Source organism: Procambarus clarkii, chromosome 16, assembly GCF_040958095.1.
Source record: "Procambarus clarkii isolate CNS0578487 chromosome 16, FALCON_Pclarkii_2.0, whole genome shotgun sequence".
Lineage (NCBI taxonomy): Eukaryota > Metazoa > Arthropoda > Malacostraca > Decapoda > Cambaridae > Procambarus > Procambarus clarkii.
The window spans coordinates 12,425,605-12,492,938 of record NC_091165.1 but is presented as its reverse complement, the minus strand read 5'-3'; the positions used below and the strand labels follow the sequence as shown (position 1 = coordinate 12,492,938).

At 39.5% G+C, this 67,334-nt stretch overlaps 1 protein-coding gene across 1 annotated transcript; it reads right to left on the bottom strand.

Annotated features, from left to right (window-relative positions):
• Nucleotides 1–6,903: 6,903 nt before the first annotated feature.
• Nucleotides 6,904–55,485, bottom strand: LOC123760079 (fibrous sheath CABYR-binding protein). The gene is made up of 7 exons (XM_045745535.2): nucleotides 55,258–55,485; nucleotides 26,463–26,550; nucleotides 16,651–16,837; nucleotides 13,167–13,283; nucleotides 11,833–12,202; nucleotides 10,313–10,590; nucleotides 6,904–8,611 (listed from the first exon to the last, which is right to left on the bottom strand). Exons 2-7 carry the CDS (start codon nucleotides 26,548–26,550, stop codon nucleotides 8,389–8,391), a joined length of 1,263 nt encoding a protein of 420 aa, XP_045601491.2. The 5' UTR covers nucleotides 55,258–55,485; the 3' UTR covers nucleotides 6,904–8,388.
• Nucleotides 55,486–67,334: the final 11,849 nt, after the last annotated feature.

Below are 67,334 nucleotides of genomic sequence, written 5' to 3'. Positions count from 1 at the left end.
AGAGCATGCTGGACGTGTGATCCTGTGGTCCTGGGTTCGATCCCAGGCGCCGGCGAGAAACAATGGGCAGAGTTTCTTTCACCCTATGCCCCTGTTACCTAGCAGTAAAATAGGTACCTGGGTGTTAGTCAGCTGTTACGGGCTGCTTCCTGGGGGTGGAGGCCTGGTCGAGGACCGGGCCGCGGGGACACTAAAAAGCCCCGAAATCATCTCAAGATAACCTCAAGATATGCCTGTGGTCGGGCTGGTCGACCTGATATAGTTTTAATCTGACCCCATATCTTGCCAAGACTACTATGTTCATTTAGAGTTTGACACCACTCAAACCATCTTGCCTCCTTTACTTCTCTGGAAACTCGTCTTGCTTCAGATATCACCGCTCTTAGCAGAGTTCTTCCTTCTGGTGTGGAGTTTCTCTTTAGATGTTGTCTGAAGATGTTGACTCTGTGGTTCTGTTTCTTGACTTCATTACTATAGAACCAATAATTCTTTCGTTTTGTGTTTCCTGTGATAATGATTAGAATAGCTTTGTTTGCAGCAGCTGCAATGGCTTCCTGCAGATAGGTCTCGTGTATGTTCAAATCCTCAGGTGGCGTGTACGTTGCATGTCATTTTGCAAGTTCTTCTTGGTATATATTCCAATTGGCCTTTCTTAAATTCCACCTAGGTTGTGCAGGTGGTGTAGGAGGTCGTTCTATGTTTAGTATTGTGACAGTAGCATAGTGGTCACGTGATCACCGGGTCTACTTCCCACTTCGCCTGATGCTTGAGTGCTGTTGAGATTAATGTAAGATCAAGGAAACCTCCAAGAATGTGAGTGGGTTCCCCAGTGTTGAGAAGTGTAATTTCAGGTTCTTCTTGCAGAGCTGCAGCTAAATGGCGCCCATCTGTATTGGCTGACCCAGTCGCACCTAAATCTTGATGATGAGCATTAAAATCCCCAGCAATAATTACATTTTCATGCGTGGCCAAGGCAAGCACTGTCTCTGCTTCTAGTTTACGTCTAGGGGGCTTGTAGACGTTGTAAATGAGGAGCTCAATATTAGCCATATTCACTGTTACTGCTAATACCTCTACTCCATCCCCACATGAAACTGGGTCTATTTTCTTGCTGGGTATGGTGTTGCTGACTAGGGTCATTAACCCTCTTTGTCTCCCCTGTTCATACGGTATAACATAGTGCTGATATCCAGCTAATCTCACGGGAGACATCTCCCGTCACGCAGGGTGCAGTCGCACCTCCACAGATCTCCAGTATCATCTATTGATACTGGTAATGGTTCAAAAGGGCCACCACTTACGGGCTATTCATGCCCGTGCCACCTCTTGGGTGGCTTAATCTTTATCAATCAGCTAATCTGAAGGACATCATGGCTGGGAAAAGAGTTTCTTCCAAAACGATTATATCTGCTTTCGTATTGATCGCAGCTTCCTGAAGTGTGTGGTTTTTATTTCCAAGACCTTGAATGTTCCACTGCAGTATTCGTAATGGCCAGACGACGGTTTCGGTTGGTGTTGCTTGTTCTAGTAGTTCTCTTCGAAATCGATGTCTATATCTCCACCTCGCAAGTCGTGTCGCTGCAAATCGGACTGCACTGATTGCTCGTGGTCATTCCCCTGCATTGCTGGAATATGTGCATAACTGTGTTCCATCGTTTTGCTGTTGGTATTGCTGCACATCGGACTGCATTGATTACTCGTGGCCGTTTCTTGTGTTGTCGGAATCTGTGCATCTCTGCCATCCAGTGTTTCGTTGTTGATGTTGCTGCATATTGGGCTGCATTGATTGTTCATGCCTGCCTCTTGTGTTGTTCGAACCTGTGCATCTGTGCTGTTCAATACTTCTTTGTTGGTGTTGTTGCAAATCACACTGGATTGGCTATTGTCTGTCTCTTGTGTTGTAAGATTCTCTTGATCTTGAGTGGTCACTGCTTCTTGCAGTTGCTTTTGTGAATGTAAATGGTCTGGTGTCTTGACTACCCGACTGTTGTTGATAATCCTTATGTTCACGTCATTTTTTTTTCAGGGATATTCCTGCGCGGGCCCTAAGCCTCTGACTGACCCACTAAGTGTTGCTTGTTTCTGTTTTGCTTGGGCGGAGTATGAGTATTTATGACTCGTATGGTCGCTTCAGTAAGATTTTGCCATATGTGTTTAACAACTTCTTCTGCTCTGTTGAATCTACATATCACCTTGATTGTCCTCTTGTGCTCCGTCTTGTCTCAGACTGTCTATTTCTTGTGTAACTGTGGTCTGCTGCACGATCTTTTCCATTATTACACAAGTGATTTCTTGAGACTGTTGTTGTAAGGCGTTCTGGGTCATCTGTAGGCAATTGATAATGGTTTCTGCCATGATTTTCACAATGTTTTTCAGCTGGACCTCGGTAAAACTGTAAATTTGTTGTGTTGTTTCCGAAAGTAACTGCTTTTTTCTTTTTTGCTTTTGTTGTATTTCAGCAGCATTTTTGTGTACTTTCTGATTTGGAGTTGTTAGATTCCGGAAGTTTTGTTCTGTGAGAGTGGGTCTCTGTTGTGGCTGTGTACGAGTGTTCCAGACGTTGGTGTTGGTGTATGTAGTACTGGTCTGTGTGTTATCCTGGCCTCAGCTGCCTGCACCTTTTAATATATAATAATAATAATAATATTCCATTTTGGAAAAGTACATACATAGATGCAGTTACAAACATTCTGATTGATTTATAGATAGAGCTAGTACATACAATACCTAAAGCTACTAGTACGCATAGCGTTTCGGGCAAGGTGAGGTGGGGGAAAAACACTTGGACTAAAACTTAATAGTAATTGAGCTTAAAGTATAAATTGCGTTGAAAAAAAAGATAAAAATGGGGGGGGGGGGAACATGATAGAAAATAGCCAATATACAAGTTGGTCAGCAAAGAGCATTGTTTGAAAATAGTAAGACATGGGTTAACATTTAGGGGTAAGGTAGGTTACATGGAGTTAATTAGGTAGTACTTAGTTTTCATCTTAAACTGGTTGAGAGAGGTACAGCCTTTGACACTTTGACATGATTGGGAAGGTCATTCCACATCCTGGGCCCCTTGATTTGTAGAGCATTTCTATTTTGATTAAGTCGTACTCTTGGAATATCAAATAGATATTTGTTTCTGGCGTGGTGCCCATGGGTTCTGTTACAACCTTCTAAGAAGCTTTTAAAGTCGGGATTGCCATTACAATTTAGAGTTTTAAATATATAGAGTACACATGAGAGGATGTGCAGTGACTTAACACTTTCGCGTTCCGGGCAGGCGCGCGGTTGACATAGGGGTCATGTGCCTTGGCGTGCGGGTAAGCGCGTGGAGACACCAAAATGTGTATACTCGTTCCAGCTTTCTCACCTTAATTCTCGTGCTACGTCGCTCGTTTTGGTATCATTGTGTTCGCAATTAAATTTCCTACAGGTGTGTATAAATATAACGTCCAAAAGCCTAGCGTGACTCCCAACAGCAAAGCCTAAACTCGGCAAAAGCGCACAAAATCAGTAACATGTGCATACTCGTTCCATTTTTCTCACCTTAATTCTCGTGCTACGTCGCTCGTTGTACAAGTCGTACTCTTGGAATATCAAATAGATATTTGTTTCTGGCGTGGTGCCCATGGGTTCTGTTACAACCTTCTAAGAAGCTTTTAAAGTCGAGATTGACATTACAATTCAGAGTTTTAAATATATAGAGTACACATGAGAGGATGTGCAGTAACTTAATATCTAACATATTCAGAGATTTGAGTAAGGGTACCGAGTGCTGTCTGGGGCCAGAGTTAGATATTGTTCTAATAGAAGCTTTGTGTCGGGTAATTAGAGGACATAAAGGATTTTGGGTAGTAGAACCCCAAGCACAAATACTATAGTTGAGATAAGGATAGATGAGAGAGTAATAGAGCGTCACCAGGCGGGCGAGGTACATAATATCTGATCTTAGAAAGAATGCCAACAGTTTTAGAATTTTTTCTAAAAATTTTTTTTTTTTTTTTTAGAATTTTAGAATTTTCCGTGTAGAGCAGGTTGTGCTCCAGGCATGATGTTTGCCTCCACAATTTGGACATTTGGCTGTTGTGGTCTGGTTTGCCTTGTGCTTGGCTATACAGTCTTTGGTTGGATGCCTCAGGCTGCACACTCCGCGTTTCTCCTGTCCAGTGCAGCGTGATTGATGGCGGCCGTATTTCTGACACCTGAAGCAGCGCAGGGGTTCTGGGATATATGGTCTCTGGTGGTATATTCCCCAATTTCCAAGACTGAATGTTTCCGGCACATGTCCCATGACGGTCACCAGAACCTGACGTGTCGCTACTTTGTCTACTTTTGTGCGGCATCGTTCCGCATTCAGGATTTGCTTGTGTTCTAGTACTGGATCCAGAGGAAAGTCGATTGGGTATCCCAAAAGCGCGACTCTTGTGCGTCTTTCTGAAGGGTCCAGCTTTTCTAAGTATACACGTTTCTCTTGCAGGACTTTTACTTTTTCTAAGTAATTTGCAGTCTGTTGGTCTCGTGATGTCATTATTATTTTTCCTTTCAGGTTGGCTATGATGGAAAGTTTGAGCTCTGGTTGTTCCTTTTCCATTGCCGTTTTACTCCATATGCCGTAGGAAAGTGATCTGTCTGCACTATCATGAATTTTGGAAGATGTGCAGAGTCTGGCGATGTCTGGTGTGAGATGGTGGTGTCCTCTCCTGTCTCATAATGTTGTCCTGTGGCTGGGCTGTGGAGAGAGGTACATTGTCTGACACTGGCTGGTGTGAGACTGGTGGTGTCCTCTCCTGTCTCATAATGTTGTCCTGTGGCTGGGCTGTGGAGAGAGGTACATTGTCTGACACTGTCTGGTGCGAGACTGATGCTGTCCTCTCTAGGTCCATTATGTCTGCTGTCTTGCTGGTAGAAGCACTTGGTGAAGCCTCGATAACAGTTTTCTTCGGTGTCTGCTGCATCTCGGTCCACCGTCCCTCCTCGTTTGAAAGCTGCCTCCATTGCCTCTTCCTATTTGACTTCCCCATGACTCTCCACGTAGTGAGGACCGAATCACTGCCCTACCTAATGCCTGAGACACTCCTAGGACTGGAGAAATTCATTCCCCTCCAACGGAAGTCGTAGAATGATTCCCCCAGGTGGAATCTGGAATACCTAACACTTAAATAAGAGCTCTGGCCTACCTTTCCCTGAAAAGGCTCAGTACACCTTCTAAGGTGTCCCCTTGTGGCGTTGTCCGCAGGGTATCGCCTCGCCCTTCAGGGTAGGACTCTAAGTGACCTGGTCAATGATACGGTCTTAAAAAAAAAAAAAAAAAATTGTCGAGAGTGCGGTTCGAGAGTTTGGATTGCCATTCAAGCCTGTTTGCATTTGTGTTGCTCACGTGGCCCTACAAAGTGAGGTGATTTGATTAAATAACTATGCCCAAGATTACCACCAAGTGGAGACATCTCCCGTCCACGAGGCTCACCATAGCCCGTGCTTCTTGCCCCGCTCCTGTGCCAGGTAAATTACGGGCTTACCATAGCCCGTGCTTCTTGCCCCGCTCCTGTGCCAGGTAAGTTACGGGCTCACCATAGCCCGTGCTACTTGGAACTTGTTCCGAGTAGCTGAATCTATAACAACAACCACCACCAAGTGCCGTCGGGACGGTGAAATAGCCTCGGGTAATATCGTCTTTTGTACGGTCACGGATGGTCGAGTGGTTAAAGTACAGTGTACACCAGTTGCATTGTACTCCTGGCTGTCCCGGGTTTGAGTAACTTCTGGGGTGTGGAGTTTTCAGTCATATATATATATATATATATATATATATATATATATATATATATATATATATATATATATATATATATATATATATATATATATATATATATAATACACACACACACACAAGTGAAGGCGGGAGCACTCGCCCAGGGTCGGTAAATGACTGAAGGAAGCTCCCCTTCCCCACCCGGCGGTGGGTGATTTCGGGTGAATTCGTCCAGAGTTTAGTTAATTTATTATGCACCCCATACCCATCCTGTGGCCGGTAATGGAAAGATTACAGAGGCACATAATGGGCTCAGGGACTGAACCCCACCATTTCTTTAGTTAAGGAACATGACACCAATATTATTCCAAACCTTTATACATGTTTTAATTTTGTTAAAGGGAAATAATAATAATTCAGTAATGGGTAATATATATTTTTACCATGTGGCCAGCACAGGTGTACTGAAACAGATCCGATTCACTGTACCAATGATTTCCTTAATTCTTTGAGGCAAAAACACATTCTTAGGTTGTGTCTGTTTTTGTATGATTTCATAGCTACAATAAATGGACCTGTTAAATTGTCAATAATGAAAATAAAGGCAAATTTACAAATAAAATAAAATAATAAATATTATAGAGGTAAAATACATACTAAACAGATAACAGTTGTGATGCTTGTAATAAATAGTGTGAGAACCGTGTACCACCATAGGTCATGCTAAGCTCGTATTTGTTATATGTAAGGGAAGGTTTTAGTCAAGTCATTTGTTATGCACCCCATACCCATCCCGTGAACGGTGGGGTATAGGGTTACAAGGAGCGTAGCGGTGGTGTTGCAACCCGTTCTCGCACTTTCGTATAGTCAATATTGACTTATTAAACATGTGCATATGTGACATACTAATTTATTGTGAATATTTTAGTTTACCTTGAAAAGCTTCATAGAAAACACCGACCTTACCTAACCTTCTTAGTATGTTAAGCATCTTATTGCTGCGTAATTACAATTATTACTTAACCTATTATAGGTATAGGTATTACAATTATTACTTAACCTATTATAGGTATAGGTTAAGTAATAATTGTAATTACGAAGCAATAAGATGCTTATCTTAACATACTAAGAAGGTTAGGTAAGGTCGGTGTTTTCTATGAAGCTTTTCAAGGTAAACTAAAATATTCACAATAAATTAGTATGTCACATATGCACATGTTTAATAAGTCAATATTGACAGAAAGAAAGTGCGAGAACGGGTTGCAAGGTATATTGATCCGCTCCAGTGACAACTGTGCCCAAGATAACCTCCAGTGTACATCCATAGAGATATAATTCTCGTACTGACAGTGTGAGTGGTATGTAAGACCTTATAAATGTCCTGCGACACAATCACTGCTAGAGTCTTCCCGTTTTCTTTCGATAATTACTTAAGTAAAGATATCATTATGAATGCCAAAAACACTGGTAGTGGCTACTTATTTTATATACGAAAATTTAGTGGCTATCTTATTTTTTATACTATAGATTCTGCATGAAAATTGTATATATTGTTGGAGAGTTATAATTGGCATTTATATGATCTTATTCTCAAGTGCTGTCCACCACTTGGGCTGGAAGGTAGAGCGATGGTCTCGCTTCAGGCAGGTCGGCGTTCAATCCCCGACCGTCCAAGTGGTTGGGCACCATTCATCCTCCACCCCCTCCTATCCCAAATCCTTATCCCTTCCAAATGCTATATAGTCGTAATGGCTTAGCGCTTTCCCCCCTGCTAATTCCCTCTCTCCCCTCAAGTGCTGAGCACTTCACACTGTTCTGTTGTGCTGCCCATCAGTAAGGCTGTTACAGCTGCCCGAAATACTCGCCGAATTACTGACAAACTGTACACATTAGTTTGACTTAATTATTTATAAAAGAGCAGAAAACAATTATGTTCATATTCAAAACAAGAATAAATGAAATAAAAGCAGAGTTTTGGAGGGAGTAATCTAAAATTACAAAACAATCAGTAAGACAGTTGAAAGCATAATAAAATAATTAGTTAAACAAAATGACCGCCCAATATATATTACACAACCCATCCTCCTAAAATGATAGGGCTTACAACAGTTATTTGGTAGAACGTCCCAGTGTGTGTTCTGGGACCCACACCAGTCCACGTTTTGACTATTAATTTTGCAGAGGCCTAAAAATCCATAATTTAACATTCCTAGGCCTAGTACAGCACATATGTTATATATGTACTATATTAGCTCATAGGTAGCTTATGGTTGCTTGGATAGGTCAGGGTAGATTAGGTCATGTTCTTTAGGGGCTTCTAGTTAATAATGCTATTTAGGCTAATTCAGTAATACAAAATGTGAACTATTTTGGGCTCCAACAATATATCTTGGTACGTTTGACTAACTAGTTGCTATATGTACAATCATTTTCAGTTGATGGGTTGATATTACACGGGGTTCGAGAACATTCCGCAAACTCAACATTGAAAGTTAATAATGGCACAGGAGATTCCTCTTGTTTTCTATAATTGTTTGATAAACAATGAAGTTCATAAATATTTAGAAAACAATAAACTCGTAAATCTTGTATTCACTTTCTTACAAAGTCTGAGCAAACTTTCTTTCTGTCGAGAATGACCCAACTCAAGGTAAGAGAAAACTTAGTGGCCACGGCAGCTTGTCCTTGAAGGGTACTCCGCCAGGGTAATACTTGTGAATGTTGTTGAAGACATCGATCATCTCCTCAGGGGTGGAGGGACAGGACGGGTACATGGTCTCGCACCGGTCCGGGGAGCCCGTGTACCCCATGTACGCCGCGTGGGTGTACGGGTAGAAGGAGTACTGGGTCATCATCTGATCCAATAATCTGTAAGACAATAAAAGGATATTAGAATAAATCAGCCCATCCTCCTAAAATGAAAGTACTTATAGTAACGATGTGGTCGAAAGTACAAATATATCATGATGGACCACCAGAAATTAGACTTGTAATATTGAATTTGGACAAACAGGATTTTTGGTATCTATGTTGCTAATAAGACCTAACCTAATCATCCTAGGCCTAATACACGCTATCTGAGGCTTAATATAGTACATATATATTCTATACTAGGCCTAAGAATATTTAGGTTCGTTTTTCCGGACTATAAAAAGTACAAAAAGTGACTTGCTGGGGCTCCATTACTGCACATTGATACTTTCAACTACATAATAATAATAATAATAATAATAATAATAATAATAATAATAATAATAATAATAATAATAATAATGTTTATTCATATAAAAGTACATACATACAAAATGAGTTACAAACAGAATGTTGGATTTCTAGATATAACTAGTACATACTAAGCCTAAAGCCACTAATACGAACAGCGTTTTGGGCAAACGAAAAAAGTACTTAAAAAGTACTATCATTTCAAGAGAACGGGGTGAGCAAAATGCTTAATATCTTAGAATATTTATGCTATTTACACATATAGTAACTGTAGTCAAGCTTACATATTGACACTTTTAGAAATTATAATTCAAGAAAAGTGGTAGATTTTTTTGTTTTGTTTTTTGAATGAATGTATACAGTACTGTGTACTAAGGTCGCACTTAAATCGTCAGGCTGCTATCGCGGGGGAGGATACTGCTTGACAGTATTTATGAAGGTGTCCAGCTGCTGGACACCTTTTTTGACCAGAAGATTGGCAGTATTGATGGCTTCAGGGTGGTTACTGCAAGATTCAGGGACTCTTAAAGCTCTTTTAAGGTCGTTGGTTGTTTCACATTCCAGGAGATAGTGAAGTAATGGGTTTTCTGTGATTGTTTGGCAGAAGATACAATTCCTCTGTCGGGGTTCACCAATCTCCCAGTTGTATCTGTAACCTAAACGTAGTCTACACAACCGAGCTGCTATTTTCCTGTGGATTCCTTTTGGGATAATTAATCTGTCTAACTTGGTGGCCTGAAGATACCATTTTGCGGAAGGCGAACCTTCTGCTTCTCTCAGGTGTAGATGGGCTTTATTGAGGTGTGCGAGTTTTTTGATGATGGTGTTTTTTATGTACTCTAGGCTGGGTTGGATTGTATTGTGGATCACTGGATGACGAGTTGCCAATTTAGTAGTTTCATCGTCTTTCTCATTTAATGGGATTCCTTGTACATTTACCTTGACAATTACCTTGACAATTTACCTTGATCATCACGTCACCAACTATGTATACTCTGTCTAAGGGACGTGCTGCCTCGAGTACTTCACTTAAGTATACTATAGTCTCCATTTTTTTTTTTACGCTATGCCGGAAACTTTGTGAGTATTAGTGGCTTTATGTATTTTACTTTTCTTACCTATGAACTCTCCACTGTTCATGTCTCAAATGTATGTGCTATTGTATAAATAGAATTATTATTATTATTATTATTATTATTATTATTATTATTATTATTATTATTATTATTATTATTATTATTATAGTGTACATTGGGAAGAGTGGACTGAGTAAACTAGAGAGATAAATATTAAATTCCAACTTTAGCGTCATATTATGGTACAAATATCAAGACTAACTGGACTTACCCGAGGAACCTGTTAGATGTGAATCCCCCTAATCCCCCGAGCACGTCATCCAACACGCTCCGCTTCTTCCTCTTGCCAAGTCCACTAAGGAAGCTAAAGAATCCATTTCTCTGGGGCCTTCTTCTTCTAATTGGTCTTCGCCTCAGTAGTGGGGGCCCGTGTTCTCTTCTCACTGTGTTCTGAGCCGGCGTGTCAAGGTTTTCTCGCTGGTTAGGGAATGGGCTTTGAAAGTTAGCTCCTGGGAAAGACTGCAGCGACTGGAAATTGCCTTGTCCAACCTGCATAGGAATGTAGTTTGTTGTAATTATTAAGTATATTTTTAATGATAATATAATTTGTTATTAGTTAATTTGTTGTTATTGACAAAACGATGCAATGGGTTGTATTAGTACAGATTTTGGAGATAAATTGGTACATTCTGGCAAAATCACTATCATTGGGACATAGGCCTTGCATGTAGTATGTCATTTATACACTCTACCTCCTGAGTATTATTAATTTGCATCAGAATGTGTATCACCGCTCCATTCGCTGCTGAGGTTATTAATTGTTTCATAAGATCAGGTCATTTTTGCTCACGCTAAGACTAACGGGAAAATGCTAATCGTGTAATGTCTAAGGTTTCTAAACTATTAACGCTAACTAATTCTGACAACTGAGGAAATATTCACCCACTCCTTATCATTATCATATCAATTATTTTGATAATAACCAAAATGCATATTTTCAAAATGACGCGTTTTATAATGTTGTTTAGAGCCAAACTTTCTGCTCTGTTGGCTTTCTTGCTTTGTGTGTGACGCTCTCCTTCCTCTTATGTTTCTTATTGTCGGGGACAGGAAGCCTGTTTAGCTTATTACGGTCCCACCAGGCAAACGACTGACCATACCTTGAATGCAACAACTGTAAATAGATACCCTAACTCTAGGATATCTATTTACTGATGAACAGTGAACAAAGACATCAGGTACAAGGAAATGAATCCAAACGTCTCCTTTCTCTTCGGGAACCGATCCCGGGATCTTTCGGCTGTGAACACGCTATCTTGAAATCTTGAGGTTATCTTGAGATGATTTCGGGGCTTTAGTGTCCCCGCGGCCCGGTCCTCGACCAGGCCTCCACCCCCAGGAAGCAGCCCGTGACAGCTAACACCCAGGTACCTATTTTACTGCTAGGTAACAGGGGCATAGGCTGAAAGAAACTCTGCCCATTGTTTCTCGCCGGCGCCCGGGATCGAACCCGGGACCACAGGATCACAAGCCCAGCGTGCTGTCCGCTCGGCCGACCGGTTCCTCCATCAGACTGCATTGACAACCATGCTACAGGAGCCACATGAACTACCCAGTCGTCAGCAAAGCCATGGGTGGCCTAACATGCAATACCACTTTGATGTTTGGCGTATTTCACTTTGATGTTTGGCGTATTTTAATTATTCAACCCTCATCTTAACTCAATAATGAATGTTGCAAATAATAGCTAACAGAGGAAACTAGGCTAAACATTTAATTCTAGAATGTTACCTGTCCAGAGGGTGGGGCTTGAAACTGGGGCAGAAATTGCCCAGGGGGAGGTTGAAATTGTGGGCTCTGGAAAGCTGGATTCTGCAATGTTGGATTCTGGAATCCTGGACTTTGGAATCCTGGACTCTGGAATCCTGGACTTTGGAATCCTGGACTCTGGAATCCTGGACCCTGAAATCCCGGATTTTGGAATGCTGGAGGCTGGAACGCAGAAGTTTGCAATCCTGGGTTCTGCAATAATGCATTTTGAGGTCCTTGCTGAAATATAGGGGGTTGTTGAAATCCAGGAAATCCCTGTTGGACCGCTGATGCATCTTGAGCAACTTGTTGAATGGGAGAGTTAATCGCAGGTTGTGGCTGCACCGGTGAGCTGCAAGGATGAGGACGAAAGTTTGTTTAGTTTAGTTCATTTAATATGCACCCCATACCCATGTTGTGGGCGGTAGTGGGAAGGGTTATACAGAGGCACATAATGGGCTCAGGGACTGAACCCCACAATTCATTTAGCTAAGCAAGTTACAATCTTGATGAGCTAGTTACAAAATTCAATGCACATCGTCACATCAGCAGTGGGCTCGAGACCGACCACAAGTACAGCTTCTAATTTAAGCAACTGACATGTGGAGAGCTTGTGTCACGACGAGAGCAACTGAAACTGTGCCGGTGCTCAAGACGATACTGGCAGTGTTACAGGCATGACGATACCTCGTGTATTATAACAACGATACTTCACCTCTGTATTGCACCTCACACCATAAATATAAACAAATATAATGAACATTATGTGTCTGCTACATACATACGAGAATACTCTCAAGGGTATACTTCCCCACAGGACGTGACGTGTGTGTAATAGGCTACAACATGTCAGTAACCATCAAGTGTTGTTTACCTTTTAGCAAACTTCAAAGAAAAAATAAAGTGTATCCCATGGAAACATTACATATCTCGTATTGAATATGCCTGATTTAAGAAAGTATTTGACAATACAGTACATGAAAGTAGAGTACTGTATATAACATATACAGTACTGTATATGACAACACAGTACGTAAAAATAAAGTCTCTTCAATAAAAGACTCATGATTTTCTAGTTTTTCATGCAGTGATTGGTGTTGGAAGGGCAATACTACGTTGCATAGTATACTTTGTTGCAATAGTACTTTAACACAACAGTAAAATGGGTTTTAAACGATTTTTCGCGGGGTCGTATTCCAGGGAACATAGGATTAAGGACTTACCCGGAACGCTACATGTACTATATATAGTGGCTGTACAAGAATGTAACAACTCCTGTATATATAAATAAATAAATAAATAAATAACATACTAACCTTGCTTCTGGTTGTATCTGGGTAGTGGCCATTGAGCACATGAGGCGCTCCAGACACTGGAAGCGGTCGTAGGAGGGGATGGTACTGCGCAGCATGTCATCCACGTTCTCTAAAGCTCTGTAAGTGAACACAAAATTACTGAAATACACAAGTTCCGGAAACATTTGTGTGGCTTGTAATAACTCCACGTGTTGGGTTTAAATAGGGGCTACGGCTGCTTGAAAATGAATAAACAATATTATACGTAGAAAAAGTATTCTAAATGAGAACGTTATTTGATACAAGTGATAGAGTTGAAAGTAGAGTGAATAAAGCAGGACATAAGACAAGCTATATAAAAAAAAGTTTACATTTTGCCCTTAATGTGGAATCTGATCATTCCACAAGGAAGACTTGTATAGTTCCTACTTTTGTGATGTCTATACTTTCCATATATTTTATTTAACAATTAATAGATCAGTTTTGTATTAATCGAGACAAATAGTTGAAAATAAATGTAAAATTAAAGAAGACAAATATTACTACTAAAAATTTTGTATTGAAATGAATTTATAATGTTGTATAATCACTTAGAAATACTACGAATAGTGAGAGATGTTGATCACATTCCTCGTGGTGTGATGACCGATTCCCTTCCATCTCTGGCAATATATTAATGCTTCTACAACTACAAGCGGACGAAATAATAATACAAAAATAAGTTATGTTAGGTTCGTGTTCATGCGTGCGTACACCCGCCTTCATCCACATGCCCCACCTCAACACCAAGTATAAAATACAATAAATGGTCATACAGTGCTTCACGAAATTTATATACAAGTAAAATGATACACCGTATTCCTGCTGTATAGGGACCTCACCCCACCTGTTAAAACGTTATACCAAACAGTGGGGATATGGGTTATAATATTAATATTATTATTATGATATTAAATAGACGCATCTTAGTCGCTCTCAACACTTTGGTTCATGCAACACACAACGTAACTGTTTCAACAGTGTTTCTGTCATACACTATGTAAACAAGTTCTCTTTTTCTTCTATCAAACTGGGTGAGTGAGAGTCGAACAACTGCAGTTTTTATGGAGTTGGTTGTGAAGTGAGACAAGAAGCATAGTGAAGGCTACTTAAGGGTTGATATAGCCCGATGTGAAGCACTATCTTATATCTGAGTAGCTACGTAGAGGACACAAAATAATTGACCAAAAGTTATTTTACTTGATGATAAACTATGCGTGAGAAAAATGTGACTCAGTTTGTACCAGTATGTAAGCAGCAGCATCCTCTATGAAACATATTAAATTAAATTAAAGAATCTTACGTTATCTACACAACATATAAAATTGTGCGATAAAATAATTGTAAATTTAATACCAAAATAAGCCCTTACAAACAGTCATATAATAGTATGTATTCTATTAGTGAACAACATTAATTTAAAAAGTTATTAATAATAATAAAACAGAAACATAATTGTTGAATGTTTTTGTAGTTTATTGATGCAGACTTTTGAGGTCATTAAATCTTGTAAGCATTGTGCATAACATAACACGGTCCAGGAGTTAGACAACAGTGAAGCAAGCTCATACATTTAAGATGTAGGCGACGAGTCACAATAACGTGGCTAAAGTATGTTTACCAGACCACACACTAGAAGGTGAAGGGACGACGACGTTTCGGTCCGTCCTGGACCATTCTCAAGTCGATTGTGACAATCGACTTGAGAATGGTCCAGGACGGACCGAAACGTCGTCGTCCCTTCACCTTCTAGTGTGTGGTCTGGTAAATTTAAGATGTAACACTATCGTTCCACACGTTTTACAACTGTTGGTTAAAGACTGTATTACAGTGTATTAATTTTGTACCCAAATTAATCTAATACGAGCAATATTTTTACGATTTAATCTTTCACAGCGTTTATATTTTGTATTTGGCTGGCTACAGCAGGATGTACTGAAAGAATGTAAGATAATATTTTTAAGCTAGACGATATTCACATGTAGTTGATATATAGACAAAATTAATTACACAACTGTGAATCAGCACTGAACGTTATTCAAAGGTTTTTATTTACTAAGATTTAACGTATAATTTTACTTTAACTATCGATTAAAACTGAATTACGTAATGTTATATAATTCAATTTCTTTCTTTATTATGCACCCCATACCCATCCCGTTTGCAGTTTAATATAATACGAACAATTACATTAATAATTAATTGTGTACAACAATGTAAGAAGTCTTGTACATATAAATAAATAAACAAATAAATAAATAAATAAATAAATAAATAAATAAATAAATAAATAAATAAATAATTAATTAATTAATTAATAAATAAAACAAGGAAGAGAACATGGAGCAGGGGTGCCTATGGTCACATGTTGACCATAACATTGGAATATGAGGTATCACAACGATAAGATGATCTGGATAAATATTAAAATACAAAACAAATGTTTTACAAGATTTTGTAGTGTTTAATTTTTTGTAATGAATTTCAGATTTAGCCGTTCATTGGAAAATATCTGAAAATGGATACGAGTTTGGTTAGTCTAGAGGTCCAAGCCAGTCCCATATTTCATTTGTAAACACATGCAGGCCGTAGACATATGTGTGGAGTACACCTGTAAGAATGCTGGTCAACCTGAAACCTGAGTGAAGCATTAATATGTCAGCAGGGTGCGAGTGTGCCTTGTGGAGCAGCCCCGAGCGCCGCCACCTAACATCTGCATCAAGTATTATTGGGACTTCGTACTAAAAAAAAACAAAGGGGGGGGGGTGAGGGGACGAGTGTGTATGACGCATTTTACAGTTGTTTAGTATCTTTATTTGGGGGGTAGAAATAGCCTAAGCTACTCTATCCCTTTGAGATGTATTTATAGCTTATCTCAATAAACATACTTGAACTTGAACTTGAAGTGTCTTTATTTGAGAACGTAATTTCGCTTACAATGTAGATGGAAATGCATTTTTAGGTAGTTGAAGCAAGAAGTTTCCCGGGGTCCCGGCGGCCCAGCCCGCCCTACCTACTTGTCATTAGAATGCTACTGTGGAAGACAATAATTTCCGGTCCTTGTGTTAATCAGTGTGGTTGAGCTGGCAGATAAGCAAAGTTACCGTAAATGAGCTTGTTACTTAGTGAGATTTAACTTGCATGCGACATGCTATAAGTAATTTAACTCGTTTATGTACAGGCGTATTTATGCGTCTCAAAATAAATGCGTAAAATTTGGTTTAATCTGTACATGTTAAGTGTACTAGTGTGAGTGTATGTATGGTTGCAAGGAATAAAAACTGACAGAATTCCATCATTGATTGGTCTGAAGCCGTCCAGCAGCTGGCGAGTGACCCTGTGGTGGAGGCTGTCATGGAGCCAGGGTTCCTCTGAGCTCCTCCCTGCATCATCCTCACTGGCTGACTCACGCTCTGAAGAACCTGCAAATAGGTCATCATTAGAGCACCACACAACGGTTACATACCCAAGGAAATTACGTAGTTGTGGACCAAATAAGCCGGCAGCAGCTGAATCTGCTGCTGTTGTTGTTGTTGTTGCAGCTGCTTCTGTTGCTTCCAGTTCTGTTGCTGCTGCTTCTGTTGTTCCTCGTTCTGTTGATTCTGATACTGCAGCTTCAACCAAATCTTCTGAAGGATCATCTAAGCTGTTGCCTGGAATCAATACGTTAACTAGCAGTTGCACTTTTGTGGCCACAGTGTACAAGTACAATAGTAATCAACTTTATATCAGTCTACTTGATGTCAGCCCTTGCTGTTTTTCCTACTTTATTTTATGTATTATAAATAGTTCAGTATATATAACTATTAATAATTCATTGTGTCGGGAGAGAGACAATCAGTTTATACATACAGTACATGTAAGGCTTATATCGAGGTTTCCCTGAGGGTCAAAATACTGCCCCGTACCCAGGATGCAACCTCCTTGGTACCTATTTACTGCTAGGTGGACAGGAGCATTAGGTGATAGGAAACGCATCCAACCATTTCTGTCTCGCTCGGGATTCAAACCCGGAAATCTCGACTGAGAGTCGAGAACGAACTCGACTGTCCCGGGTCCCAAGGGATTAAACAAGTTATACGTATTTTAATATTAGAAACAAATTAAGCAGGTTCTCAGTGTGATATTAACTTGAAATAATGTTAGGCATGAGAGACGTCCTCAGCGTTAGTTAGGTTGGGGAATATGTCACCACTGCCGAGCTGCAGCACAAACAGTCAAGTAGAACCTTATTGACATATCAGACTTAAAACTAGCCTTAAAACTAGCCAGACTAGCCTGTTATCTTCAAGCTTCGTATCGTCCCTCTTGCATAGTCTTTTTAACATCCTTACGGAAAACCTCGTTACCATGACATTTGCAGAAGGGGTTAAATTGCTAAGCTATGCTGATATAGCATTAGTCATTACAGGTCCTTCACTTCTAAATAAAGCACAAGGTGCATTAGATAAAGTAACATCTGAATGCAGCGTTTTAGGGAATTTACCTACTGATAATGATAGAATTTACCTACTTAAAATTATCTGTTAGATTAAGGACCTGCCCGAAACGCTGCGCGTACTAGTGGCTTTACAAGATTGTAAATACTGTACTATGCTATGTATTCTCGCAAACCCAATGTACCTTCTTGTATATATATATAAATAAATAAATAAATAAATAAATAAATAGGGCTAAAAATATCTGCACAGAAGTCTAAGGCAATGAGACTAGGTGGCAACACTCCAGACAGGCACCTACACATTCAAGACATTAACCTTCAGTGGGTTACACAATATCAATATCTCGGAGTGTGGATAGATTCTAAAATGACATTCAACAAGCAAATTCAATATCTGAAGGAGAAAGCAAAATCACGACTGAATATAACGAGAGCAATCACAGGGCCCCGTCTAGGAGCGGGACACAAAGTGTTAAGAATGTTTTACATACACGCCGTTCGTTCCCTGGTTGATTATGCAGCGCCTGCCTTACTCACTCTTTCTCCTGGTCAGTGGACAAACATTGAGGTTATTCAAAACGATGCATTGCGAGTCATAACAGGAGCCTCAAATGAACTAAACTACTGAACCTACGACTAGAAACTAGAAACCATCGACTGAAATAAGGGTAAAAGTGATTGCTACGTGCATGCTGACCAAGATATTGACTAGACTCAGAATCAGTTCACTTAAAGATATAATCACTGGAGTACAAACTCTGGACAGAAGAGCCTCCAATAGCAACAGGTGAACCCATTGTGCGATAAACACCATCAATACATTCGATGTAACAAACACAATCACTGAGAAGGGTGTCGACGAAATACATGCAGACTTTGTTATGCAAGCCCCTTGGGAATCTCCGCCAGCAGACTTTAAGATTATGGTTCTTGAAGGAAAAAAGAACCAGACAAATCCTCATCTGCTACGTAATATTACACAGATGCATATAGAAGTAAACTTGGCATGTGACAGCTTCACATACTTCACGGATGGGTCAGTAGACCAGCAGGGACAAGAAACCGGAGCTGCAGTTAAAGCAGGAAACTGTAAATAGTTGGAGGCTCTCAAATGGATGTTCGACTTTACAAACAGAGATGTTAGCCATTCAAAAGGCTTTGGAACATACTCTTGCTGAACACTGCCAACATGTTATCATACATACAGATTCGAGAACAGCCATTGAAACCTTGCAACAAGAACACATACGTGATAACATCCATCTGATCACAAATGTCATATTAATGCAAACACTCAAAAGGCAAGGCCGGTGGGTAATTATCAACCGGGTGCCAAGTCATGTCAAATCAAATCAAATCAAATGTTTATTCAGGTAAAAGTACATACATAGAGGTTAGTTACAAACATAATGTTGGATTTAAAGATACAGCTAGTACATACAATACCTAAAGCCACTAGTACGCATAGCGTTTTGGGCAAAGTGTTGGAATAATAGGAAATGACATTGTAGACGAAGCTGCAAAACTTCCAACTAAGAGAAGAAATGTTGACATTTACATACCACAGAGTCTATCACAGATTAAGAAAGTAATTAGAAACAGAGCAATGCAAAGGATGTACAGTGACCACAACACAGCAGTTGCAACATCAGGATCTGCGGGTTAATACAAGAATTCAACCAACTACGAACCACTTAGTTTGATGAAAGGGAGCAGTAGAACAACAGAAGTACACTTACATCGCATCAGGCTTGGATACCCATGTGCATGGGAAATAGGCTTAAAGGTTCCGGAAGATGAGAGGAAATGTAGGCACTGTGGAGAAATGCCCGACAGATCACTGGATGTTCAACACAGTGATCCACAGTTACTGAATCTAACACAGTGCACAGTTACAAACCAATTAAGATTTCAACTTAGATTCAACAGAGCAGAAGTTGTTAAACACATGGGACAAAATCTTACTGAAGCGACCATACGAGTCATGAATACTCATACTCCGCCCAAGTAAAACAGAAACAAGCAACACTTTGTGGGCCAGTCAGAGGCTTAGGGCCCGCGCAGGAATATCCCTGCAAAAAAAAAAAATCAGCCCTTTATAATTAGCCAATCATGAGACCTAACAGGACGTGCCGACTTCCCGTTATTCGTTGTCGGGGACACCTACCCTGTTATTCTTATCGAGTTCCACCTTAGACCAATCCCTGATAACCTTTCCCAGGATGCAACCCACAACAATTGCCTTACTCCCAGATTCCTGTTTACTGTTAGATAAACAGAGGCATCGGGTACAAGGAAATGAAGGTGTAGAGATGCTCGATTTTTCGTGCAGAGATTCAAACGCTGTGACGCGCACCGCGGGGGCGTTTTCTCGAGCAAGACAGGTTTTACTCGGTGGCTGAAAGGTGCAGTACCAGCCAGGCAGCAGTGTATATGCTGCGAGCTGAAACCTTCAGTTTCCCAGCTATGGCAGACACTGCGGCGTCCACGACGCCGCCAACACAATTCAGGATGGGTCTCTCACTCCCGTCGTGGGTACACCATGGTCTCCACGCGGCTTCTTTATTATCAAGGTATTACCACGCCTGTACTTGTGCCTGCCCGGCCGCTTCCCTCTGTGTTTCCCCGAGTTCGGTTTTTGTTGTGCCCACATGCCTTGTATCCACGCCCGGGTTGTGTGCTCAGCGTTCATTGTGTGTTCTTCAATCACGCCTTCATGTTCCCACTCCGGTGCCCCGCACCCATCCCCCCTTTTTCATGGGTGATGCGCTGGCGTCCCCTTTGTCCTTGTTTGGGCACGTTCCCTGCGCCCTCGACGTAACCATCCCCTCTTCCCTTCTTATTTTACTCTTTATAAAATCCTTCCCTCTTTGTTTTCCTTTTCACCTTCTACAGTAACTTTGTATGAGGCTAACGCTGTATTGCCGGATGGGGTGGGGGTGACGGGAATCCGGCTGAGCCCTCCCCCCTCCCCCTTCACTCGAGAAGGTACAGGTTACAGACCATGACACTTTTAAGGGACCTATTTGACAACTCAAGATTCCGTTCAATACTATCTTTATTTACTGCAGCCTTAGCAAGGGCGTCAACTTTATCATGTTCCTGCAGGCCAATGCGAGAAGGAATCCACTACATTTTTATATTTATCCTCTTGCTAAGTATACTTATATATTTATGTCTGGCTTCTGAGACAAGCACGTTATTACTTGATTGCAAACTATTTATTGCTAGTAGTGAGGAAAGGGAGTCGGAAATAATTAAGCTGTCTACTTCAGTGTTGTCAATAATTTCGAGAGCTACCAGTATTACTACCAACTCAGCTTGCATTGTGGATGCCCAGTTACTAATTCTTATATTCCTTTGAATTGTGCTGCCATCGGGCTGATTAGCAATAACAGCACTTCCTGTCAGTGTATATGGTCTGTGCGATGTTGTTTTTAGTTTGTATATTGTGAATGGTGCTATGGTGCTTAATTTAGCAGCAAGCTGAGCATGAGGGTTGTTTGTGATTAGTTTCTTGGTGGGATATGCAGGGGTCAGGATGTCAAAAGATATTATCTGCTCGAAGGCTATGGGATAGGTGGTCGGGCGTCTTAGCGAGCAGCATATCGGACATATATGCGCTCGGCTGCATGTTTGGCCTAGTAACAAAAGAAGTTAAAAAGATACTCATCAATGCTTACTTTTATTTATTTATTTATTTATATAAATGCATGTCGGTACATTTGATTTATGAGAGTACATAGCATTGATGATTTTACATTTTTGTAAAGCTACTAGTACGCATAGCGATTCGGGCAGGTCCTTAATCTAACAGACAATTTTAAATGGGTAATTTCTAGCAACATTTATGAAATATTAACAGGTACATTGTAAGAAAATTTGACAAAGATTAGTAGGCATATTAAAGTAAAATTTGAGGGTTATGAACAGGTATTGGTAGCATAATTTGAGGATTAATTCAAGGCATAATACAATATAATATGTGTTCAATGTAACAACCATGATATAAGATGATAGCAATGATTACAGTGGTAAAGTTGTATGGCTTAGGTACATACATTGGGGGATTGGGTAGCACTAGATACAGTGCGAGTTTAAAGAACTAGGTAAGAAACTATGAAGATGAAATTAGGTGCTTTTTGTTTTTGAATAAGGCAAAAGTTGGACGGCTTTCCAATATGTTAGGGAGTGAGTTCCATAGACTAGGTCTCTTTATTTGCATAGAGTGTTTACACAGATTAAGTTTGACTCTGAGGATATTAGAGACATTTATTTCTGATGTGGTGATTTTGGGTCCTATTACATCTGTCCAGGGGGAGTTTCAGAACACGGTTTGCATTTAAGAACGGGATTTTGTAAATTTAAATGGCACAAGAGAATGTTTGGACTGAGTTTATGTTTAGCATGTTTGGGAATTTAAACGGGGGAGGGGGGGTTGAGTGTTGTCTGAAAGCAGAGTTTGTTATTGTTCTGATAGCATATTTTTACTGGGTGATGATGGGCTTGAAGTAGTTTGCAGTGGTTGAATCTCATGCACAGATAACATATGTAAGATAGGGATAGATTGATGCATTGCATAGTGAGAGGAGAGCAGAGTTAGGTACATAATATCTGATTTTAGAGGGTATACCAACCATTTTAGAGACTTTCTTGGTTATGTGTTGTATGTGGGTGCTGAAGTTGAGTCTCTTGTCTAAGTATAGGCCAAGGAACTTTCCGTCATTTTTATTACTGATGTTAACATTGTCTATCTGAAGCTGAATTGAATTTGTTGATTTGCTTCCAAATAAGATGTAGTCGGTCGTTTCTATGTTTAGTGTTAATTTGTTGGTTGACATACATAAGTGGACTTATTTTAATTCATTATTTACAACATTTATTGTGTGTGGGTTGGGGTCTGAGTAGATGAGGGTAGTATCGTCAGCAAATAATATAGGTTTAAGAATGTTGAAGACATTTGGCAGATCATTGACGTATATAAGAAATAGGAAAGGTCCTAGGATGCTGCCCTGTGGCACTCCTACAGTTAATGACGTATTCATGTTTCTTGTTGGTTGCTTTGAATATGCCACTTGTGAGCCAGGGATTGTTTAGTTTTTTGTCAGTTACTTGCTTGGTGAGGAGGGGACAATGAGTGTTGTAGAGGCTTAGAGTTTTGGAAAGGAAGAGGTTCGCTAATGAATTTATATCCTGTGTATTATTGAATTCAGATTTCCGGTTAATGTTGTGAAATGCATTTGTGAGATTGCTTATTGCTGCTTCACTGTGTAACCTGAAGGTAAGTTTCTTGTTATCTGGTGGTGTTATGTCCATGCTTGCTATTAGGAAGGTAGGATAGTGGTCAAATGTTCTATCAGTTATTATACCAGATGCAAGGGGGTTGTTATGTTAGTCCATAAGTGATCCAAGGTAATAGGAGATGTTTGAGTGATTCGGGTGGGTCTGGTGATTGTGGGGGATTAGCAAACAGGAGTTCATGCTGTTTAGGAAATAGTCGAGTCTTACTCGTAATAGTCTGCTTACCAATATAATACGAAGAGCCAAAGCTTCTTTTTACGATAATAGATTTAAAGAAACAAAGGGAAATATGAAAAGTACATGGAAAGCCATCTCTAACATACTAGGGATCTAAACAACAATCACATAACAATCAGATACAACTCTCCAAAGATAGTCACACACTTGAAACAGACTTAGATATTGCAACTGAATTCAATAACTTCTTTTTATCAATTGGTGCTAACCTTGCCAGAAAAGTCCCAGAGACCCAAGCACATGTTACTAGATATTTCACAGGCAGTTATCCTAACTCTCTACTCCTTATATCAGTCAGCCCGACAGACAATTATATCAATGAGATGCTTATAATTATATCAATCACTTGAAACCAAAACTGGGAACATTAATGAAATACCATCTATGATATATAAGAATGTTGCCCCCTGCTTGCCCCTTGCACTACCCATAGCTCTGCTATTCAACAAATCTCTAGAGTGTCATACTTTTCCTGATATCCTTAAAAAACAAGAGTGGCGACAGTTCATAAAGGAGGCCAGACAGCTGATATAAACAATTACTGACCAATATCAAATCTACCTATACTTTTACAAATATTTGAACGAATTATTTACAAACAGCTCTATTCCTACTTTATAAAACTCAACATATTAAATACCTGCTAGTTTGGCTTCTGTTCCCAAAAAAGTACCAATGATGCCGTTATTAGTCTGCTTAATATAATCTATACAGCCTTTGACAAAAACGAGTTCCCAATTGACCTCTTCATTGACCCGAGAAAGGCCTTTAATACTGTAAACCATTACTACCTCTTACTTAAACTTCATTACTATGGTATCCGAGGTCTTGCTCTGTTCTATATTTGTTCTTACCTCACTGACAGACACCAATATGTAACCATCAATAGCATAGCCTCCCCACTCTACCATTGAAGGTAAGGTGCCACAGGGCAGCATCTTGGGACCTCTCCTATTTCTTATATACGTCAATGATTTGCCAAATTTTTTTAACATTCTTAAACCTATATTATTTACTGACGCTACTACCTTCATCTATTCTGACCCCAACGCCCACACACTAAGTAATATTGTCAACATTTAATTACAAAAAGTCCATTCATGGGTGTCAACCAACAAACTTACACTATGCATAGAAAAGTTCTACATTTTATTTGGTGGAAAATCATCAAATCAGATTCAACTTCAGACAGACATAATTAACATTACCAATAAATATGAGGGAAAGTTCCTTGGCCTATACATAAACAAGAGACTCAACTTCAGTACCCACATAAAACATAGCCAAAAAAGGTCTCAAAAACTGTCGGTATACTCTCTAAAATCAGATATTTTGTTCCCCCACTCTGCTCTCCATTCATTATACTACACACTAATCTATCCAGATCTTACATACGGTATTTTGTACATGGGGTTCAACCACTGCAAATTATCTCAAGCCTATCATCACTCAGCAAACGTCTGCTATGAGAACTATAACAAACTCTGTTTTCAGACAACACACAGACCCTCTGTTTAAATCCCTTAACATGCTAAACATACACTCACTTCAAACATTTTCATGTGCTAATTAAATGTACAAAACCTTGTTCCTAAATGCTAATCTTGATCTGAGTCTTTTCCTTGATAAGTGTAATAGAACCCATGAGCACCACACCAGAAATAAATACATCTTTGATATCCCCAGTCAGACTAAATTTGTGCAGATACTCCATGCAAATACAAGGGCCCAGTCTTTTGAACTCACTCCCTGATGAAATAAAAATGTTCCAACATTTGTTCAAAAGTAAAACCAGAAAGTACCTAATTACATCCTCATAGTTTCCTTACCTTGTGCTTCAAACTCACACTGCTCTTGTACTACCCACTTCCCCAATATTAGTACTTAAGACTAATTAAATACTTCATTTCTACCAGTGTAATCACCTCCGTCAATTTATATTGATATAAAACCTTGCTACAATGTACTTCTTCACCTTACCTGCCCGAAACGCTATGCGTGCTAGTGGCTTTGCAAGAATATAAAAATATCACTAATGTAATCGCACCAATCCATTGTACCTTCTTGTAAATAAAATATTATTATTATTATTTTATTAATATTATTATTATTTTATTATTATTATCATTATTCAGCAACCGAGCGAACACTGCCTTGCTCCACAAAACGCGCAGGCAATGTGCAAGTCACAGCGTTTGAGTCTGCACGAAAAAATTAAATTACCTTCATTTTCGTCTCTATGAATCAACCACACTATGGCGATAAAAGTTTATTAATAAATGTGATCAATAATCAATTTAATTATAAGTTATATAAATTTGAATGTAAAATAAGGGTAATTACATTGGTGAAAGTTTTACCCTGGGTAAAATACGGATGGCAGAGCAACGGTCTTGCTTCATGCAGGTCTGCGTTCAATCCCCGACCGTCCAAGTGGTTTGGCACTTCCCCCCCCCCTCCCCCGACCCATCCCAAATCCTTATCCTGACCCCTTCCAAGTGTTTTATAGTCGTAATGGCTTGGCGCTTTCTCCTCATAATTCCATTCCATTCCAGGGTAAAATAACTAGTGATATTAACGTTGTAAGTTAACAATGCACCTTAACTTGTTGAATTATAATGAATTGAAGTTTAACATCGTAAGATTACCCTTGTATATTAAACTTGGTAAGTGTGATAAAGAGTGAATTTAATAATATGTATAACTTCCAGAGGGCAAGTCTAACAATGGGGGAATTTCATTGGTGAAAGTGCTACCTTAAGTAAATTAACACTGTAATGCAGTAACAATTTTGAGGTTAACACTGTATTGTTGGGAAGGGGGGGGGAGATCCGGTAAAACCCCCAAAACACCGGGCCACAGCGGGCCACGGCGAGCCACGGCGGGCCACAGCGGGCTACAGCGGGCCACAGCGGGCCACAGCGGGCCACGGCGGGCCACAGCGGGCCACAGCGAGCCACAGCGGGCCACGGCGGGCCACAGCGGGCTACAGCGGGCCACAGCGGGCCACAGCGGGCCACGGCGGGCTACAACGGGCCACGGCGAGCCACGGCGGGCCACAGCGGGCTACAGCGGGCCACAGCGGGCCACAGCGGGCCACAGCGGGCCACGGCGAGCCACGGCGGGCTACAGGGAGCCACGGCGGACCACGGCGGGCCACGTGCGCAAACATCTCACCCGGCCCAGAAATTGAACTCGGTATTGCTTGTTTTGTGGGCAAACAATATGAGAAGTTACAATACAATATAATACAATTCAATACAGTGTAATACAGAAAGTGTCTGATAAAGTGTACTTACCATCGTCACTGGCGGCCTGGTCCTCAGCTCTGGCCACCGTGGCCATGGCCACCACCAACGCCAACATCCACCACGCTCTCCTCCACATCTGGTCAAAGTAAGCCTCTAATTAAGATGCATATAGTGTAGATATATGAGTTAGTATTTTATTAACATTATTTTAGGTATTTTGGTTTTACATTTCGAGCCCAAGCGACCTCGCGAGGCCTCACTAATTGGTCCCGTGATCAGGACCAGACGAAACCATCTTTTAGAAGTGGTTGAGGCGGGATCATATCAGGCGGACGACAACTCTTATATATTCTTATGTTGTTTATATGAACAACCTGTGTATGTCCTATTTCCATCTTATGGGAAAAAACAGACATTCTCTCTTATAGTAAATTTAAATATATATATATATATATATATATATATATATATATATATATATATATATATATATATATATATATATATATATATGCAGAATAACCACATGTGAAAAATAGAAAATGCTTAACGCGTTTTCGGCTAATTCGCCTTCATCAGAGCAAAGTAGAATGATTCTACTTTGCTCTGATGAAGGCGAATTAGCCGAAAACGCGTTAAGCATTTTCTATTTTTCACATGTGGTTATTCTGCATACTTGGATCAGTGTTTTTGTGATCATTGTTGCATATATATATATATATATATATATATATATATATATATATATATATATATATATATATATATATATATATATATATATATATATATATATAAATTTACTATAAGAGAGAATGTCTGTTTTTTCTCATAAGATGGAAATAGGACGTACACAGGCTGGTAGGGGTAGGCCTGAGTTAAATGCTTTAATAAATATTAACCGTCATATAGACTCCCCCCCCCCCCACATTCGCTCCATGTCTGGTCTTATTGGTTTAATCGCAAGAATTTCCCGTATCGTGACAGATGAATAGTTGCAGACTAGTGTAGTTGCTGGTCATTAGTTTAGTTTAGATCATTTATTATGCACCCCATACCCATCCCGTGGGCGGTAGTGGAAAGGGTTACAGAGGCACATAATGGGCTCAGGGACTGAACCCCACAATTCATTTAGCTAAGCAAGTTACAATCTTGATGAGCTAGTTACAAAATTCAATATAAGTCGTCACATCAACAGTGGGTTCGAGATCGACCTCAAGTACAGTTTCTAAATTAAGCAACTGACATATGTGGAGAGCTAGTGTCAAAATTTATATGTTTGTCCTGCACACCGCCCCCCATCCAGTGGGCAGCGGTGGATAGGTTACAATCACTTAGTTACTACCTACAGTTAGCAAACTGAGGATATTTGGCTAAAATTTCTGATAGTAGATTATTTTGAATGAAATATTTACACATTGCTAGAACATTGGTTATAGAATTGTCTCTAAATTCACGTATCTTTTCGCACTCCATCACATAGTGACGGAGGGTGTGCGAATAATTTTGTTGACACAGTTTACATTTGGTCAGGTCTACATCAGCATATAATGAGAATTCCCAGAGATACTTGTAACCGAGTCTAAGCCGAGCAGTAGTAACATCTAGAAGTCTGCTGATTTTACTGGATGATCCATAGATGTGTGGCTCCTCTTGCATGATAGTATGATGATAGATGGAATTACTGGTGTCAATTTCACTTTGCCTCAGATCTGCTGGTCATTATAGTTACAGGTTAGTTGAGTTGCTGATGACAATACCTGCAGGTTACTGAAGGATCAGGTAAGTGTAGCTGTAAGTTAGTATAGCCTCAAGTTAGTAAAGTTTCATGTTAGTATAGCTGCAGCCTATGTTAGCTGTAGGTTAGTGTAATTTTAGATTAATATAGTTGTAGGTTAGTATAGCTGGAAGTTAGTACAACTTTAGGTTAGTGTAGCTACATATTAGTTTAGCTATATGTTAGTATAGCTATATGTTAGTGTAGCTCCAGGTTAGTGTAGTTGTACTCACCTAATTGTGCTTGCGGGGGTTGAGCTTTGGCTCTTTGGTCCCGCCTCTCAACTGTCAATCAACTGGTGTACAGATTCCTGAGCCTACTGGGCTCTATCATATCTACATTTGAAACTGTGTATGGAGTCAGCCTCCACCAAATCACTTCCTAGTGCATTCCATTTATTAACTACTCTGACACTGAAAAAATTCTTTCTAACGTCTCTGTGGCTCATCTGGGTACTAAGTTTCCACCTGTGTCCCCTTGTTCGTGTCCCACCCGTGCTGAAGAGTTTGTCTTTGTCTACCCTGTCAGTTCCCCTGAGAATTTTGTAGGTAGTTATCATGTCTCCCCTTACTCTTCTGTTTTCCAGGGATGTGAGGTTCAGCTCCTTTAGCCTTTCCTCGTAGCTCAATCCTCTCAGTTCCGGGACGAGCCTGGTGGCATACCGCTGAATCTTCTCTAACTTTGTCTTGTGTTTAACTAGGTATGGACTCCATGCTGGAGCTGCATACTCCAGGATTGGTCTTACATAAGTGGTATACAGGGTTCTGAAAGATTCCTTACACAAATTTCTGAAGGCAGTTCTTATGTTGGCCAGTCTAGCATATGCCGCTGATGATATTCTTTTGATGTGGGCCTCTGGGGACAGGTTCGGTGTGATATCAACCCCCCAGATCCTTCTCTCTATTTGACTCTTGCAGGATTTCCCCTCCCAGATGATACCTTGTGTTCAGCCTCCTGCTCCCTTCGCCTAATTTCATCACCTTACACTTTCCCGAATTGAACTTTAGCAGCCATTTTCTAGACCATTCCTCCAGTTTATCCAGGTCATCCTGTAGTCTCTGTCTATCTTCATCCGTCTTGATTCTTCTCATAATTTTTGCATCATCAGCAAACATTGAGAGGAATGAGTCTATACCCTCCGGAAGATCGTTCACATATATTAGAAACAGGATGGGTCCAAGTACTGAGCCCTGTGGGACTCCGCTGGTGACATCTCGCCACTCTGATGTCTCCCCCCTCACCGTTACTCGCTGTTTCCTGTTGCTTAAGTACTCCCTTATCCACTGGAGCACCTTCCCTTTTACTCCTGCCTGTTGCTCCAACTTTTTTAACAGCCTTTTATGGGGTACTGTGCCAAAGGCTTTTTGGCAATCCAGGAAAATGCAGTCGGCCCACCCTTCTCTTTCCTGCCTAATTTTTGTTGCCTGGTCATAAAATTCTATTAAACCTGTGAGGCACGATTTACCATCCCTGAACCCATGTTGGTGGTGCGTTACAAAGTTATTTCCCTCCAGATTTCCCTTATTCCAGTTGAAGAACAAGTTGTGGATTAGTGCAGCTGCAGGTTAGGGTAATTGAAGGTTAGTGTAGCTGCAAGTCAGTGTAGCTGCCCGTGACAGCTGACTAACTCAAAGGTACCTATCTACTGCGGGTCTCATAGGTAACAGGAGCATTCAGGGTGAAAGAAACTTTGCCCATTTGTTTCTGCCTGGTGCGGGAATCGAACCCGCGCCACAGAATTACGAGTCCTGCGCGCTATCCACCAGGCTAGTGTAGCTGGAAATTAGTGTAGCTCTAGGTTACTGTAGATGCAAGTTAGTGTAGCTGTAGGTTACTGCAGATGCAAGTTGGTGTAGCGGCAGGTCAGTATAGTTGCAAGTTATTGTAGCGTAGGTTAATTTAGTTGAGATGTACCATAGACTGCAATGTACCATATGCTCAGATTACCATAGGATGAGCTGTACCACAAACTGAGATGCACAATTGATTGAGATGTACCTCAGACTGTGATGTACCACAGACTTTGATGTACAATTGATTGAGATGTACCTCAGTCTGTGATGTACCACAGTATGATATGCACCACAGACCTTAATGTACCACAAACAAATACGTTATGTTGTACCCTGCATTTGGGTCGTGTTGCATACCCTCACTGGGATTTTTTTCTATTTCGGAAAAGATTTTGATGCACAAAATTACAATAAATTTTATACAGAGCTGATAATTGAGCCAAACAAAATGAAGATTCTCTTCCGAAACTGCGAAACGTGGTTAAAAATGCGAGTTTGCATAAGATCCGGGAACATGGCTGAGAGTGCGGCAGTGGAGGGATGATCTTGGCCCCAACACACCCATGAGGCTACGGTGAAAGTAATAGCGACTGGTGTTACCGGTTGCCTCCCGGTACACCAACAGGAAGTAACGGTGACGCTAAACGCAACAGTAATCGGAAAAGGAAATAACTGTTACCTGGGGATGTCCGGGAGAGTGAGGTAATAACATCTGAGAACTGTATTAGGCTCCCCATGTGCGAATGGTACCTGTCATTGCGGCAGGTGAAGGTTCAATGGCTCTGTGGGGTAGAATATACCCACTATATAGTGGGTAGAATATAGTGGGCGCTCATTCACAGGTATTAGTAATAGTTAATGAAGAATGTCCATTATCAGGTTTATGGAAATCAAGAAACAGTCGCAGGTAACTCTAGATTATTCCAGTTGAAGAAGAACAAGTCATCAAGCATTTGGGCATCTAACGAATCTATATAGCTTTTTATTTTATATTTTTGGCAGCTTTGTTTATGAGCATCAGAGCTTCGTAGTCAAATGTTTTTATTGTTATAAACAGCCTCCTAGTGCTTTGGAGCACAGAAACCGTTTAATATATGTAAACAAAGCCGCCAAAGATTGAGAACAGATTTACAGGGGGTAGATACGTAACTGCTTGATGAATCCAGGTCTAGCTTTGCAACGAACTCTTAAATATCATTTACATATTTAAATACTATTTTTTATAAATCAGAGGCGCCTTGGTTTAGAGTTCAGGGGCCAGATTCACGAAGCAGTTACGCAGGCACTTTTACTGTACATTTTTCCTCGATCATTGACGGCTTTGTTTACAATTATTAAAGTTAATGAGCTCCGAAGCAGCAGGAGGCTGTTTATAACAATAGTTGATTGGGAAGTTTTCATGCTTGTAAACTGTTTAATATATGTATACTAAGCCGTCAAAGATTGAGGAAAGATGTACACATTCGTAAGTGCTTACGTAACTGCTTCGTGAATCTGGCCCCCGGATACGTTGTGTAGGGCCGGGAATATAGCTCTCACGCGTGAGTAAAGCAGGAAGTGAAGGACGTTGCAAAAATTCCCTGCCTTGACGAGCTCTATGTTAAGGGATCTTGCAGACTGGGCACACGCCATTAACTTGCGGGGGCGTGCAAGAGTCATGGGCTGCGTGAGAAAGTGGATATAGTCATCTAACAAATTGTCAGGTCCCTATCGGGAGGTTGAAGTCCTCTTCTACTTGTCAGCAGGGAATTAGAAGGGAGGAGCACAGAAGGTGGGTAGCAAATGAATCTGGTAATGTAGTATTGAGTAAAGACATTTTCTGAGCTGTGGTAAATTGTCTTGTTGACATTGTTAGGACTGTCGAGAGTTAGCAAGTGGCACAATTAATGGGTTGCAATACAAAGTGAGTATAGCGTAATGACTTATAATTTGGTAATATTCAATATTTGCTTTACAGCCTGAATCTGAGTAGAATCTGTCTTGATTTATGACGAGGAATGATTATTCCCGTTGTACTCGCCTAGTTGTGCTTGCGGGGTTGAGCTGTTGTTGTTGTTATAGATTCAGCTACTTGGAACAAGCTCCAAGTAACACGGGCTGTGGTGAGCCCGTAACTTACCTGGCACAGGAGCGGTGCGTGATGATCGAGGGTTGAGCTGTTGTTTGTTGTTGTTTAAGATTCGCTACTCAGAACAATAAGTTCCAGTAGCACGGGCTATGGTGAGCCCGTAAAAGGGTTGAGCTTCGGCTCTTTGTTTATATACCAGAGGCAGAGTGAGTGGTAGCGTATTATACCATCTGGACAGAACAGTTAGTATTGTAACAACATGTATTGATTGATTTTGTAACAGACTGGGCAGGTAATTTGTTTCTCAACTGCAAAGTGATAATTATGTCTAGTAAGTAGGAAGGATTTCAGAATTATTCATTTTATACTCAAGTGAGTAATCTAATGGAACACTTTAAAATATGCAGTAAGTGGATGACGTATTCAATGGACACAGCCTAGTACAGTTAGTACGTGATCAAGCCTAACAGGAGCAAGCAGTAAATTGATGCACTGATTAGTGTACAGATATTGTGTGTACAGTATCACAGTGGAACTATGTTTGGTTATTTGGTTTACCTTGGTTATTGAATTGTCAGTTTACATTATGGGTATTAGTGGTTTTAGAGTTAACCAATACTTATAAGGAATTGGGCTTCATCTGCCACTGTTACAGTGTAATTTTGATAGCGATAGCTTAGCTGCTGCAACTTATTACAGTTGAGTAAACAGTGATTGACGGAATGTTCGTCTGGTCGTCCAAAATATTTATATATATATATATATATATATATATATATATATATATATATACTGTATATATATATATATATATATATATATATATATATATATATATATATATATATATATATATAAGGGATAAGAGCCTCGTTGGACGTAGAATCGCTGTTTACCAATATATATATATATATATATATTTATGCTGTAGAGCTAATCACGTCTGTTGAACTGAAATTTGTATCGACTTTCTTTACGGGATATCATTTTCTTTTGCAGGGATATTCCTGCGTGGGCCCTAAACCTCTGGCTGGCCCACTAAGTGTTGCTTGTTTCTGGTTTACTTGGATAGAGTATGAGTATTTATGACTCGTATGGTCGCTTCAGTAAGATTTTGTCCCATGTGTTTAACAACTTCTACTCTGTTGAATCTAAGTTGAAATCTTGATGGTTTTGTAACTCTGCACTGTGTTAGATAATGTTCCAGTGATTTTTCGGGCATTTCTCCACAGTGCCTACATTTCCTCTCATCTTCCGGAACCTGTAAGCCTATTTCCCATGCACATGGGTATCCAAGCCTGATGCGATGTAAGTGTACTTCTGTTGTTCTACTGCTTCCTTTCATCAAACTAAGTGGTTCGTAGTTGGTTGAATTCTTGTACCAACCCGCAGATCCTGATGTTGCAACTGCTGTGTTGTGGTCAATGTACATCTTTTGCATTGCTCTGTTTCTAATTACTTTCTTAATCTGTAATAGACTCTGGGGTATGTAAATGTCTACATTTTTTCTCTTAGTTGCAAATTTTGCAGCTTCGTCTGCAATGTCGTTTCCTATTATTCCCACATGACTTGGCACCTAGTTGATAAGTACCTGACGGCCTTGACGTTTGAGTGTTTGCATTAATGATATGACATTTGTAATCAGATGGATGTTATCACGAATGTGTTGTTGTTGCAAGGTTTCAATGGCAGTTCGCGAATCTGTATGTATAATATGTTGTCGGTGTTCAGCAAGAGCATGTTCCAAAGCTCTTTGAATGGCTAGCATCTCTGTTTGTAAAGTCGAACACCCATTTGAGAATCTCCAACTATTTACAGTTTCCTGCTTTAACTGCACCTCCGGTGTGATATCAGTTAATGTATGATACGTCTGGGATTCAGTGGCAAGAATGCATTTATTATGTCATTTTTATATTTCCTTATGTTGATTAACAGGAGTAGGATTACATATCAGAATACATGTATAATTAACAGACCCAGTATAAATACAAGAAAGTTCATCTGTATTAATTGTTAATACTTTTCTTGTTCTAATACACTTGGCGCATCTAAATCACGTGTTTGTCAGAGATATTAGGCAATATTAAGAATGTAGTATTACAAAGTAATTATTATCTGCAATATATAATAACCAAGCATAGCACGTCAACTGTCATACCTAGAACGATTGAGGGCCACAGGACTAACTGCAAACCAGATATGACAGGACTGATCTCATCCCGCCCTTTAAAATACTGAGCAAATTGGAGAATATTAAACCAGACTACTTCTTTAAAAGGTCAGCTGTAACACATTCAAGGGGCGACAGCTTCAAGCTCATCAAGCCACACTCTAGGGCAGATAACTGGAAATATTTGTTTCGCCCAAAGGGCTATAAACACATGGAATCATAAACCGCCTATCCAACGAAGCCGTGAATGCCAAGCCAGTTTAAAAACCAGTTAATAAAAATCCCTGGGCTACCTGTTCCCATCGAGGCCACTAAAGATGGCGTCCCTTAGGTAAATAAACCGGGTGATATGAGTCAGTGAAGTAATCAGTCAAAGATGTGTAGCAAGACTGTAGGCATCATTCTGTTGCTGAAGTGACAAAGTTCAAATTTTAACACACACAAGTGCGAGGTTCCACGTGGTCTCCAGCCAGCAATAGTAACTTAAAAGATAAACCAGGTGTGAGTCCAGGCGAGCTGTGTTAGTAGACTAGTGATAGTCAGAAGGCAAGAGCAGATTGCCGAACGATTTATACAAAATTTATAAAGGAATTTACCATTCACCCAGCGTGGGAGCAGCTTAGGAATATTCAAAGAGAAGGGATAGTTAATGTTATTCTGTACACGTAACAGTTAAGTAAGAGACAGTGTGTCGTGGGTCCAGACAGTTTGCTCCAGGGGTACTAATAATTATTGGTAAGTCTGCTAAACATGTTTCAGAAATGTTCAGACAAGGCTCTGTGGTCTAGAGAAGAGAGAGCGCCAAGGAAACAAGGCTTCAGAGTGGCTTGTGGTCTGAGGTGACCCAGGACGTTATGTGTGACCAGCCTAAAGGCATGACAGACTCAATGACTTGGGCCACACGAGCATATCCAGCTAAACAAAGGTCACTTTAAGGTACCTCTACTAAGACCTCTCAAGGAACGGAATACACCTCTCTCAAGGAACAGTTTGCACTCCTGTCTTATGCAAATTACGTATGCAAAGTACACTGGCAATAATAAAATCAAGTTTGGCCTAGTAATAATACTTGATTAGCCCATCATAATACCTCTCAAAAAACGGTACACACCTCTCGATCAAGGAACGGTACACATCTCAAGGAACGGTAAACATCTCAAGGAACGGTAAACATCTCAAGGAACGGTAAACATCTTAAGGAACGGTAAACATCTCAAGGAACGGTACACATCTCAAGGAACGGTAAACATCTCAAGGAACGGTAAACATCTCAAGGAACGGTAAACATCTCAAGGAACGGTAAACATCTCAAGGAACGGAACGCACCTCTCAAGGAACGGTACACACCTCTCAGGCAACAGTACTCACCTAAGGAAATTGTAGAAACACCTAAGGAATAGTACACACTTCTCAATAAACGGTACATACCTCTCAAGAAGCGGTACACATCAAGGATCCGTATATACCTCTAAAAACGGCACACACTTCTTAAGGAACGGTGCACACCTCTGCATAAACGGTATACACATCTCAGGAACGGTACATAACTTTCCCTGGTCGTTACACAACTTTCTCCGTGAGTGTTACTGAAAGTGACAGTTGTGTTACGACCCGAACAGTTATGTAACTGTGAGAGAGAGACCCTCGTTAAGAATAATACGTAGTAATAATTCTCCACCTGCAATAATTAGTTTTGTCGGCCACAGGAAGCCTATGTATAATAATAATAATAAACTTAGGTCTCCCCCCCCCCCAAGGTTGGACTACTGGCCGTCTCCCAACAACAGTTGTCAAACTCTCGAATACCTGTTTACTGCTAGGTGAATAGAGGAAGTAGATTAAAGGAAACGTGCCTAATCTTTTCCGTCCCGCCGGTGATTCGAATCCAGGATTCCCGAGTATCCAAGCCAAAATGAGGTAATGACACCACTTTTAGGAAACTCAAACATCTTTGGTAAGATTATTTAAGTCTGTAAGACGGCATTATTGTAAAGCCCCGGACGGAGAAGAATTCTACATAGCAACTTGAGTGCCTTCTCTGGGCATGAAGTACCAGTCTTCCATATTAGTAAACAAAGCCTCGTCTACTAATATGATCCGTGTTTACTGTTCATGATCCCACCACCCCTTTCGCGGGCATCATGAAGATGTAAAGATGCAAGTGAAGAAAGAAGTTTGGAAATGTGGAATATAGAGTGGGTTATGATAGCAAGCGGTCTGCTTGCCTTGCTGACACCATGTGCGTTGGTAGGTAAGCTGAGCTGAGGTAAGGTAAGCTGAGCTGACGGTTACTGAATCTTCCGTTTGCCTTGGCTTGATTTTGCTTCGTTTGTTCCGTCATTTAAGTGAATTTTGATTCCTGTTCTCTGCCTACATTCATATGTTGGAATGGGTGTTTGTCAAGGATAATGGGCTCTGGATTTCATTGTTCAATGTGCCTACGGACTCTGACCAGCAGTAATCCCTCCCCGCCCCCTGCCTACCCCGACCAGCAGTAATCCCTCCCCGCCCCCTGCCTACCCCGACCAGCAGTAATCCCTCCCCGCCCCCTGCCTACCCCGACCAGCAGTAATCCCTCCCCGCCCCCTGCCTACCCCGACCAGCAGTAATCCCTCCCCGCCCCCTGCCTACCCCGACCAGCAGTAATCCCTCCCCGCCCCCTGCCTACCCCGACCAGCAGTAATCCCTCCCCGCCCCCTGCCTACCCCGACCAGCAGTAATCCCTCCCCGCCCCCTGCCTACCCCGACCAGCAGTAATCCCTCCCCGCCCCCTGCCTACCCCGACCAGCAGTAATCCCTCCCCGCCCCCTGCCTACCCCGACCAGCAGTAATCCCTCCTCGCCCCCTGCCTACACAGCCACGGGTGAAAGTCAGGACAGCACCTGCTGGTAGGTTGGACGACCTGTAGACAGCTGTGTTCACTCTCCCTTGCTGCCTTCAGCGCCTCCACTGTCAGTCTGTGAATATTTTGTTAATGTCTCTGGCTCTCTTGACTGCGTAATATCTTAGCTCCTGGCGCCTCATGGTAACACGCAGTCATTAACAAAGCAGAGGCATGCAACAAGACGTGCCTGACTCAGTAAGACTAAGCTACGGAGACTGGTAAAGGACTCTCAATATTACAACTTTAGAGGATAAAAGGAATAGAGGAGATACGATTACTACATACAAAATATTGAGGGAACAGATGAGATACGATCACTACATACAAAATATTGAGGGAACAGATGAGATACGATCACTACATACAAAATATTGAGGGAACAGATGAGGTACGATCACTACATACAAAATATTGAGGGAACAGATGAGATACGATCACTACATACAAAATATTGAGGGAACAGATGAGATACGATTACTACATACAAAATATTGAGGGAACAGATGAGATACGATTACTACATACAAAATATTGAGGGGAACAGATGAGATGCGATCACTACATACAAAATATTGAGGGGAACAGATGAGATACGATCACTGCATACAAAATATTGAGGGGAACAGATGAGATGCGATCACTACATACAAAATATTGAGGGAAAACAGAGAAGATGAAATTGAGAGAGACTTGGACAAGAGGATATAAGGAGGAAACTGGAAATGCAAGTCGAACAAATATACGGAAATATTCGTATCTTATACTATAGTTAATCAGGAGAATGCCATGCAAGAAGGTACCGGGGGAGCCATCACCTCCGATATGTTAAGTTAGCCTTAAGGCGTCAGCCATAAATGGGAGCCACCAAGCGGAGCCCTCCAGGAACTTCTGCTATTTACCATACAAATATCAACGATATAAAATACCGGACAGTACACCAACTTTAATAAATTTGCCATTGATACGAAAATACGCCGCGAAATAAATTCAAAAGATTCAAAGTCGTTGCAGGACGACCTAGACTTTTAAATGAACAAACGGGTTTATATATACAGTTTATGGCCAACAAAAGTAGCGTTCTAAGCTTAGGAAATTACGATCAAGGTTCCTAATATTAGCTGAGCAACACTGATATTGTCAGATCCGAGTGCGAATAAAATGTGGGTGTCATGATTAGTAAGAAGTCAATGTATAAATGTTCGAAATAAGTCTAATAGGTTACTGGGACTCACGGCAAAAAATGCAGAGAAGGAAGACAAAGTTAATTCAGGACACTGGGAACCTTCTGTATGATAAGAGACTAGCGGTGTTGTGGTGTTTGTGGTGGTGATGGTGTTGGTGTTTGTGGTGGTGGTGGTGTTTGTGGTGGTGATGGTGTTGGTGTTTGTGGTGGTGGTGGTGTTTGTGGTGGTGGTGGTGTTGGTGTTTGTGGTGGTGGTGGTGATGGTGTTGGTGTTTGTGGTGGTGGTGGTGTTGGTGTTTGTGGTGGTGGTGGTGTTTGTGGTGGTGGTGGTGTTTGTGGTGGTGGTGGTGTTTGTGGTGGTGATGGTGTTGGTGTTTGTGGTGGTGGTGGTGTTGGTGTTTGTGGTGGTGGTGGTGTTTGTGGTGGTGATGGTGTTGGTGTTTGTGGTGGTGTTGGTGTTTGTGGTGGTGGTGGTGTTTGTGGTGGTGATGGTGTTGGTGTTTGTGGTGGTGGTGGTGTTGGTGTTTGTGGTGGTGGTGGTGTTTGTGGTGGTGATGGTGTTTGTGGTGGTGTTGGTGTTTGTGGTGGTGGTGCTGATGGTGTTTGTGGTGATGGTGTTTGTGGTGGTGGTGGCGGACAACAAGTAGGGCACCAGGAGGCTGACAGGAGTGGGTGTCAACAAGGCAACGTCCGCCTCGCCCACATATTATACTGACGCAGCAGCACCTGTTCACCCCACACACGGTCTACACATTTCATCATACACCAACCACACACTAAAAAACATACCTATCATAAATTATCCTATACCTATAACTGTATATCAGTGTTTAATCACTGTACGCTCACTCAAAGTACGACATGTGGGTCACCTGTCCACAACCACACAACAGCACAGGGGGACAAGCTATCTCATAAACCAGTCATATTAGACTAGTAATAACGCCCCCACGCTGAGCGGCTGACACAGAACATGAATAAATGCCATGTTTGAGAGAGAGAGAGAAGGGGCGCTATGTCCAGAATGTCCTTGAGCTCCAGCTGAACACTGTTTTGTGGCTGAGTAAATATGCTTACCCTCGTGGTGAAAGGTGGTTTGTAGGTCCCTCACTGAAGGAGACTCATACATATTTAGATGAATAGAAAAATACACACAGGTACTGTCTAACTTCCAGGTACCTGGGGGTTAGACAGCTGCTCCTGAGTATGTGTGGGCGTGTGTTAGAAGTATATATGTAGTAGACATATTAGATGAAAAATAGAGTGGTTAGAAAGGCGAGGTCCAAGAGCTATTCGGTCGATTCTGCAGGCATGAATAGTAAATACAAGTAGTAAATACACCGAACCTGTCTCATGAAGCCCACATCAAAAGAATATCATCAGCGGCGTAAGCGAGGCTGGCTAACATCAGAACTGCCTTTAGAAACTTGTGGTATGGAGTCCATACTTTGTCAAGCATAAGATGAAACTGGAGAACGTTCAAAGGTATGCCACTAGACTAGTCCCAGAACTAAGAGGTATGAGTTACGAAGAAAGGCTGCGGGAATTGTACCTCACGTCGCTGGAAGATAGAAGATTTCGGGGTGACATGATAACCACATAAAATTCTCAGGGGAATTGACAGGGTAGATAAAGACAGATTATCTAACACAGGTGATACACACAAAAGGAGACACAGGTGATACACACAAAAGGAGACACAGGTGGAAATTGAGTACCCAAATGAGCCACAGGGACGTTAGAAAGAACTGTTTCAGTGTCAGAGTAGTTAACAAATGGCTAATAGTTAACAAATAGTAGTTAACAACACTAGGAAGTGTTGTGGTGGAGGTAGACTCCATACACAGTTTCAAATGTAATGATAGAGCTCAATAGGCTCTGGAATCTGTACACCAGTTGATTGACAGTTGAGAGGCGGGACCAAAGAGCCGAAGCTCATCCCCGCCAGCAAAATTAGGTAAGTACACAAATGTCAACACACTTTAGATGCAAAGACATGCTACCAAATGGCTTTCAGAACTGAAAAACGAGATCTACGTAGAGTGACTAGAGGTGTTGAATTTGCCAAAGTTGAAAGACAAGAAAAAGAAGATATAATCACTACATACAAAATAGTAACATGAATCTATTAAATTTATATAGATGAATCCTTCAACTTCAAGAATACGTCATACATTTAAACTAGGAAAACTAAGATGACCTGTTTGAGACCAGTATTGAGCAAGTAGCCTATCCAGGAACATGCTGTAGTTTTCAGTGTAAGGTGAGTGTGAAAGTGAGTATAATAATTCAACTCATCCTTCTGTTTAGATACTAGTTTTTGTAACTATGTGCACCATAGTACAAAGATTGACGTACTAAGCAATTAGATAGTAGAATTTGGTACTATTCACTATATAAGAATCCGAAAAAAATTAAGCTAAAAAAAAACTTAAATATTTCCTAGCCTTAGTATAGCACCCATGTGTACTATATTAGGCCTCATATATCGCATATAAGGCCTAGGAAGGTTAGATTAAATTAGTTTAGTTTGTCTTTGAAACATAAATAGACAAATATTTTCCGGTTTGCCGAAATTTAATAGTACCGATTTCTACTTTCTAATTGCGTTGTATTCGGCATATGTACTATAGCCCTTATCGTTACTATAAGTACTACGAAAAAAGGAGGATGGGCTGCATAACTGGATATTATTTAGCTCAAAGAACATTTTGGGTCTCGCTTCTGAGTCCAGTGTGTTACTAACCTTCCCGCCCCACCGTCCCTCAGTGTGGGTGTGTGGTTATCAGTAATACTTGCCACCTGTCTCAGACCAAGTACTCTAGCTGTGTTTTCAATGATATCCGCAAACTGCGGATCACATATAACTAGAAGTTATGCAGCCGGCTGTTAAATATTAATTAATATAGGCTTAACAAAGTAGATAAATTATATATATATATATATATATATATATATATATATATATATATATATATATATATATATATATATATAAAATTATAGCCTCAAGCAACTTTCCAAGATGACACATGGGAGGTATGTGCATGTTATAAGCAAGCCTGGGTCGTCCCCAATGACACATTTTAAGAAATATCGGCATCTATAACGACCCCCGCGATAGTCATGAAGTCTGAAATCGGGGAGAGAGAGAAAGATAAGGGAAGGGGGGAAAGGAGAGAGAGGTGGGAGAGGAGAATTAAGAGAGAAGAGGAGAAAGGTTGAGAGAGTATGAGAGGGGGGGAGAGGGCAAGAGAAGAGGAAGATGGGGGGGTTAGTGGAAGAGAAGGGAACGGGAGGGGGGGAAGACAGACGAAAGAGAGATTGGGAGAAAAGGAGGGTGTGGGGGAGAGGGACCCGGGCACAGCCGGTTACGGTATCGAGTATACAGTAGAGAAGGGAGCTACAGTTTACTGGTTGAGCAGAGCACACAGGGAGACAATAGCGTCTTCCTCATCATACGAGTATAGCCTAGTGCTGGAGACGACTGTCTCGGGGCGCGCTTCACTCTCTTCAATACCTTACACCTCCTCACTGATCACATAACAAACCTTAAGCATGACCCTTAAGCAAAACAAAAATACTCACGAATAAGATTAACTACTTTCAAGATAATCAGACAAAAAGAATAAAGAAAACAAGTTAAGAAGATTAAATGGTTTAAACCATCGCACTAATAATAGCCTATCCGTAGACGGTAAATGAAAGGTTAGACGCACTCTTCATGAGTGAAGGGAGTGAATGTGTGTGCTCTGACTGCCTTACTATAAGAGTGTCACATGAGACGTTCTGAAGACGGTTGTCAAGTAGTAGAGTTAGTTATGTTGTACAGGTATGTCTTCCTGGGAGTGTCTCTCTGGCCTCATGATACTCTCATTGGGGGATGGATTAGATGCCGACATTTCTTAGGGTGTGGTACTGGTACCGACCCCAATTGGCCTATGACACTCCCATACCCACATGCTTCATGTGTGAAAGTTGGATAAGTCTGACTTCAATCCTTAGACAGGCAGACAAACATACAGACATTCTCTCTTTTAGATATAGATCAGTATACCCTTGGAGAATTACAGAATGTGAAACTTTACTGTTTCAGTCTAGAAATGTTTTAATATTATGTTTTCAAATTAATGTTTTAATAGTTTAATAACCTTTTATTAGTCTCAAGATAGTTAATATTGGACTATTTAAAAGGTGTCGTGCGTGGTAATAATTAGCGCGATAAATGTTGCTGGCATGAATTAGACGTCGCACTGAAGCGACAAACGACAAGAATTAAATGGAAAGTTTACTGTTGCCACATGTCCTTATGATAGAACAACAATAGTAGGAATTCCCCAGGTTTACACAGGAAAGGCTTTACTTCCAGGAAACCAAGATTTTCTTTTTGAGAAATCAATGAAACATTAGTTGATTTTAGAGTGCGTAAAGTGCTATGATCGAGAGAGGAAACAAACTTCCTGTACGCGATAGCACACACATATTAGTTTAAATTGGACTAATTAACTACCCGGATACGAAGATATACATATATTCTTCAAGTAGGTATACATCGATACACATAGTCATGTTACAGATACAATATATTCAAGTTTGAGAGTACAGAAGAATGTTGATAACAGAAGATTTACAATAACAATGATATTACAATTACAAGTCATGCGACTTACAATGGAGGATCTGGGGCGCGATCCACGGGTGGGACAGAAATGGTCCACTTAGCAGTAAATATATATACCCGGGAGTTAGACAACTGTTGTGGGTTTCATCCCGAAGAAAGCCAGAGGCCAGATTCACGAAGCAGTTACGCAAGTACTTACGAACGTGTACATCTTTCCTCAATCTTTGATGGCTTTGGTTACGTTTATTAAACAGTTTACAATCGTGAAAAGTTCCCAATTAACTGTTATTATTGTTATAAACAGCCTCCTGGTGCTTCGGAGTTCATTAACTGTTTAATAATTGTAAACAAAGCCGACAAAGATTGTAGAAAAGATGTACAGGTTCGTAAGTGCTTGCGTAACTGCTTCGTGAATCTGGCCCCAGTAGTCCGCCTTTGGGGGGGGGGGGAAGGAGGGATCTCGATCACTTACAAAATAGTGGCGGTTATTGACATATTAAACGGCATAACTAAAACGTGAAACAGCCTAATCTTAAGTCTTGGCCCAAGTAAGTAATCCTAAGGGTAAAATACGCGATTTTTCTCCTAATTTAGCACCTATATAAACTATAAAATGCCTAGGAAAATTTAGGTTTGGTTCATGCCTTCTTTTTCAGGCATAGCACAACATACTAGCTAGCAGGCGGGCATGAAGAGCTAGAGCTGCACCTCCCTGTAGTCTCTGACCGCTCACTTGTGATAGGTAAGTGCTACAAAATTAATAGTACTTTTTTTTTATTTTATCGTGGACTTTTTTGGGCACAAGAATGCACATTTTGTACACTCCATCCATAGCAGAGTTAGGCACTATCATTTGGAGGACAGGTTCAAATAGTATATATCATACGGATAACGCGTGCATTGTAATAGAGAGTATGATAACGCGTGCATTGTATAGAGTATGATAACGCGTGCATTGTATTGAGAATATGATAACGCGTGCATTGTATTGAGAATATGATAACGCGTGCATTGTATTGAGAGTATGATAACGCATGCATTGTATTGAGAGTATGATAACGCGTGCATTGTATAGATAATGTGCAGTGTGTGGATAATGAGAAGTATTGAATTAGACCTGAGCTAGGCTTAGAAGATGATGGTTGAGCAGGATGGAGCTTCACGGAGGAGTAAATATTTACAGTTATACTAGGAAGGGGGGGGGGGGGGGGGGGGGTACCGGCAGTATCCGGGATCAGTCTCTCCCCCCGCCCCTAATTCCATACTTTTTTGGGGCAGGGATATTCCTACGCGGGCCCTAAACCTCTGGCTGGCCCACTAAGTGTTACTTGTTTTTGTTTTACTTGGACAGAGTATGAGTATTTATGACTCGTATGGTCGCTTCAGTAAGATTTTGTCCCATGTGTTTAACAACTTCTGCTCTGTTGAATCTAAGTTGAAATCTTAATGGGTTTGTAACTGTACACTGTGCTAGATAATGTTCCAGTGGTCTGTCAGGCATTTCTCCACAGTGCTGACATTTCCTGTCATCTTCCGGAACCTGTAAGCCTATTTCCCATGCACATGGGTATCCAAACCTAATACGATGTAAGTGTACTCTGTTGTTCTACTGCTCTCTTTCATTAACATAAGTGGTTCGTAGTTGGTTGAATTCTTGTACCAACCCGCAGATCCTGATGTTGCAACTGCTGTGTTGTGGTCGCTGTACATCTTTTGCATTGCTCTGTTTCTAATTACTTTCTTAATCTGTGATAGACTCTGGGGTATGTAAATGTCTACATTTCCTCTCTTAGTTGCAAGTTTTGCAGCTTCGTCTGCAACGTCATTTCCTATTATTCCCACATGACTTGGCACCTAGTTGATAAGTACCCGACGGCCTTGACGTTCGAGTGTTAGCATTAATGATATGACATTTGTGATCAGATGGATGTTATCATGTATGTGTTCTTGTTGCAAGGTTTCAATGGCTGTTCTCGAATCTGTATGTATGATAACATGTTGGCAGTGTTCAGCAAGAGTATGTTCCAAAGCCTTTTGAATGGCTGGCATCTCTGTTTGTAAAGTCGAACATCCATTTGAGAGCCTCCAACTATTTACAGTTTCCTGCTTTACCTGCAGCTCCGGTTTCTTGTCCCTGATGGTCTACTGATCCATCTGTGAAGTATGTGAAGCTGTCAGATGCCAACTTTGCTTCTATATGCATCTGTGCAATGCAGGCGATGAGTCACAATAACTTGGCTAAAGTACTACACCTTACTTTGCTCCTCACCTCTCTCTTGCCTATTTATTATCAATCAATCTTCCTCATCACAATCGACTTGAAAATGGTCCAGGACGGACCGAAACGTCGTCGTCCCTTCACCTTCTAGTGTGTGGTCTGGTCAACATCTGTGCAATATTACGTAGCAGATGAGGATTAGTCTGGTTCTTTTTTCCTTCAAGAACCATAGTCTTAAAGTCTGTTGGCAGCAATTCCCAAGGGGCTTGCATAACAAAATCTGCATGTATTTCGTCGACACCCCTCTCAATGTTTGTGTTTGTTATATGGAATGTATTGATGGTGTTTAATGCACAATGGGTCCACCTGTTGCTATTGGAAGCTCTTCTTTCCCGAGTTAGTGCTCCAGTGACTCCATACCTGTTCTCCCATCTCCCCCTTCGACCCCATCCCCTTAGTTTCCCCCTTAGTCCCTCCACTCGTCCTCCCCCATTCCCCTTGGTTCCCCTTTCCTACTTTCCTCCTTCTCTTAGGAAATATATTATTAAGAAGCAATGAAACTAATGTATAGGTCTGTCAAATAATACTTTTTTACGATCACGAACAACTCTTGGGGCATCACAATCAGTATCTCACACGTAACTGTGAAAATCGGATTAGTAATCAATAATTAATAATGTTTTTTAAATCATTTAACTTAGGTCTACCCCTACCAGCCTATGCCCGTCCCGTACCCGAGAGCATTTTCCCTACAAATTTGTGTGAGGCTAGCCCCAAGCATCTAGCTTCCCAACTTGTACAGACAGTACAGATTGGAGCTAAAAGGTAAAAAGATTATCTTGGACTAGGCCTACCCAATAGACATGCTTTGGCCGAGGAGCAAACAAAATATTTTTCAACTTAAATTGGAATTGTACTTACTAATGTTATACCTAAAAAAATAAAGAAAATATTTATAAAATGTTTTTGTCAATTGAAAATTGCTCATAAAAAACTTTCACTGAGATGTCTTTTTATATTTAATTTTGTTTATGTGGTCAGAGACGTATGCACTTTTATAAAAGAAGTATCATAGAATTATAGACATGAACGGTCGGGGAAAGCTACGTCCACATGCCAGCCAGTGTCGCAGTGATCGTGTCCGTCTGCCTCCTGCAGCACTTAATTTGCTTTTGTGAATGCTGCATTATTAAACACGTTTCATTTATAATGACAGCTATTATTCAATTATTTTATTTAATATATGATATAATTATATCCAATGCTATCACTGGTCTCTGTCAATACAAGTAGCAGCCTAGTCTACATTTGCACTTGTCTAAATGAATTTCATCTTCAGACATCTGTGCCGACGTTAATAATACCCATTTATACAGATTGAGAAAACTGACACATGAAATAGTATACAGTAGATGGCTGAGCGAGGGTGAAGATCCAGGAGGACCTTCGCTAGATTGTACTATTTAATCACCAAAATCTGTATTTATTTACCCCAGTTGTATCTTATTGCACATATATAAGTAAATGAATGAAAATAAATAATTACAATTACAGTTAACAGCAATATTAATGTGGATAATGTGCATGAGAAGCCCCCCCCCCCACGCCCCCTCCCCCTCACTCATCCTCAACAAAACAGGAGAAAGTTGAGTGTCTCCAGCCTCCCTCTCCCACTTTTCCCGCTCATCTGTTCCATCCAGTCCCCCCCCCCCCCTTCCTCCCAAGGAATCCCACCCACCTCTGTGTGGATGGTATGTTTAGCTTCACATTAAATATTATCAAATCCAGCCCAAGTGGATGGTAGAGTGACGGTCTCGCTTCCTGCCGATCGGCGTTTAATCCCCGACCGTTCAAGTGGTTGGGCACCATTCCTTCCCGCCGTCCCATCCCTGATCCTTATCATGTTCCCTTCCAAGTGTTATATACTGTAGTCGTAATGGCTTGGCGCTTTCTCCTGATAGTTCCCTTCCCTTCGTTAGAATTAAAAATAACTAAGTCAAAGATTTGCTCTTTGACTTGAAATAAAATAAAAAGTCTAAATAAAAGGGGACACAAAGGCAGAGCATTTCTGTCTTAAGAGTTGAGAGTGAGAAGAGAATGCAAGCTCCCGCGACCAGGTAGTCCGCTAAGACCCGGCTACCTGGGCTATTGGGCTCTTACTACCCCCAGTACGTGTTATGTCTTCCGGACTTTCACTTTTCCTTGTGCCTCTGGGGGTATGTCTATAGTTTCCGCCTTCGTCGTTGACTGATGGAGGGGGGCGTCTTGTGTGGGTGGTGGCGAGAGGGACGCCATGTGTAGACGATCCCAATAATTTAGGTGCTTTATCGCGTCTATGCGTGCCGTATATGTTCTCTGTACTCCCGATATTTCAGCAATCTCTCCTGCTCTGAAGGGGGAAGTGAGTACTGAGCAGTACTCAAGACGGGACAGCACAAGTGATTTGAAGAGTACAACCATTGTGATGGGATCCTTGGATTTGAAAGTTCTCGTAATCCATCCTATCATTTTTCTGGCAATATTTGCTTGGTTATGCTCCCTAAACGTTAGGTCGTCAGACATCATTATTCCCAAATCTTTGACGTGCTATTTTCCTACTATGGGCAGATTTGATTATGTTTTATACCCCGTATTGTGTTTAAGGTCCTCATTTTTACCATACCTGAGTACTTGGAATTTATCACTGTTAAACATCATGTTATTTTCTGTTGCCAGGAAAAGCAGTGGTGCAAGGACTGTACCCTGAGGTACAGAGCTTTTAATAGATAAAAGCCAAAGGGTGTAAAATAAACAACATACTGTAGTGAACTATATGGAAGAAAATGTAGAATAAAACCAGTGAAGAGCAGGGGGGCCATAGGCACAATCAGAGAACACCGTATAAACATCAGAGGTTCACGGTTGTTCAACATCCTCCTAGCGAGTATAAGAAATATTGGGGGAGCAGCCGTGGACATCTTCAAGAGAAAACTAGATAGTTTTCTTCAAGAAGTGCTGGATCAACCGGGCTGTGGCGGATATGGGTCCTTTTATTTGCATGGAGTGTTTTCACAGATTTAGTCTGATTCTTGGGATATCAAAGAGATATTTGTCTGGTGTAGTACTCATGGGTTCTATTACAGCTATCAAGGAAGAGATTCGAATCAGGATTACCATTTAGGAAGCAGCGAAATCGGCATTTAACACAGATGAAATTTAATTAGACCAGCTAAGCACTCAGTCTCTGTTGTGTAAGCCATAACTAGCGATCTAAAAGATTAGGTCTGACAGGGAAATCACGCACATTCAAAAGGCAAGAAAGCACAATTATTGAAAAATATTGATTTGTTATCTGACTAAACCTCAATATATAGTAATTACTAGAATCAGGTTAGCCTGGAGTAATGTCCAACATAATAAAATTACTAAATCACTCATATATAAATATTTGTTTAAGTTGTAATGAATGTCAGCAAAACTGTATGCATTAATTATTAATATTAATTAATAATTAATATTAATTAGTAATTCATATTATTAATTAATATTATTAATATTGATTGGTATTAATTACAAAAAAATTGAAGCCCTTGAAGATTAATAGTAGGCATCCACTAGTCTCAGGAGACTATGGAGTTGCACTCTGGTTGTTGGTCTGGAGTGGCCTCTCCAGGTGCGCAAACCCAGGGTAGGTTGATACGGGGAAGAAGCTGTCACCCATGCAGCAGATCCCCCCTTTCCACGGCGCCGAAAGTCTCCAATGGAAAGGCAAATGACAATACGATTGGTTCCAGCGCCGTCGCAGGAACTGTCAGACCGAGGTTGAAGGCAACAAAGAACTACTCTAGGGGCTCCAACTCTGAAGTTTACCTCGAAGTTGGTAAAAGAAGTCAGAGGGACTCCAAACCCGGAGACCGCCTGGTCGGGGCCGGAGAAGAACCACCCCATCAAAGGCTAGAACGACCCCAGCCTCCTGAAGCAGAGCCTGGGCCGCACGAGCCCCAGGAGGTGGACGACCGAGCCCCGCACCTAAGGGTTCCAGACAGTGATCGTCACAGCCCCCCTCTCACCCGAGGCCGTCTTCCTTCATGACCCAGCAGAAGGAAGAGCAAGAATTATTAATTACAACAATTATTATAGTTATTATTATAATAATAATATAATTAATTAATAATTATTACTCTTCCTTCTGTTGGGTCCACATACTTTATAGATGGGGACATAATTAAATGCACTCAAATCATATTATTTCATGCTTGAATAATTATCAAGCATGAAATGATGTGAATTGAGTGCATTTAATAATGTCCTCATATATAAAGTTTTAGTTTAAAAATATCAGCAATTAAATCTCCACCAAAACTATTCCCAGGTAATGGATTGTCTGCTTGTAAGCGTCTGGTCACGTCCGCCCTGCTGAGAGCACCCCTACGCTCCAGCGACCCCTGCTGCCGGTCACGCTACGCTTCCCCTATCAAGGGCACTCCAGCGACCCCTGTTGCTGGGGTCGCTACGCCTCTTCCTCTTCATGGGAGTTCCAGCGACCCCTGGCTCTTGCTATGTTACGGTTGAGCCAGTCACCCGTCGTCATCCATCACCCAGCAGGGCACGCCGGACGATTCCAGAGGACGCTGCATGTTTCACCGCGAACTGGACGCGCATTGAGGTATTATATGGGCATATGAGGGATGTTTTCCTCGTGTCTCTATAGATAGGCTCTAGTAATAATTGTAATACGAATGAGAGTGGTTATGTCATTGGGTGCATCCTGGGAAGGGTCAGAACACTGTACTTCGTCCTTGGGAGGGACCTCGATATTAGTCTATATACAAAAAGGTACATTTTATATATACTGTATATATATATATATATATATATATATATATATATATATATATATATATATATATATATATATATATTAGTATATTTTGGTAGCAGTCTTTCCTGTAGACATATATTATTAAATATGACCGAAAAAGTAAGATTAATAATTCTAACACGAATTTTCTCAATCTTTCGTACATTACCCTTCACTGTTGGAGGTAAATCAAAAATCAATTCTCCGAAATTCATTTTTATTTCTAGTCTGACGCGACACGGGCGCGTTTCGTAAAACTTATTACATTTTCAAAGACTTTAGTTCACAAATACACAACTGAATAGAACTTACGTATCTCCGATTTTATATCTACATTTGAGTGAGGTGGAAGGGGTGATGTGGCATTAACACAAGACAGAACAAAATGTGGTATTAATAGGGTATTAATTTCATCAACACAAGACAGAACAAGGGTATTAATAGGGTATTAATTTCATCAACACAAGACAGAACTCGAAACAATGGATATTGAATAGAAGTGTTTGTAGAAAGCCTATTGGTCCATATTTCTTGATGCTTCTATATTGGAGCGGAGTCTTGAGGTGGGTAGAATATAGTTGTGCAATAATTGGCTGTTGATTGCTGGTGTTGACTTCTTGATGTGTAGTGCCTCGCAAACGTCAAGCCGCCTGCTATCGCTGTATCTATCGATGATTTCTGTGTTGTTTACTAGGATTTCTCTGGCGATGGTTTGGTTGTGGGAAGAGAGCAACCACAATATATATATATATATATATATATATATATATATATATATATGCCTCCTTCAGCTCCTGCAGAAGGAGGCATTTGAGCAGAGTTCCGTGCTGTGTTTCACTTACGAGATGCAAAAGGATGGGAAGCTGCCCTTTCTAGATGTAACAGTCATGGAAAAGAGCGGAGGTTTCTACACTGCAGTCTACACTAAGGAAATGAATATAGGAATGTGCCTAAATGCCAACAGCGACTGCCCAGACAGGTACAAGAGGAGTGTTGTTAACGCATATGTCGACCGTGCTCTCAGCCACAGCTCAGAATGGAAGCAAGTCGACGAAGAACTCTGTAGGGTAAGGCAGGTCCTAGTCAACAACGGCTTCTCCAATGGTTTCGTCGAAGACATCATAAGAAGGAAAGTGAAACGCCATGCAACCTCTGAAGAGACAACTAACACAACACCTATACCCCCTATTAGACTATTTTACAGGAACTTCTTTTCCACAGCTCATAAAACGGAGGAAAGGGTCCTGAAAGATATTGTTAATAGAAACGTTATCCCTACAGACAAAAATCAGAGGATACAACTGACGATTTACTATAAAACCAGAAAAACGGCCAGCCTACTCATGAGAAACTCTCCAGACACAAAACAGAACGCTTTAAAAGAGACTAACGTCGTCTATGCCTTCAAATGCCCACTTGGGGACTGTAAGCTCCAAAAAACCCAGTATATAGGCAAGACAACAACATCTCTTTCTAGGCGTTTAACGATGCATAAGCAACAGGGCTCCATTAAGGAACATATAATCTCTTCCCACAACCAAACCATCGCCAGAGAAATCCTAGTATAGGCTTGACGTTTGCGAGGCACTACACATCAAGAAGTCAACACCAGCAATCAACAGCCAATTATTGCACAACTATATTCTACCCACCTCAAGACTCCGCTCCAATATAGAAGCATCAAGAAATATGGACCAATAGGCTTTCTACAAACACTTCTATTCAATATCCATTGTTTCGTGTTCTGTCTTGTGTTGATGAAATTAATACCCTATTAATACTCTTGTTCTGTCTTGTGTTGATGAAATTAATACCCTATTAATACCACATTTTGTTCTGTCTTGTGTTAATGCCACATCACCCCTTCCACCTCACTCAAATGTAGATATAAAATCGGAGATATGTAAGTTCTATTCAGTTGTGTATTTGTGAACTAAAGTCTTTGAAAATGTAATAAGTTTTACGAAACGCGCCCGTGTCGCGTCAGACTAGAAATAAAAATGAATTTTGGAGAATTGATTTTTGATTTACCTCCAACAGTGAAGCGTAATGTACGAAAGATTGAGAAAATTCGTGTTAGAATTATTAATCTTACTTTTTCGGTCATATTTAATAATATATATATATATATATATATATATATATATATATATATATATATATATATATATATATATATATATATGTCGTACCTAATAGCCAGAACGCACTTGTCAGCCTACTATGCAAGGCCCGATTTGCCTAATAAGCCAAGTTTTTCTGAATTAATATATTTTCTCTAATGTTTTTCTTATGAAATGATAAATCTACTCATTTCATTATGTATGAGGTCAATTTTTTTTTATTGGAGTTTAAATTAACGTAGATATATGACCAAACCTAACCAACCCTACCTAACCTAACCTAACCTATCTTTATAGGTTAGGTTAGGTTAGGTAGCCAAAAAAGTTAGGTTAGGTTAGGTAGGTTAGGTAGTCGAAAAACAATTAATTCATGAAAACTTGGCTTATTAGTCAAATTGGGCCTTGCATAGTAGGCTGATAAGTGAGTTCTGGCTACTAGGTACGACATATATATATATATATATATATATATATATATATATATATAATATATATATATATATATATATATATATATATATATATATATATATATATATATATATATATATATATATATATATATTATAGGCTTTAAAAGCCTCTTTTCAGCCACAGCTTCAGCTTTAAAAGCCACAAAGAATTCAACCCCTGTGAGAAGACAGGAACCTTGGAAGGCCAGTGGTCGCGCACCATTGACACAACCAGTACTCTGACCCCTATACCACGGCAGATCGTTAAAAGAGATCGAAAGTTTGGAGTATTTACCCAACATTTTGACCCAACGACGCCAGCCTGTGATGTCTCTGTGGATCATTTGGGTACTCAGCTTCCACCTGTGTCCCCTTGAGCGTGTACCGCCGTGTTAAATAATCCACCCTTGTCAACCAAATCAATTTCACCCAGAAGTTTGCATGCTGTTTTTGCTATTTTATTTATACATATACAAAAAGGTACATTGGGTTGTTACATAATATTGGTGTTTGAGCTTTACATTTTTGCAAAGCCACTAACAAGCATAGCGTTTCGGGCGGGTCCTTTAGCTAACTGATAAATGTAATATAGGTACATTGTAGCAGAATGTGAGTTCAACATAATAATTACATTATAAGTTGATAGTATACATTATACTGGTGAAGTTACAAGTCTTAAGTTCTAAAATTGAATGGGTGGGTGGGGGGGGGGGGGTTAGCACTAAATACAGTGTGTGAAGCACGAGATGGAAAACTATGAGGATGAAATTAGGTAGTTTTTGGTTTTGCTTTTGAATAAATTTAGTATAGGTTGGATTTGTTTTTAATTCATTAGGGAGTGAGTTCCAAACACTGGGTCCTTTTATTTGCATGGCGAGTTTGCACAGATTTAGTCTGACTCAAGAAATATCAAAGAGATATTTATTTCTGGTGGTTATCTTGAGGTTATCTTGGTGTGGTGCTAATGGGTTCTATTACACTTAACACGGAAGAGTCTCAGTTCAAGATTAGCATTTAGGAACAAGGTTTTGTACATGTAAATAATACAAAATTACTGTACTATTTATGATTGTGTAGAGTGAGTGTATGTTTAGCATGTTTAGAGATGTAAACAGAGATGGTGTGTGTTGTCTGAAGACAAGAGTTTGTAAGTTCTGATAGCAGATTTTTGCTGGGTAATGATGGGCTCGAGGTAATTTGCAGTTTTTAAACCCCATGCACGGATGTCGTATGTAAGATAGGAAGAAATTAGCGAGTAGTATAGTGCAAGAAGAACAGAGCGGAGAACATATCTAATATTTGAAAATATACCAACAGTTTAGTTTGTTTTTGAGGGGGGGGGGGGCAATGTGTTGTATGTGGGTGCTGAAGTTTAGACTCATATCTATGTATAAGCCAAGAAACTTTCCACCATTTTTTATGTTAATATTGACAGTCTATCTGAAGGGGAATTTCGTTTGATGATTTGCTTCCTAATCATTCGACCAAATTTTAAATATTTGGAAAACACATTTTTCTATGTTTTGTGTGAGTTTTTAGTTGACATCCATGAGCGGAGTTTTTTAATTCGATATTTACAATATTATCTAGTGTGTGTGGGTTGGGGTTTGAACGGATGAAGGTAGTGTCGTCAGCAAATAGAATAAGTTATGTGAAAGTTTGTCGTCAGCAAATAGAATTAAGTTTGTGAAAGACTTTTGGTATGTAATTGATTTTTTTTTTTTTTTGCAGGTATATTCCTACGCGGGCCCTAAGCCTCTGGCTGGCCCACTAAGTGTGGGTTGTTTCTGTTTTACTTGGACAGAGTATGAGTATTTATGACTCGTATGGTCGCTTCAGTAAGATTTTGCCATGTGTTTAACAACTTCTGCTCTGTTGAATCTAAGTTGAAATCTTAATGGGTTTGTAACTGTGCACCGTGTTAGATAATGTTCCAGTGGTCTGTCGGGCATGTAATTGATGTACATAAGAAATAGGGGAGGCCCTAAGACGCTGCCTTGTGGCACTCCCACGGTTAATGATAGAGTGGGAGAGGTTATGTCACTGAGTGCTACCTATTGGTGTCTGTTATTTACCTATGAATTATGATCGAACATAATTTAGAGCAAGGTCTCGGATTCCATTGTGAGGATTTAAGTAAGACGTAGTTAAGGTTTACAGTATCAAAGGCCTTTCACAGGTCAATGAAGAGGCCATTTGGGAACTCATATTTGTCAAAGGCTGATGTCTAGTGTATATCAAGCAGACTAATAACGGCATCATTGTAACACGCCTTTGGGAACGGAAGCCAAACTGGCAGATACTTGTTGACGTTTACAAGGTAGGAGTAGACTTGTTTATAAGTATTTATAAATATTTTATATATATATATATATATATATATATATATATATATATATATATATATATATATATATATATATATACATAGGCTTATATCGATGTCCCACACAGTAGAACCACTGACCCTCCACAGAATGTAACCCTCCAACAGTTGCCTATTCCCGGATACCTGTTTACTTCTAGGTGAACAGAAGCAACAATTTGAAAGATGAAAGGAAACGTGTCCAACACTTTGTCTCCCACCTTGAAATATTAAAAATATTAAACTTATTACATCTGTGTTAATCGCGCGAGCCTTGGCAACCTTTCACGGTAAAGTATTCCCCCTTCACGTGAGCCTTGGCAATCAAAGTGAATTTAAAAGTACTCACCTTTACTTTCTAAAACAAAAGCGAGAGTGGTCCCAAGTAGCAGAGGTAGAGGAGTACTGCGAGGTAGCCGTCCCGACCCCGTCCTCCCAACACACACAGCAACACTACACTAACCCACCTCGGACGCCTCCAAGAGAAAGTTCTCAACTGGCTCTGTGGACACGCCAAGACGCACCTGGATATATAGTGAGAGGGAGAGAGAGGAGAGTGGGAGCCGTGACGTCATCAGTGGGTTTTAGCGAGGGGGGGGGGGGGAATTCTGTGTACTGGGTCAAGCAGTGTTACCTCTCTAGCACTGGGGATTCCCTGCCAGGCCAAGTTTTACACTATGAATCGGTCGATAAGATCCAGTTGCTGGTATTTTCACAGTGTTGGGATATTAATAATTCATAGATTACAGACATAGATAAATAGGATGTCAGCTAATTTCACGGTAGACTTCTCTAGTCCACCTGACTGTGATGTGGCGGGGAGTAAAAGGCAGTAGCATATTCAGGAATTTACTCGAGGTGAAGGAGGGGGAAGAAGATGATTAAATCAAAGTTATAATTAATGTTTATTGAAAGTATTCACTTATTTTTATAATTTCTTAAAAAATAGCACTGACATGTTTAGAGAACATGCCCGGTATTCAACCAGAGAACCTCGGTCTAAGCCAAGGACGTAGGCTACTGAGCTACAGGAGCCATATGACAAACTTTCTTATCTATTATTATCTATACATATACCTCTAGATTACATATATGTGTATATATATATATATATATATATATATATATATATATATATATATATATATATATATATATATATATGTCGTACCTAGTAGCCAGAACTCACTTCTCAGCCTATTATGCAAGGCCCGATTTGCCTAATAAGCCAAGTTTTCATGTATTAATTGTTTTTCGACTACCTAACCTACCTAACCTAACCTAACCTAACTTTTTCGGGTACCTAACCTAACCTAAGCTATAAAGATAGGTTAGGTTAGGTTATGTAGGGTTGGTTAGGTTCGGTCATATATCTACGTTAATTTTAACTCCAATAAAACAAAATTGACCTCATACATAATGAAATGGATAGCTTTATCATTTCATAAGAAAAAATTTAGAGAAAATATATTAATTCAGGAAAACTTGGCTTATTAGGCAAATCGGGCCTTGCATAATAGGCCGAGAAGTGCGTTCTGGCTACTAGGTACGACATATATATATATATATATATATATATATATATATATATATATATATATATATATATATATATATATAGATAGATATATATATATATATATATATATATATATATATATATATATATATATATATATATATCTATATATATATATATATATATATATATATATATATATCTATATATATATATATATATATATATATATATATATATATGTATATATATATATATTTTAAATATATGGAAGGGAGTACCACCTCTAGCTGGAAGAAGGGGGACCCATAGCCTCGGAGGAAACCACGCATAACGCATTAGAGGGAATGTTTAGATCCCCTCCAATACAGTTTCTGTGTGCTTTTCTCCTACCACCCCCTTCCTTTTTTATTTTTTGTGCTTTATTATGCATTTGATGGTTACAAGATATATATATATATATATATATATATATATATATATATATATATATATATATATATATATATATATATATATATATATATATATGTCGTACCTAGTAGCCAGAACGCGCTTCTCAGCCTACTATGCAAGGCCCGATTTGCCTAATAAGCCAAGTTTTCCTGAATTAATATATTTTCTCTATTTTTTTTCTTATGAAATGATAAAGCTACCCATTTCATTATGTATGAGGTCAATTTTTTGTTATTGGAGTTAAAATTAACATAGATATATGACCGAACCTAACCAACCCTACCTAACCTAACCTAACCTATCTTTATAGGTTAGGCTAGGTTAGGTACCCGAAAAAGTTAGGTTAGGTTAGGTTAGGTAGGTTAGGTAGTCGAAAAGCAATTAATTCATGAAAACCTGGCTTATTAGGCAAATCGGGCCTTGCATAGTAGGCTGAGAAGTGCGTTCTGGCTACTAGGTACGACATATATATATATATATATATATATATATATATATATATATATATATATATATATATATATATATATATCCCTCTCTCTCTCTCTCTCTCTCTCTCTCTCTCTCTCTCTCTCTCTCTCTCTCTCTCTCTCTCTCTCTCTCTCTCTCTCTCTCTCTCTTGCGAACAAACTTGAATGGGTCCCAAGCCAATGTGCAACTGAAAACTCCACACCCCAGAAGGATTCGAACCCAGACAGCCAGGAGCACCATGCACCTTGTCGTACCTAGTACCTTAATCACTAGACCACACGACTGTATAAAAATCAATTACTCTCCAAAGTTCATTTTAACGTTTTATTTATGGTCTGACGCCTAGAAGCGTTCTGCATGAACACTTCTTATATTTTCAAAGATATTTTATTTTTACATACTCAGATCGTGCTTATATTCGTTTATGGGTGAGGTGATGGGATACAAATGTTGTTGGTTAAGGTGACAGGAAACAAAAGACAGAACACGAAACAATAGGTATACACATTGGGCATATAACCATGGGAATACATTCTATCTTCTTGCTTCTGTGCTGGTTCGGGGTCTTGAAGTGTGTAGAATGTAATTATGTGTTAATTGGTTGTTGGTTGTCGGTTTTGACTTTTTGATGTGTAGGGCCTCACTGATGTCGAGTCTCCTGTTGCTGTATCTGTCGATAACTTCTGTGTTGCTTGTTAAGATTTCTCTGGTGATGGCCTTGTTGTGTGAGGAGATTATATGCTCCTTGATGGAGCCCTGTTGTTTATGGATTGTTAATCGCCTAGAAAGTTAGTTTAGTTCATTTATTATGCACCCCATACCCATCTTGTGGGCGGTAGTGGAAAGGGTTACAGAGGCACATAATGGGCTCAGGGACTGAACCCCACAATTCATTTAGCTAAGCAAGTTACAATCTTGATGAGCTAGTTACAAAATTCAATATAAGTCGTCACATCAACAATGGGTTCGAGATCGACCTCAAGTACAGGTTCTAAATTAAGCAACTGACATATGTGGAGAGCTAGTGTCATAATTGATATGTTTGTCCTGCACACCGCCCCCCATCCAGTGGGCAGCGGTGGATAGGTTACAATCACTTAGTTACTACCTACAGTTAGCAAACTGGGGATATTTGGCTAAAATTTCTGGTAGCATGGCGAGACGTTGTCTTCCTTATATATATATATATATATATATATATATATATATATATATATATATATATATATATATATATATATATATATATATATATATATATATATATATATATATATATATATGTCGTACCTAGTAGCCAGAACTCACTTCTCAGCCTACTATGCAAGGCCCGATTTGCCTAATAAGCCAAGTTTTACTGAATTAATATATTTTCTCTAATTTTTTTCTCATGAAATGATAAAGCTACCCATTTCATTATGTATGAGGTCAATTTTTTTTATTGGAGTTAAAGTTAACGTAGATATATGACCGAACCTAACCAACCCTACCTAACCTAACCTAACCTATCTTTATAGGTTAGGTTAGGTTAGGTAGCCGAAAACGTTAGGTTAGGTTAGGTTAGGTAGGTTAGGTAGTCGAAAAAACATTAATTCATGAAAACTAGGCTTATTAGGCAAATCAGGCCTTGCATAGTAGGCTGAGAAGTGAGTTCTGGCTACTAGGTACGACATATATATATATATATATATATATATATATATATATATATATATATATATATATATATATATATATATATAATATATATATATATAATATATATATATATAATATATATATAATATATTATAGATAATAGGATAATAATAGGAAGATAAGAATAATAATAGATAATAGGAAGGGAGTACCACCTCTGACTGGAAGAAGGGGGACCCTTAGCCTGGGAGGAAACCACACAAAACGCATTAGAGGAAATGTTTAGGTCCCCGAACCCATTGTTGATGTGATGACTTATATTGAATTTTGTAACTAGCTCATCAAGATTGTAACTTGCTTAGCTAAATGAATTGTGGGGTTCAGTCCCTGAGCCCATCATGTGCCTCTGTAACCCTTTCCACACCGCCCACAAGATGGGTATGGGGTGCATAATAAATAAACTAAACTAACTGGTCCCCTCCAATACAGTTTCTGTGTGCTTTTCTCCTACCACCCCCTTCCTTATGATTTATATATATATATATATATATATATATATATATATATATATATATATATATATATATATATATATATATATATATATATATATATATATATATATGTATATATATATATATATATACTATTAAACATGACCGAAAAAGTAAGATTAATAATTCTAACACGAATTTTCTCAATGTTTCTTATATTTTTCTTCACTGTTGATGGTAACTGAAAAATCAATTCTCCAAAATTAATTTTTTATTTCTAGTCTGACGCGACACTTAAGCGCGTTTCGTAACACTTATTACGTTTTCAAAGACTTTAGTTTACACACACACAACTATAACTGAACAGAGCTTAAACATCTTCGATTTTATACCTGCAATTGGGTGAGGTGATATGTTACAATAGTTTTGGATGAGGTGAAAACAAACTTTCAACACAAGACAGAACACGAAACAATGGATATAATATTTTGTAAGTTAAAGGGAAGAATGGAAGTAACTGCAAAGGGCCTATTGTCCCATATTTCTTGATGCTTCTATATTGGTGCGGAGTCTTGAAGTGGGTAGAATATAGTTGTGCATTAATTGGCTGTTGATTGCTGGTGTCGACTTCTTAATGTGTAGTGCCTCGCAGATATCTAGCCACCTGCTATCGCTGTGTCTATCGATGATTTCCATGTCTTTTGTATTTTTTTAACAAAGTATATATATATATATATATATGTATATATATATATATATATATATATATATATATATATATATACATATATATAAATATATATATATATATATATATATATATATATATATATATATATATATATATATATATATATATATATATATATATATTAATTAGAAGGGGTACCACCTCTGGTGCAAGTGTAGGGACCCATAGCCTCGGAGAAGAAAATAAAGAGTACTCAGAGAAGACCTTGTGGATCCTCACTGAACACCTTGATATTTTCTTCTCCTACCACCCCTATTCTTTTGGTATGTGTGTATATTTATCTAACTTTATTTGAAAATGTCATTACACAAAAAAAGTTACAATATTGATTACATGCAGGGTACAAGGCTGCTTGTCACAAGTTGAACAGCTCCTCCAGCTCCTCAGATGGCGGGCAGGAACCATGGATGCAGTGAGCATTTCCTCTCTGGTTTGCCACACTAAGGCGCTGAAAAAGAAAACTGGCAGCTCTAGGGTCTCTAGTTGTTTCGATTAGCTTAGACCCCAACTCCTTCAAAAAGCTAGCAGCACTTTTACCAAAGGCACCAAGTGTCTCTGAGGCAATGGGGACAAAATTGTAGTGGTGCTCAAGGTCTCTGTATTTACGTGACTTGGCCGCTTCCCGGTGATTGGCAGCTCCTCCTGCTTGTGTAGCACTGAAGTCAACATAGGTATTGGCTAAAGTTGAAACGCAAGTGTAGTCCCACACTAACTGTCTACCATTCTTCCAGGGGTTCACCGTGATTCCGTCTGGGCGACTGACAGGCTCATCAGAGTTGCGGGACATTAGGTAACGGGGCTCTCTCTCTGCTGGACAACCGGCTGTGGTAAGGCTCCTCTTAATAATGTCATTGATACATATATATATATATATATATATATATATATATATATATATATATATATATATATATATATATATATATGTCGTACCTAGTAGCCAGAACGCACTTCTCAGCCTACTATGCAAGGCCCGATTTGCCTAATAAGCCAAGTTTTCATGAATTAACTGTTTTTCGACTACCTAACCTACCTAACCTAACCTAACCTAACTTTTTCGGCTACCTAACCTAACCTAACCTATAAAGATAGGCTAGGTTAGGTTAGGTAGGGTTGGTTAGGTTTGGTCATATATCTACGTTAATTTTAACTCCAATAAAAAAAATTGACCTCATACGTTATGAAATGGGTAGCTTTATCATTTCATAAGAAAAAAATTAGAGAAAATATATTAATTCAGGAAAACTTGGCTTATTAGGCAAATCGGGCCTTGCATAGTAGGCTGAGAAGTGCGTTCTGGCTACTAGGTACGACATATATATATATATATATATATATATATATATATATATATATATATATATATATATATATATATATATATATATATATATATATATGTCGTACCTAGTAGCCAGAACGCACTTCTCAGCCTACTATGCAAGGCCCGATTTGCCTAATAAGCCAAGTTTTCATGAATTAATTGTTTTTCGACTACCTAACCTACCTAACCTAACCTAGCCTAACTTTTTCGGCTACCTAACCTAACCTAACCTATAAAGATAGGTTAGGTTAGGTTAGGTAGGGTTGGTTAGGTTCGGTCAAATATCTACGTTAATTTTAACTCCAATAAAGAAAAATTGACCTCATACATAATGAAAAGGGTAGATTTATCATTTCATAAGAAAAAAATTAGAGAATATATATTAATTCAGGAAAACTTGGCTTATTAGGCAAATCGGGCCTTGAATAGTAGGCCAAAAAGTGCGTTCTGGCTACTAGGTACGACATATATATATATATATATATATATATATATATATATATATATATATATATATATATATATATATATATATATATATATATATATATATATATATATATAACGTTAAAATGAACTTTGGAGAGTTAATGCACCGCTGTCCACTGGATGGGGGGCGGTGTGCAAGACAAACATATCAATTCAGATTCAGATTCAGATTCAGATGTTTATTCAGGTAAGGTATATACATACAAGTGATGTTACATTAATGGATTGATATATAGATAGAGCTAGTACATACAATGCCTAAAGCCACTATTACGCAATGCGTTTCGGGCAAGAAAAACATTAATATCTAGAACTTAATACTAATTGAGCATAAAGAATAAAAGATGTTGAGAACAAATACAAATAAAGATAAAAAAAAAGGGGGAACATGACTGAAAAAGCAGCACAAATACAATAGGTTGACAAACAGTGTTTATTAAAAAAAAAGAAAAAAAAAAAAAGAAAATAACAGACATGGGTTGACAATAGAGGAGTGAGGTAGATTACAGGGAATTTATTAGGTAGTGTTTAGTTTTTATCTTAAACTGGTTGAGAGAGGTACAGTCTTTAACATGGTTGGGAAGGTCATTCCACATTCTGGGCCCCTTGATTTGCAGAGCATTTCTAGTTTGATTAAGACGTACTCTAGGAATATCAAAACTGTATTTATTTCTGGTGTGGTGCTCATGGGTTCTGTTACAACCTTCTATGAAGCTTTTAAGATCAGGATTGGCATTATAGTTTAGCGTTTTATATATGTATAATACACATGAGAGAATGTGCAGTGACTTAATATCTAACATATTAAGAGATTTGAGTAGGGGTACCGAGTGATGTCTGGGGCCAGAGTTGGATATTGTTCTAATAGCGGCTTTGTGTTGGGTAATTAGAGGACGTAAGTGATTTTGGGTAGTAGAACCCCAAGCACAAATACCATAGTTGAGATAAGGATAGATAAGGGAGTAATAGAGAGTCACCAGAGCAGGGCTTGGTACATAATATCTGATCTTAGAAAGAATGCCCACAGTTTTTGAAACTTTTTTTGATATATTTAGAATGTGTCCCTGGAAATTCAGCTTGTGGTCAATGAGAATGCCAAGGAATTTGCCATCTAATTTGTTACAAATTTGGGTATTGTTTATTTTGAGATTTATAAGACTAGAGGATTTATTGCCAAACAGAATATAGAAGGTTTTGTCAATGTTAAGGGTGAGTTTGTTGGCAGTTAGCCAAAGATGGACTTTATTTAGCTCAGTATTTACTGTGGCATTTAGAGCAAGAGGGTCAGGACTGGAGTAAATGAAGGTTGTGTCGTCAGCAAATAGAATTGGTTTGAGGTGTTGGGAGGCATTTGGAAGGTCATTAATGTAGATGAGAAAGAGGAGAGGGCCAAGTATGCTGCCCTGAGGAACACCAATGTTGATGGGTAGGGTGGGAGAAATTGTATTATTCACAGAAACATATTGGAGCCTATCAGTAAGGTAGGACTCGAGGTATTGTAGGGAGTGTCCTCTGACTCCATAATGATGTAATTTAAGAAGAAGGTTTTGGTGGTTGACAGTATCAAAAGCTTTACGCAGGTCCACAAATAACCCAACAGGGAGCTCCTTTTTATCAAGAGCTGTATGAATCGAGTTAAGCATACTAATAAGTGCATCGTTAGTGCTTTTTTTGGGTCTGAAGCCATATTGGCAAGGGCTAAGTATATTGAGTTTGGCTAGATATGAGTAAAGCTGCTTGTATATAAGTTTTTCAAAAATTTTTGACAAGTTTGGCAGGATTGATATAGGTCTGTAGTTGTTAACATCTGTGGGGTCACCACATTTGTGGACAGGCGTTACTCTCGCTTTTTTTAGAATATCTGGAAAGGTTTGGAGTTCAAGTGACTTGTTGAAGAGCAAAGCAATAGCAGGGGCTAAAGATCTGGAGGCTTTTTTGTAAATTAAAGTTGGTATCTCCTCAAGGGCACCAGACTTGGTTTTAAGGGAAAGGATTATCTCATTGACGTCAGTGGAGTTAATAGGCTTTAGGTACAGAGACTGTGGATAGTTACCTGTAAGATAGTCCTTAATGTCAGTACTGGAAGATGGAATATCATTTGCAAGGGATGAACCAATGGAAGAGAAGAACCTATTGAACTCAATAGCAGAATCAGAGGCTGAAAGCTGACCATCGTTATTAGACAGGAGAGTCGGTTTGTTATTTAAAGATTTCTTTGATCCCAATATTTGTGAAATTGTGCTCCAAGTTTGTTTAATGTTGCTCTTTATTTGAGTAAATTTATCTTCGTAGTAATTAGTTTTGGCTCGTCTAATTATCTTAGTTAGCAATAATGAGTAATTCTTTGAGAATTCTTTGGAGACAATTCCTAACCTACACTTTTTCTCAAGGTCGTGTTTTTTGTTAATGGATTTCAGTATTCCCTTTGTAAGCCAAGGATTGTTAAGCCTTTTGCTTGTGACTTGTTTTGTAAGCCTAGGACAGTGGGTGTTATAAAGGCTAAGAGTTGTTTGTAGAAAAGATTGCACTGCTAGGTTGATGTCCCCTATGTTACCTAATTCGGACTCCCAGTTGACATTATCAGCAGCAGTTATAAAATTGTTTATAGCAGTTTCATTGTGCAGCCTAAAGCTTAACTCCCTTGTTTCTAGAGGTGGTTTGCTAATGTTAGTTAAGAGAAATGTGGGGTAGTGGTCTGTAGTGCTATCGGTGATTATACCTGAAGTAAGCGGAGAGGTTATGTTGGTCCAGATGTGATCTAGAGTCGTGGCAGTGCTATCAGTGATTCTAGTAGGTCTAGTGATTAAGGGTATGAGGAGGCAGGAATTCATACAGTTGAGGAAGCTAACAGCAGTAGGGTGTTCTGGCTCGCAGAGGTCAATATTAAAGTCCCCTGCGATAATTAGGTGGTTTTTGTTCAGTCTGTTATCAAGTATTAGATTTCTAAGGTTTGAGTTGAATACAGACACATCAGTGTTGGGAATTCTATAGACTGCACCCACAGACAGGACAGACTCGGCACCCTTGACTCTGAAGCTGGCGAAGATATACTCCCCATAGCAGTCTCTAGTTCTAATTTCTTTTAAGCATGTTAGTTCTTGGTGGTAGTAAAGAGCAGTGCCACCACCTCTCTGAAGTTGACGACAGTTGTGAATTGCTGAGTAGTTAGGCATGTTAAAGAGTTGAGTAGTATCCTCTTTCAACCATGTTTCAGTAAGTATAATAAAAGAGAATTTGTTGCCAATAGTTTCAATCAAGGCACTAACATCATCGAAGTGTTTACCTAGGGATCTAACGTTCAAATTGATTACAGAGATATTGTGATTATGAGTTAATACATTGTTTACATCATGTGCTGCAAAATATCTGCAATTTAGATCATTAAAGTGATTATTGTCATAGATAGTGGATAAGAGGTTAAGTTCTGGGTCTATACTTGACTGCATAAAAGAAGCTGATTGTGGAATCAGAAATAAGTAGAAAAAAGCTATAAAATAGGGAAAAATATATACACAATACTGTACAAAACAAACACAAAAGGGGCTTACAGGGGTACAATGGAGTAAGGGAGTATGGCTAGGCTAGGCAACCTAGGCAATTAATGAGATTAAAGAAAAAACATGTAAACATGGACTATACAAAACACAAGATATGGAAATACAAAACAAAAAATATAAGCAAGACTAAGCAATACAAAAAAAAAAAAAAAAAAAAAAAACAAATTGAGCAAAAATGAGGTAGATTGCTTACGAGTACTCACAGGTACACTGTAAGTAACAAATTGCAATTTGAATGCAGGCAAAGCCAGGGGTACAATGGAGTAAGGGAGCATGGTAAGGCTAGGCAACCTAGGTAATAAATGAAATCAAAGAAAAGTTGAATAATAAACATAGGCAAATTTAAGCTAATGATTAATGACTATAGATAGTTCAGTAATGACTGTATAATTAAAAAGACCTGAAGAACTACTTAATAACTCAATTAAATAATTTCGGTAAATGACTAGGTAAGAGTAAGTTAAAAATTAAGTCAGAAAATGAACCAAGGAGACTTAGGATACCTAGCCCCACTAGTTGACAGGGGGTTAATTAAGTTAATTCATTGGGAGTGATAAGGTGAGACAAACCACATTGGGAGAGGAAAGTGTTGAGGTTTTCTTCTCTAGTAATAGTAAACATTTTGCCCTCTGCGGTTTTTCTCACCTTTATCAGACCATCTCTAACGAAGCACTGATGAATAGCATCTGGGTTTTGTTGCCGGATTTGACGCAGGCGGTAGAGGATTTGCTGTCTGTTCCTGGTCAAGCACTCGTTGATGTATAATCCCTTCCGTAGGGATTGTGACATTAGCTCTCCACATTTGTGCATTTGTGCTCTCCTCTCCATTTGTGCTGCTTTTACAGCTATGTTTTCATTCCATGTTTTCATTTTACTCTTTATGTTCAATTAGTATTAAGCTTTAGTCATTTAAATTTTTCATGCCCGAAACGCTTTGCGTAATAGTGGCTTTAGGCATTGTATGTACTAGCCCTATCTATAAATCCATCACTCTTTGTAAAATCTCTTGTATGTATGTACCTTACCTAAATAAACATTTGATTTGATTTGATTTGATTTGATTTGATTTGACATATGTCAGTTGCTTAATTTAGAAACTGTACTTGTGGTCGATCTCGAACCCATTGTTAGTGTGACGACTTATACTGAATTTTGTAACTAGCTCATCAAGATTGTAACTTGCTTAGCTAAACGAATTGTGGGGTTCAGTCCCTGAGCCCATTATGTGCCTCTGTAACCCTTTCCACTACCGCCCACAGGATGGGTATGGGGTGCATAATAAATAAACTAAACTAACTAACTAACCAGCTGCTCTCAGATTGCTCATTGACAATCCAAGGTTACACTCAATGTCTCCTTTAACAGCATGAACTCCTGTATGCTAATCCCCACAATCACCAAACCTACCCGAGTCACTCAAACATCAGCTACTACCTTTGATCACATATGGACAAACATAACAGCTCCCCTTATATCTGCTATAATCTACGACAGAACAACTGACCACTATCCTACCTTTCTCATGGCGAACATGGACATAACACCACCAAAAAGCAAGAAACTCTCATTCAGGTTACACAGTGAATCAGCTTTAGGCAATCTTACAAATGCACTTCACAATATTAACTGGGATTCTGAATTCAATAATATCCAGGACATAAATTCATTAGCTAACCTCTTCCTCTCCAAAACTCTAAGCCTCTACAACCTTCATTGTCCCCTTCTTA

Bases quoted from the DNA above. Each gene is read 5' to 3' on its own strand.
- LOC123760079 (XM_045745535.2), bottom strand. From the start codon at position 26,550: ATGTGGAGGAGAGCGTGGTGGATGTTGGCGTTGGTGGTGGCCATGGCC. The intron at 16,838-26,462 runs GTAAGTACACTT...TATTGATTCCAG, and splicing joins CCAGGCCGCCAGTGACGATG to GCAACAGCTTAGATGATCCT. The intron at 8,612-10,312 runs GTAAGTCCAGTT...ATTGTCTTACAG, and splicing joins ACATCTAACAGGTTCCTCGG to ATTATTGGATCAGATGATGA.